The sequence below is a fragment of the Schistocerca americana genome, chromosome X, assembly GCF_021461395.2.
Source record: "Schistocerca americana isolate TAMUIC-IGC-003095 chromosome X, iqSchAmer2.1, whole genome shotgun sequence".
Taxonomy (NCBI): domain Eukaryota; kingdom Metazoa; phylum Arthropoda; class Insecta; order Orthoptera; family Acrididae; genus Schistocerca; species Schistocerca americana.
Window position 1 is genome coordinate 711,660,556 of NC_060130.1, and position 72,089 is coordinate 711,732,644.

At 38.4% G+C, this 72,089-nt stretch overlaps 1 protein-coding gene across 2 annotated transcripts; it reads left to right on the plus strand.

Annotated features, from left to right (window-relative positions):
- Positions 1 to 8,800: 8,800 nt before the first annotated feature.
- LOC124555610 (PP2C-like domain-containing protein CG9801) lies at positions 8,801 to 55,748 on the plus strand. Of its 2 annotated transcripts, XM_047129579.1 has the most exons (6): positions 8,801 to 9,171; positions 10,099 to 10,334; positions 25,669 to 26,436; positions 31,617 to 31,936; positions 44,752 to 44,953; positions 51,939 to 55,748. In XM_047129579.1, the coding sequence occupies exons 1-6, from the start codon at positions 9,032 to 9,034 to the stop codon at positions 52,697 to 52,699; spliced, it is 2,427 nt and encodes an 808-aa protein (XP_046985535.1). In that variant the 5' UTR covers positions 8,801 to 9,031; the 3' UTR covers positions 52,700 to 55,748. The 2 variants fall into 2 exon arrangements, with proteins under 2 accessions (XP_046985535.1, XP_046985536.1); XM_047129580.1 differs by lacking the exon at positions 25,669 to 26,436.
- The last annotated feature ends 16,341 nt before the right edge of the window (positions 55,749 to 72,089 follow it).

Below are 72,089 nucleotides of genomic sequence, written 5' to 3' on the forward strand. Positions count from 1 at the left end.
CAAGCTTATTATGTAATTTTTCTGAATTAGAGACAGGTAGTTCGCGAACGAACGGGTGCAAAGGAACGGTTCACCAAGATGAATGAAAGGACCGAGGAACGAATTCCAAGGAACGATCGGTTCATAATTCACTTCGGTCGCGGCGGTCTACTTATAGTTCCCGGGAATGAGGAACGATCGGTTCATAGTTCACTTCGGTCTACTTATGGTTCCCAGGAACGAGGAACGATAGGTCCATAGTTCACTAGTTCACTTCGGTCGCGGCGGTCAGTTCGGCAGTTCTCATTCCAGCTTCAGTCGCGTGCTCGTCGTTCTTCGCATGACCACCTGTCTCAGTTCCACTGCCGACTGCTCCTTGTTAGCACAGTATCCAGTTCTTCGTTTCGTTCACTGCGCTCGCCCATTTTACATGTGTTCCAAACTGTTCTTGCACTTGGTTCTGGCTATTCAGCGTCCACGACCGGCAATCAAAAAGTATTTCATAGTTACATAAATTACATAAAAATTACGTCGTATGTAATAGGTACGTCTTTTCAGGTAAAAAAAGGGCATATCAGCTCACTTCATTATATCGATGAACAGCAGAAGACATACTTATAACAAGGCAAGTTTTTCTTGTTATTCATATATTTTTTGGTTTCATCGACTTGATCTAGCAACTAACTTTCAATAATTTGCTTAATTTTTAGTGTAAGAAAATTAATATAAAACGATTTCCGTGTATCTTTCATATACAAAACATTATATTTAGGAAGGCTCTAATCATTTTTAAGTTTGGTTGTTTCCAATTTGCATTACCTGCTAGTTTGGTTTCAGGGACATATTTATTTTCTTTAATATGTTACTGTATAATGAGACATCAGAGTAAATTATACTTTTCTGATATAGTCATATTCTAGAAAACATTTTGTGGATATTTGATTGTCCTCTGGATCTTGTATGACAATTGTGTGCATCTTTGTTCTCCATTAGTTCACCAGTTTTCATGAGACAGCCCTTAGTGAATAAGATTGTTTCAAGACATACATGGAACATTTCTAACTCTGAAATAAGTAATATGAGGTCTGGAAGATCATATTTTTGGGCCCACAAATTATCTTAAGTTCCCGTATTTGCATTCTAATGGACACTGCACAATATGCCTGTACCAATGTTTGTTTATTTGTTGTACCTTTTAAAATCCTCAGACCATTCCCAACTGTCACGAGTTTCTTCAACAGGTTATTTTTGCATTTATCCTACTTCAAGTCCTGCGGGACCCATAAATGCAATACCTTTGTAGCATTAATATTTACTACACTAAAAAAATTACTTTGAATCATTTTTGATCAGATTGGTGAGATAAGCTAAAACTGACATCTACAGATTTCAGAATTTAGAACTGGGGGTTGTTCACAGTGGATCTCAACAGAACATCAAGTGATGACACCATCAAATGGTGGTGAGTTCACACTAGACAGAACGAAATCGCAACATCGCTTTGCTTAGTCCAGTACCAAATGGAGAAAGTGAGGTAATGAGCTACCCCAAATGAAACAAAAAATCTAAATATAGGTTTATAATTGAGGAACTAGCAATGATAAATGTTATTAAATGGCAAAGAAAACATTATAACTGATGTTCTTCAAAACCTTCGTCAGTAAACTGTTGAGAAGCGAATCAGTGGGAAAAGTTTCGTCCAAACTTTTCAAAACATCGTTATTTACTTGCTACAGAAGCTTTATACATTCTAACATGTCCAACAATATTTGTGAGACAAGATGGAGGACTTTTTATCTTGTCCATAGGGTTTTTTTTCCTTCAAGTAACAAATTATGTCAAAAACTGGGCTTTTCTCCAGCAATACAGTCAACTTATCACTGGCAAAAAAGATTATTTAACGAAAATTGTTTCATCAATTTATGTTCTTATTTATGCATACTGTACCATTCTTCTGTGTCCAGATTTTGTAAAACCTTAATCATATTTCACTGTTTGTTATCTGCCCTCTCCTGTGGACTAAAACTTATTGAAAAAATATCCAAGTCATCATAGAAAATCACAAAAACAAAGGATAATAATGAAATTACGACTACGAAGCCGCAAAAACACTAAAGGGTCATTCCATGTCAGTTCAATGAAGTGAAGTAACATTTTCAACCTGACCATTTCAGATTTCTTTCAAATTTGGTACATTCAATGACCCTGATAAGAGATGGAAAAATACCAATTTGCAGGTGTGTGTTACAACTTGAAGAAAGTTATAGGTGTGTAAAGTTTGGAATTAGTGCAAAATTTACATGCGTCTGTCACAACATAAATGACTGTAATTCTAGTTCTAATTCAGTTACAGCAATAAATGGTACCATTGGAAAGCTAACAAATAGACCTTTACATTGATATGCTACATGGCAAGTTTCTGATAATTTTCATACAAAAGGTCACTGACCTTGACCTTTGACCCTGAATATCTCAAAACACCACATCTTCAATTATTTTGAAAAAAATATTTAATTGTTCCAGTATGTTACTATAAATATGATAAATATCAAGATGGCACACCAAAGGCATCATGCACAAAGAATTATTTTGTCAGCACCAATACACTTCAGAAATGAAGAAGGTAACACACATATATGAAACACAGATTATGATAAAGTACAATCCACAAGTAATATTGTACAAAAATATGGTTACCATTATTATAGTGGTATTATAAATTATTTACATTACATTACATTATTTACATTACAGTTGTAATGAAAAGGGAATGAAAAGTTATTAGATCTCTCCTCACAATTCTCCAACTAAATTGTTAATGTCCACCAGATCTGATGCAGGGAGATTGTATGTCATTCCAATTGGTGTCACTGGATCCACTCTCGTTATAATGTCACATTTTCTGATGACACAAGCGTCTGGTTTGGCAGGAAATACAAATGACAGAGATGGTCCTTGTGGATGCAAGAAGCTGACCTATACTTCACCTGTTTCTTCACATCTTTGGAAGATATATGCAACCCACCAATGACAGTGATACATACAGGCAAAAAATCCATGTACGAGGTGTGGCAAGAAAAAAACCGGACTAGTACTGGTGAAACAATAAAACGAATGCAATAAGGCTGAAAGTCGCGTAAGTCGCGTAGCCTGTCACGTGACTCTCGGTCCGCCTACTGCTCGAGTTTCATCTGCCTCCTGCACTCAGTCTGCCCGTCGCGTCTATTTTAAGTAGTTGACTTTTGTCTGTGCGTCGGAAAATGTTGAGTGTACAGAAAGAACAGCGTGTTAACATCAAATTTTGTTTCAAACTAGGAAAATCTGCAAGTGAAACGTTTGTAATGTTACAACAAGTGTACGGCGATGATAGTTTATCGTGAACACAAGTGTTTGAGTGGTTTAAACGATTTAAAGATGGCCGCGAAGACACCAGTGACGACACTCGCACTGGCAGACCATTGTCAGCAAAAACTGATGCAAACATTGAAAAAATCGGTAAACTTGTTCGACAAGATCGCCGTTTAACAATCAGAGCAGTGGCTGAGTTAACAGGAGTTTCCAGGATGTCAGAACAAATCATTCTTCGGCGTTCCTTCTGTTCAATTGTGAGACACTTTGGAACCATTTTTGAACACACTTTGTTCATGTTGAAACTTTCATGAAGAATCTGCCTAACACTTTCCTTGTCAACTCCTGGTAACTCAGACACTGCTCTGATTGTTAAACGGCGATCTTGTCGAACAAGTTTACCGATTTTTTCAATGTTTGCATCAGTTTTTGCTGACAATGGTCTGCCAGTGCGAGTGTCATCACTGGTGTCTTCGCGGCCATCTTTAAATCGTTTAAACCACTCAAACACTTGTGTTCACGATAAACAATCATCGCCGTACACTTGTTGTAACATTACAAACGTTTCACTTGCAGATTTTCCTAGTTTGAAACAAAATTTGATGTTAACACGCTGTTCTTTCTGTACACTCAACATTTTCCGACGCATAGACAAAACGTCAACTACTTAAAACAGACGCCACGGGCAGACTGAGTGCAGGAGGCAGATTAAACTCGAGCAGTAGGCGGAGCGAGAGTCACGTGACAGGCCATGCGACTTTCAGCCTTATTGCATTCGTTTTATTGTTTCACCAGTACTAGTCCGGTTTTTTTCTAGCCACACCTCGTATATTTACTAACAGCATTTCATTGACCATAGCAATCACTGACTCTTCTCTACTCACTAAAGAAGCAGAATATGTCTTTGTCTTTACTAAACCTTTGTTAACAGATATCACACAATGAAGCTTATGGGTACCTGGCATCGTCCTTGTATTTTTGAAATGTTGTTTCAGGTTGGCTGTATCTTCATCATGATAGGAAACTGATGTATAATGGAAGACACATGAAGGAATATTTTCCTTGCACCACTCAAACAACTGTTGTGATGTCAAAATATGATTTTCGCAAGTTAGCTTGAGGCTGGTAAGTCTTGCTAATCTCTTTGCAGTCCCTGCTACCCCATCGCAAGATCCTTTACCATGCGCTGTAGCAAAAAAATGCCATTCTGCTGTAACATAAAAATCTCCTTGATGGCAGGACAGATTCATAAAGTTCTTTCTGTTTTTGTATTGGGCAGCACATCCATCTGAGAAGTAATAAATGTGCTTTGGATTTTAAAACTGGTGTTTTAAGAAAATGATGAAATTTTTCTGGAAAGAATAAACACACACTGTATCATGCTAAAGGCAGTCAGATATTTCCACATATAATACATGTCGTATTTCATTAGTTCTCGAGTCTCTGTAGTAAGCTACAAATGAGTGAATTACAGCCTGTGAATTATTCCAGTGGAATTCTAGTACCTCATCCTCAATGGTGAAGGAGTAATTTTCTGCAAAGTCACAAAGAACAAGAACCCCATTTACTTTGAGACCTTCTTTAGTGATTTTACAGAAATGTGACTGCTGCTGGGAGATAAATGAGTGTGGTAGGAGCTGCTGTAACCTTGATGCAAACATCTCAATGAAATCATCTGTTGACTTTGTTATAGCCTCTAGAACTACCCTGCCTGTAGTTAACCAACACTTATATGCAATTTCGTCAATGCAGTTCTTACCAAACAGACCATTCAGATAATCAGTAAGTCTTGTCACGCCTGGACAATAGGGACATGATCCTAAGAAACATGCTGGTACTGCAGGATTAGATGTTACAAATGCTACACAGTGCTTGTATGATGGTAATTTGTATTCTTCACTCTTTGTTAGTGCTTTATGTTTACAAACTTCAATCATTAATTGGAAATTCTGGTGCAAGACATACGCAGAAACAGCATGGGTTCCACTGGCATTGGCAAGAACACAGTGCTTTCGCAGCAACTCACAAAATTTGGAGAATCCAATATTTATATCTAGGTATTTATCTTTGAAATATACATATGGTTCCTTGAGGTAGTGCAACACTAGCTGCTTTTGTTTATATACTGTAATTCAATTTTATTTCACAGACACAAAGTCTTTTCTTCCTGGCATCATACGGCTCATGTCATGATGACAGTAAAACTCACGCACACATTGAACAGTTTTCTCACATAATGTCTTACTTAGATTTTGATTTGGTGTCACTAATATACCATGTTCTTCTACTAACTGTTTTGCTCTCCATACCATGTAATCTGAAGCAGAAAATTCTTTCATAGTTTTCCTTATACTCCAACTCTTTCGAAGTACAGTTAGATTTTGTGTTTTGTTGCACATACGATCTGAATTGTGAAACTTATCTTTCAGCTGGGTGACAATTTCACTTTCTCCATTTTCACTCTCTTCTTTTTCCGGTTGTGCCACATAAGTATACTCCAACACAGAGGCTATTATTTTCAGTTTTTGCTTTGGGTACTTTTTATCACTCTGAAGCGTCCTTTTCTTCACAGGAAATTCACCTACATACTGAAGGCTACCATTTAAAGCATCGAATGCTAGATCTGATGCTACTTCAATTCATTTAAATCTTCTCTGGAAGTAACTGGCACAACTGAGGCAACATCTGCAGTGATTGTTAGGTTTTGCAATATTTTTTTCTACATTTACTGCAAGTTTTTCCACCTAACAATACATTAGGATATTTGTTTATCATCCACTCCTGAACATTCCTTATATTCTTCTACATTCTTGCATGACCTTCTTCCCTAAACGGATTGCAACAGTACAATTTTGACTTGAAATCCATTTTTTACTACATATTACTTTATGACACATTTACACTGCACTTTGTTAAATAAGCCACAGCCATAAAACATATAAAACAAAATTTGCATAATATATAGAGATAACTGGACTAATAGTGACTAGTTGAAATAAGAGTCTCTCTGACTGGCTGTTCACTAAAACAGGCTAATGCTGATTGGTGGAAATAAAAATCTCTTTGATTGCATGTTCACTAAAAAGGCTAATGTTATTGATTGAAATAAAAGTGTCTCCCATTGGCTGGTCACAGCTAGAAATATTAAAGAACTGGTCTGAATAAAAGTAACTGCTATTGGCTGGTGTTACAGAAAAAACTGGATACATAGCTGCTTACTACATGTTGGTGGTGTTGACAAAATAATTTTTTGTGCATGATGCCTTTGTTGAGCCATCTTGATATTTACCATATTTATAGTATACTGGAGCAATTAAATATATTTTTTTTCAAAAAAAATTGAAGATGGGGTGTTTTGAGATCTTCAAGGTCAAAGGTCAAAGTCAATGACCTTTTGTATGAAAATTCTCTGAAACCTCTCATGTGGCATATCAATGTAAAGGTCTGTTCATTAGCTTTCTAATGGTACCATTTTCATTGCTGTAACTGAATTGCAACCAGAATTACAGTCATTTATGTTGTAACATATGCATGTAAATTTAGCACAAATTCCAAACTTTGCAGACCTGTAACTTTCTTCACAGTTGTAATACACACCTGCAAATTGGTATTTTTCCATCTCTTACCTGGGTCATTGAATGCACCAAATTTGAATGAAATCCGAGAGGGTCAGGCTGGGAAGTGCATTGAATTGACATGGAATGACCCTAAATCCAAGTCAAAACTTTCCTCCTGACGGAAATCTTGAGGCTTACGTCCATTTCCGTCTCACCCCATTCCATTCCGTTAACGGCATGTGCGAATTCCGTCATCTGAAATGCATTCTGAAATGTTTTAACATTTCGTTCTGCCCCCTTCCATTCCATAAGCTGTGAATGGACCTTAAAATTGTTTGTGCTGGACTACTCAGAAATTCACAATATAAATATTTCTGCTGTTAGTTGGAAACTTTCGATACTAGGTGCAGAGAGGGATACACTTCTATCAGCGGCAAACAGGGCACATTTTTTGAGGCTCACATATTCAGCGAGGTCACCCACATAAATCCGAAAAAGTGATGGCTCCGAGATCGAGCCCTGAGGAACTTTATATGTTATTGTTATTCCCAGTGCTTTATTTTCTAAAAAAAAATTTGAGGGTACTCCGATATTGGATATAATGCACCGAAAATATAACTGAAGCATGGGATACCGCCCGTCTGCTTTTTAGCCATGACGTCATCAACATGTCGAACTACAAAAATAAAAGTTATCGGACTCTTCAGTTAACTCCATTTCGAAGCTGCAGCAACTGTTCTTGACAATTGAATCGCTGGCAGCCAGTTCGACAAGCGTGTAGTGCCCTCGCCCGCTAATAGTGAGCGATGGTAGTGCTAATCAGATATGCGATGTCTTCGGTAATATTTCCTTGTATTGTTTTGTATGTCGGAGGGTTGATTGGATTCACCTGTTTCATTTGAAGTGTATTATAGGTCAATTGAAGTGTACGATATCATTTTGTTTTATTGTTCAGGGGTTGATGGGAATGGCATGCTTCATTTGAGGTAATGTAAACTGAAGTGTTCGATACCACATTGTTTGTTTGGGTGTTTATTGGCATCGCCTGCTTCATTTGAGCTTCGAAAAGCGTGAAACAGTGAATGACATCGCTTTTCCCACCAAAAACTGCGCTGGTATCGTTCTTATTGCAATTACCAACACGAAAAAATGAAATAAAAAATTGACATCAGTGAAATAAATCTTTGGCACTCTTCCAAGTTCTCAACATCGAAAACAATTACTTTGACAACGAAAAAGTTTAGGGGTACACACCCCCCAGCGTTCCCCCAGAAAAACAGCACTGGTTATTCCATCTGAAAAGAAATTGCTATTTCTGACTTCATTCCGAACATTTTACCCAAAGCAGGATATAAAATATTCCGCTTGGAAATTCATTTAGTTGGTAAAATTAGAGTTCGTCCTTGAGTAGTAGTATTATTATAGTACCTTTCCGATTGGTTTACGAGTTAATTTGTAATTTTCGTTGTATCTGTAAACGTTCCTGTATGATTACTACCATGGGCATGATGAAGAAAATTATACAAATGCGGCGATGTTATCGAAACTAATCTCTTAAACCACTTTAACGTGACTGTCCCTTTGAACATATGTTAGTACAAAATACAGGCGACATAGAGCTGTAATTCTTCAAGCATCTTGTAATTTAACCACCGCAACTTCCTCGTACTTCACTGACTATGGTGCGTTCTGCTATTACTCTTCGAATCAACTAATTCTATAAGACGAAGATTACTGCAATCTAAGACGCTATCACCATCAAGAATACCTGAAAAATGTGTAAACACAATGTTATTTACAAAAGAAATCAACAAATTGGAATCGAGAACTATTTTGTACACATGACATTATCGATTCATCGTAATATATATGATAGGTTTCGATCATAGAGTATGGTTTCGATAGTGGAGTAGTAAGCATAGCAAAGCTAGCGGCCTAGTAAACAGTGCGACAAGAGCTGGAGTGCTATGTAGGTAGTTACTGAGCGTATAATTAAGGCCCACGCAAGAAAGTTATTGAATTTGGAATTCGACCCTCAGCGATATGAAAATATTCGGTGTGTCATTGCTGAACTGTGTTTTTTTTTGTTCATTTTTGTGGAGGATGTGATCATTCGTGTATTGTCGTGCAACAGAAATCTTACTTGAATGATGCCATCACTAAGAAAGAAAGTGGTAGGCTTTATAAGGCAACTATCAGTTAATACTCAGCAAGAAAATGTAACCTGTGAAAAATATCAACAGTCAGATTCTCCTGGAAGTTGTTTCATTCACCGCTATTTAAGTGGGTAAGTGCATTTTTCATGAGCGCATATAGTTCTTTCAAAAAGCCCATTGTTAGTGTGTGTTGCATTACGCAGGGTTCAGAAGTATGTAAAGACAAAATTCTGACTGGTATAAAGAATAGTACTGAATCTCTTAAAGTGCTTTTCAAACGTAGATGAAAAATAAAAACCCATCTGTGTCACGCCAGCTAAAAGCTCTTGTTTGGAGAGGGAGAGAGAATATCTGCCCAATAATCGGCGCGCTCATATTTTTATTTTAGCAGTAATGATGGTGTAAATCATGTTTATTATTTTCAAGTGTGCGTAATGTCACGTATATGTTGCATGCGTTTGATAGTAAATATTTACATTGTGTAGGTATAAACGAGTATTAATTGTGCACCAAAAGTTGAACATAATACGCTCTTTTTCGATTCCCGTGATTATATGTGCGACATTACTTTGTTCAACCATGCATCATGAACTGAAAATCTATGTATCGTTGTAGAGAATGGATTTTTAAGTACCCAGTCATGACAGTTACCTGTGGCTTTATTTGCGGAGGACTTTGTCCAGACATACCCGTTCTGTAGTCTCACGTGTTTTGCAACCAATAAATCGTTCATACTTTCATCAAACGATGCAATCAGCGTCAGTAATCATAAGAACTTCTCATGTGTTCAGTACAAAAAAAGTGAAGAATTCACCCGTGTTTGCTATCATAGTCTAAAGCATTTTATGCCTAATATCAGAAATGTATGAAACGTATAGTATGCAGTTTGAATTATTTATGTACCCCCTGCTTTATTTATCCAGTTATTAGTAAATAATAGAGCTGCCAGTTTTGGCACTCAAAAAATGTTTCGAATCCTTCTCATCTTCTCATTACTTTTATTTTTCATTAACACAGTTTCAGTAACTGTTAGTTGCATTTTGGTTTATTTGTTTCAGTCATGATGTTCGTTCAGACGAACCTGTCATTCTCCATGGGCGAAACCCTCATGAACTTCCAGTTCGGTCCTTGGGTTCTGTTGTGAAAGGAGTTGAGACAGTATTTGCAGCTGTGACAGGACCAGATGGTGGATTGACGTCTGTCAACAGGCGTCAGAGGCATTTATCAGCTAGTGATCCAGATGTTGACTACATTGATATTCACGATCAACAAGCAGAGCACGACCGTTCCACAGGTACCATTTAAAGATATTCTTCCCTTCCTTAATTTGAACTGTACAGACATAATTGTCAAGTGAATGTGAAATACCATTATTACCATGTATAGTGTTAGCTGCAGAAGGAGTGTAGAGTATTCAGGTTCAACCCTCTACTGTTGATATATTTTTTTAGGCAACACAAAGGTATTCATATCTGTTGCTCACTTAATTACGTCTAGCCTACCTAATTGGTGATGAGTGTTCTGTTTGTCTGATGGATAGGACTAGTCAGACTGTAATGCTTATTTATGGCTCTCTGACAAGGGTGGGGTACCAGTATGTGCATGACGAAAGACATCAGTCAGAGGCTATGCATCATTCTTCTAGGTATCATAAACAGAAGTTGTTTATGTTGTTATCCTCTTCAGTTTGGAGACTCATTAACAGAAGTCATGTGTAAGACCAGCCTGTCAGAGCCTGCCTATTTTTCACAAACTTACAAGACATAAATTAATTATTGTTGATAAAATGAAACTATAGTTACTCTGAAAAGTGAAATGTCAAAGAAATCTGATAAATTTCTAAGGTCTGTCACGGATGAGATTTTTGTTGTAATAAATTTCATTCTCCATGTCTTAGTTGTATTAATTTGCAGTGATAAGCACTGCCGGAACCTTTAAGCTACACACTCATATCTACAAATCCAAGTCCACAGAATGACATAATGGCACAAAGTCACTAATGTGCACAAATCACTGTATGGGAAAAGACAGGATGTATGGTATGAGTGCTTCGTACTAAACAAGCTTCATGTACTGTGAGAATGGATGCAGGGCTATTTTTGATGAGCCAGTACAAATGCTCAGTTGGAGAAGGGCGTACACCCCTTCTTTGTGGGTTTCCAAAACATGTCTATCAATAGGATCATAGGGCAGTCACAGGTATTGCAGAAAGTGTACGTCAGCAGGCCAACAACCCTGTTTATGTGAAATAAATTCTTATTTGTATGGTTGTTTTGGTATAGTCATTTTGAACCAATTGTTGCTTGGTAACAAACTTTTTGTAGTATAGGCAAAGTGCACTACAGCATCCCTGGCTCTTCCGTTGTATGCTGCAATTGGAAATTCGTTATTGTTGAACATATTCTGTGAGGTGGTAGTATACAATAGGCAATGAGTCACTCATGAAATTTGCTGTCTTAGTTTGTCAGAAATACTTCACTGTTCAAAAGAATATGTTGCAGTTTTGAAGGTGCTGGCTAGGGTGGGACCTGAGAGCAGAGCTTATCAAAGATATTTGTAGTGGTTTTCGTCTGTAATATTACACTTTTTTCCCTACAGTAAATTAATATTTACTAGGTGGGGTTTAGGGTGGGACCTAATAACTCACATTAAACTGCTGGGTCAATCCATGTCAAGCGGTCCAGCACTGATCACTTGTCAATCTCTGGGTGAATCCCAAACGTTTAGTGGACTCAAAGATATTTTTAATTTTTTTTATTGTTCATCATTTAGAAATGGCAGCCATTTTTGTTTCAGGCCATAAGCATTTCTTTCACTCTTGCACACGTGTGCCTTTTTTAAATGATTGAGAAGTGAGTTGCCCTAGGCCTTTGAAATAACACGCATTTAGTTCAGCACCCACTGGTTTACAAATTGAAACCATTAGCACTTAACTGGGTGTATTCGGTAATCTATATTTAATATCTTGGGATTAATTGCTCAGCCGAAGTATTTTTTGTGCTGTTCCATTATATAGTGCAGTTACTTTTTATCGAGTATCAATGCTCAGAAGCTTACACCGAAGAAAAACACTGTCTGAAAAAACATTCTTTATTTATTTATTTTTTGACCTACAATGTTTAAGGGACCAGATACAAATCTGAGAAATAAACATGTAATAGACCTTTAGAATATCAAACTTTAGTAGAAATTTCAACTTTGAGACTCTGTTGGAAGCTATGCAAAAAAATTACAAGTGTGGGTCATAAATGTTTTTTAATATCTGTGATTCTTGGCTAATGGAGTAAAATATATCAGTTTTATCATTTCTATGATTACTTGTTATGTCTTATTGAAAATGAGCCAACTAATTATATTATGTTGTTCTCATCTCATTTCTTGTTATTACATTGTTAATTGAACATCTGAGAAATTTCTCCACTCAGTTTGAGCTTTAGATTAAAAGTTCACCCAATGACAGTTGTAAAATCTAGGAGACACGGCTTCTTCAGTATGTTTTTAGCTAGCATTCAAAATTGGTCCTTCTCAACTTTTTTAAACAAGCTCCTTGGTCCTGGTGGATGGCAAAATTTAACGTACACATTTTGGTTTTGACAATTAATATTATCAACTTCAGCAGCCCCCCACTGTTCATTGTAAACCATTGCGTCCTTATTTTGAGGTGTCACTGGTACAGGTTTTTCATATGGATGATGATCACTATCAGGGGATGATGATGTCGAGTGCCTTTAATCTTCTGACAAGTGTTAAATCTTTCATTCAGTGTGTTGGTGTGAAGTCCTCATATTTACTCACAGTTTACAAAAACATGGGTAATTTCTTTTAGGTGTTATATAGAAGTTTTATATCACAAAGGTCTATGAGTGTGCAATTTTTAGATTTTTATCTGATTCCCTAACAAAGATATCACAGGCCAAAAAATGAAAAAATAAAGGAAATCAGTTTTTCCAAATAGTGTATCTTTTAACTGTAAGTTTCTGACCATTGATGCTTGATAAAAAGTAACTCTACTATATTGTGTAGTAGCAAAAAAAAAATATTAAGACTGAGAAAGATTAATTCTTCTCTAGAAAAGTACTGTTAGTAAATGGAGTTTTTTAAATTTGTGACCAGCAAGTTTGAGCTATTAAAAACACATTAAGGAATGCAATCAGCTACATAATAATGGTTTTAATTTTTAGAACAGTGTGTGCTGAACTAAATGCTTTCTACTTCAAAGGGTTAGGGCAACCCATTACTGAATAATTAAAAAAATAAACAGCAGATGCTTGGACATGTGGAAAAATGCTTGTGACCTGGAACAAAAATGGCTGCCATTTCTAAATGATAAACAATAAAAAATTAAAAATATTTTTGAGCCCACTAAACATAGGAAATTCACCCAGCAATACCAAAGTTTTCTGAGATGATCAAGCAACCAATTACTATTTTTCCTGGACCACTTGACATGCAGTGACTCTGCTGTGAGTGAAACAAAACACCTGCTAACATCATTTATTATACATGAGAAATTGTGAATGAATGATGTGATTGGGTACCCACATTCCACTTGTGATTTGTCATGTTCAGTTCCCGTCAGCCATCACATGAATGGTTACCAACAGTAATGGGCAATGGAAAAGCCATGGAAACCATATATGCATCTTCACCTGGAGTTCTGTGATATGTGGAAAGGCGATTTATTTACTGCAAGTGAAGCAAGGGATATGAACAAGCATGAAACATGCATTGCAAGGTGGCTAAAGAGTACAAAGGGCTGTCCATGTGCTGCCAACTAATTTTTTGTATGTTTGTCTGTTCCCACCCTCCCTCAACCAATTAATTTACTTCCGGCTGGCCGGAATGAATAGTTGAAGACTGCCCGATCTCATGACTATCTTACAGCCAACAGATTTTTCATGTCTAATAAAGAGCATAAATGCCGGCCAGTGTGGCCAAGCAGTTCTAGGCGCTTCAGTCTGGAACCGCGCGACCGCTACAGTCGCAGGTTCGAATCCTGCCTCGGGCATGGATGTGTGTGATGTCCTTAGGTTAGTTAGCTTTATGTAGTTCTAAGTTCTAGGGGACTGATGACCTCAGATGTTAAGTCCCATAGTGCTCAGAGCCATTTGAACCATTTTTGAATTTACTTCCACTCCCAGTGCTAGTATTTAAAGGTTGCCATAACATTGGAAACTAATACATGTAAAGAAAATCCTATCATTGTTATGTCAGTGACTACATAAAATGCTGCTCTTCATTCTTGACAACAGATGCTGGTTCTGTCTATAATAACCATAGTTTCAAGGAGATAGTAAACCTTAACCTTCCTTTTTTTGAGTGCTGGAATGATGAAAAGGACTTAGCCAATATCTTTCCCTGTCATTTCATTATCCAGACTTGCACTTCATTTGTTGTGACCTTGTCAACATGTATTTGGACCTCAACCTTCATTCCTTCTAATATTCACCTCATGTTGTATTAAAATCATGTATTCATAAAAAAAGTGGAAAAAATGAAATTGGTCGTATTGTATAGCCTCTGTGGACTGAAGACCAAATAGTGCTTGTGGCAGGGGTTTGGTCTTTTCCACAAGAACACTACAACCCATATGCTGTATTACTAAAACTCAGTTTCCTGTCAAACATTTCTGTGCAACATTCATTGATTTGTATGGATTCTTTTGATGGGCATTTCTTCCATGTTTTGTATTTTCTAATTTTGTATTCTGTATATTGTCAACACATGTATTGCAAAATAAACACTTTTCAGGCATGTTTGTGCACTGCTTCACAACAGATTGGAAAGACACACTGTGGAAGGGCTTGGTAAAACAACCTGTTGCTAATCTTAGTGACACAGTGAAGTGAAGGGGGTGGGTACCCCCCTACTCATTCTTCAGTTTGCAGAAAGACTAAGTTGTTGTTTTCTGTTGTTGGTGTCTCCAGTCCAAAGACTGGTTTGCTGCAGCTCTCCATGCTACTATATCCTGTCCAAGCCTCTTCATGTCAGAGGACCTGCTGCAGCCTATATCCTTCTGAATCTACTTATGGTATTTGTTCTTGGTCTTCTCCTACAATTTTTACCTCCACACGCTTCCCTACATTATTAAATTTGTGATCTGTTGTGGTCTCAGAATTTGTCCTACCAACTGATCCCTTCTTCCGGTCAGGTTATGTCACATATTTCTTTTCTCCCCAATTCTATTCAGTAGCTCTTCATTAGTTATGTGAACTGTTGTGGGTTGGCAGCAGAGCCAACACCGGGTACTAGAGGAAGCCGAAAGGCACGCGTTTTAGCTCACGCAGGCTGGCGTGAGGTCTGAAACAGGACAAGGAAATTAGACTTTAGAAAAACGGACGTAGCTGGTGGAATACTTAACTTTAATCCATTAATGATGAGCGTCGCTCTTGACTGTACATGACTCAGTATCAATAGTAACTGATAACGGCGCCTTGCTATGTCATAGCAAATCACGTAGCTGAAGGCTATGCTAACTATCGTCTCCGCAAATGAGAGCGTATTTTGTCAGTGAACCATCGCTAGCAAAGTCGGTTGTACAACTGGGGCGAGTGCTAGGAAGTCTCTCTAGGCCTGCCGTGTGGCGGCACTCGGTCTGCACTCACTGATAGTGGCGACACGCGGGTCTGACGTATACTAATGGACCGCGGCCGATTTAAAGGCTACCACCTAGCAAGTGTGGTGTCTGGCGGTGACACCACATGAACTACCCATCTAATCTTCAGCATTCTTCTGTAGCACCACATTTCAAAAGTTTATTGTCTAAACTGTTAATCATCCATGATTCACTTCTCACTCCTTACAAATACTTCCAGAAAAGACTTCCTGACACATAAATCTATATTCAATATTAAGAAATTTCTCTTCTTTAGAAACATTTTTCTTGTCATTGCCAGTCCACATGTTATATCCTCTCTACTTCAGCCAGCATTAGTTATTTTGCTGCCCCAACTGCAAAACTCATCTATATATGTCTCATATCCTTACTTAATTCCCTCAACACTACCTGATTTAATTTGAGTGCATTTAATTATCCTTGTCTTACTTTTGTTGATGTTCCTCTTATAGCCTCCTTTCAAGACAATGTCCATTCCGTTCAATGTTATAAATGTCGGTTTGCCTTTCCTTAATCTATCTTCTGTGAGAAGTTGTAGGGTCAGTGTTGCCTCGGGTGTTCCTACATTTCTCTGGAATCCAAAGTTATCTTCCCTGAGGTCGAATTCTACCAGTTTTTCCATTTTTCTGCAAGGAATTGTATTGTTATTTTGCAACCGTGACTTGTTAAACTGGTAGTTCGGTAATTTTCACACCTATCAGCACCTGCATTTTTTGGAACTGGAACTATTATATTCTTCTTGAAGCCTGAGACTGTTTCATCTGTCTTGCAACCCTGTTCACCAGATGGGAAATTTTTGTCATGGCTGGTTCTCCCAAGGCCAACGGCAGTTCTAACAGAATGTTGTCTACTCCCGGGGCCTTGTTTCGACTTAAGTCTTTCGGTGCTTTCTCAAATCCTTCACACAGTATCATATCTCCCATTTCCTCTTCATCTATGTCCCCTTCCATTTCCTTAATATTGCCCTCAAGTACATCTCGATTGTGTAGGCCCTCTACATACTCTTTCCACATTTCTGCTTTCCCATCTTTACTTTAAAACGAGCAGTTGAGTTCGCAAACTCACTGTGCAAATTGCATGCAGCTCTTGTGAAGCGTCTGCCATTGGCTGGCGATGATGTAACCCATAGGCAGCATGTGAATTGCACACTGTTTAACCTGTGGCCTCACAGCCATCAGTCAGAGTGTACAATAGTGGTTACCACGAGAAACCTGAGGGGCTATCAGCACCAGCCATAGGGGTAAACACCATAACCTTTCTCTATTTGTTAATGCCATATGCAATAGGACTGTTTATTTATACTACAGCCTTTCTGTATCCTATTTGAAGACCATATGTAATAGTACAGTTTATAACTTTTCTGTTTCTACCCTTGCAGGGCCAAGAAATTCTGAAGACGGCTTGTATATAAGCCGAAACCGATCAATAAAGAAATATTAATACAATCTCAACTGCTCATTTTAATGTAAATATAGCATCAGGTCACTGTTCTCCACAGTCTATTTTGTCTAAATTTTATTTCCCTTCTTTACTTAGGACTGGTTTTCCAGCTGAGCTCTGTACATTCACACAGGTGATTCTATTTTCTCCAAAGGTTACTGTAATTTTCCTGTAAGCCAGTCATTTCAACAATGTAGGAAAAGGCAGATAGCTACTTACCATAAAGAAGACACATCAGGCTGCAGGCAGGCACATTTAAAAGAGACTTGCATATAGCTTTCGGCCACAGCCTTAGTCAGTAAACACACACACACACATTTTTCCTCTAGCCATTCCTGCTTAGCCATTTTGCACTTTCTTTCACTCTCATATTTTACACCTTTGTATTGCCTTTCGCCTGCTTCATTTACCACATTTTAATATTTTCTTATTTTTTAAATTAAATTCAGTAGCTTTTGTGTTACCCAAGAATTTCTACTATCTTTCGTCTTTTTATCTATTTGAACCTCTGCTGCCTTCACTATTTCATCTCTCAAAGGTAGCTATTCTTCTTCTACTGTATTCCTTTCCCCTGTTCTTGTCGGTCATTCCCTAATGCTCCCTCTAAAACACTCTACAACCTGTGATTCTTTCAGTTTATCCAAGTCCCATCCCCTTAAATTCCTAATTTTTCACAGTTTATTCAGTTTACTCTACAGTTCATAACCAATAAATTGTGGCCCCTGGAAATGTCGTGCAATCTAAAATCTGGGTACGAAATTTCTGTCCTGCCATTATACAATCAACCTGAAACTTTCAGGTGTCTCCAGGTCTCTTCCATGTATATAACCTTCTTTCATGGTTCCTAAACCAAGTGTTAGCTATGATTAAATTATGCTCTGTGCTAAATCCTACCAGTTGACTTCATCTTTCATTCCTTCCCCCAGTTCATGTTCACCTACTGTTTTCCCTTCTCTTCATTTTCCTACTGCCGAATTCGAGTCTCCATGAGAATTAAATTTTTGCCTCCATTAAATAGCTGAATAATTTCTTTTATCTCATCATATGTTACTTCAATCTCTTCATCTGCGGAGCTAGTTGCCGTATAAACTTGTACTACTGAAATGGTTGTGGGCTTCTTGTCTGTTTTGGCTACAGTAATTTATTCAGTATGCTGTTCATAGTAGCTTATCCACATACCTATTTTTTTTATTAATTATTGAACCTACTCCTGCATTGCCTCTATTTGGTTTTGTATTTATAACCCTGTACTCATCTGACCGGAAGTCCTGTTCTTTTTGCCACCGAGCTTCGCAAACTCCCTCTATATCTAACTTTAACCTATCCATTTCCCTTTTTAAATTTTCTAACCCACCTACCTGATTAAGGAATCTGCCATTCCATGTTCCTATCCATAGAATGCCAGTTTTGGTTCTCCTGATAACATCCTCCTCAGTAGTCCCCACCTGAAAATCTGAATGGGGAACTATTTTTACCTCCAGAATATTTTACTCAAAAGGATGCCATCATCATCTAACTGTACAGTAGAACTGCATAACCATGGGGAAAAAATTACAGCTGTAGTTTCCCCTTGCGTTCAGCCATTTGCAGTACCAGCACAGCAGGGCCATTTAGGTTGATGCTACAAGGCTAGATCAGTCAATTGTCCAGACTGTTGCCCCTGCAACTATTGCAGAAGCTGCTGCTGCTGCCCCTCTCAAAGAACCACATGTTTATCTGGCCTCTCAACAGACACTTCTCCATTGTGGTTGTACCCATGGTATGGCTGTCTGTGTCTGTGAGGCACACAAACCTCCCCCACCAACAATAAGGTCCATGGTTCAAAAGGGGGGGGGGGGGGGGGGGGAAGAGACAGACTGTATCTGTATGGAACAAGTTTAACATCTTAGAAACACACTCAAGGAAAAGTATATTGTCATCTCTGCAGCTCAACTTGAATTTCAGTTATTGTCAGTCATTGTGTGTTATAATGATGACTCCACACAATTTTGTAATACCTGAGGACTGTGATCTTGGAAAAACAGAATCAGTTTTTCACTGTGTGTACGATTTCAAAATTTATTACATTCAGTCAGCTACGAGAAGCCCCAGATTTATGTAAATCTTTTTGATCCTTTCAATGATTCTCATGAGAGAACAGAAGACCATAATTTGAATGACGATCTGCACTTAATACGGCTACTGGCATCTAATGAATCATTTAGATTTTCTGTAGGTTGCACTTGCTTTAAAATTCTTTCCTGTGACATGCCTGCAACATTCTTATTGTTATGTTTATTTTAATGGGTATTCTCTGTGTAGAATCATGTATGTAGCTGTACTTGATGGTAAATTTATGATCCCGTTAAGTATTTTCTTAGGTTAGCGAACTATACAGCAGATGACATCACATCTTAATGAGTTTGCCATAGGATGGATGCAGATGTTGTTCCTGTTGCTAGTAGCACTGGTATTAAAAAGACATTTATGTGTGTTTTCATGTCATGACATGACACACAATGCTGAATGAACAATTCCAAGAAACAACGTCTAGAAGTGGTGTCAGTTCAGCTGTCCATCTGAGTCTGTAAATCATTTCAAACTGCCTGACATAATTTAATTTTTATTATACTACATGTTAGGGTTTTTTACTATCCTATTTGTGGATGGATCGTGGAAATTGTGATGGCTTATACTCCTGTGTGTGCGCTGTTTTAGTGTACTTTCATATTTATGATACCTGTACGCCAGTATTCCTTCATTTTCGAAATGGGTTCTTGGAATTTTCTGATTAGGTTTTCTCGAGATATTGGGCATCTTTTTCAAAGTGTATGGAACTCATCAATGTTTCTGTTCCACACTCAAATGAGGTAGATAAATCTGCAATCATTCATCCTGCCCTTCTTTGTACGTACACACTTGATGTTCTCTACTAGTCCAACCCGACATGGATCCCACACGCTAGAGTAGAATTCCACTATAGACCATACTAGTGTTTTGTAAACAATTTCCCTTGTAAGCACTCTGCAGTTCCCTGTATCTTACAAATAAAGAGAAACCTTTTACCTGTGCCTGAGCATAGTGATTCTTTCACTTCAGTCTTCAGACATTGTCACACTCTGGTGTTTATATGCCAAGGCTAATTCATTTATTGTGTAGTCAGAGCATAATGTTACTGCAGAGTTCCACATGATTGTGAAGGCACTGGAGCAGATGAGGCCTCCTCGAGGCAAACAGTTTTTAGTCTGCTCTGATTGTCTTAGAGCCTTACAATTTTTGCAGCTTATGTACCCAGCAGAGAAAATGGTCTGGCTCCTACATGGTCAACTGTACTTCCATCAGCAGTGGGGGAATTAGGTACTGGAGAATAAGGGAATTTTGGGAAATGTGCAAGCAAACCAAGCTGACAATGAGACCTGCAGGAAACATGCAATGACACAATGTGCCGTTCCCCCTGCAAGCTGTCATTTCATTGTTGTGTGAGAGATCCACACAATTGTTGGAGAAGAAGAGGCGTCTGGTGGAGCCAACTATCTGGCCATGGCATACCTCATGCTGGTAACTCAAATGGAATGAAGTGATCCTGACCCACCTCTGTACTAGCTACTAACCCCTCACACATGTCTTCTTACTCCGACGAGACCATCCCCCAGTGTGTGATGCGTGGGATGTGCAAATCACTGTAAGCCACATTTTAACTGAGTGGCAGAAGCAGAATTTTGATGGGGATCTTTCCTCTATGAATGTGGTCAAGGTTTTAAAATTTTGTGATGTGTCTGGACTCCAGCTCATACTTTTTATTCTGGTGATCAACCAGCCACAGGTCTCTGCTGTATTATTTTAATACTTCCCCCATTTTTTCTGTTTGCCATCAGTTTTCTTTCTAGCACCCTATTTGATTTTCATATATATATGGTCAGAAGAATGCAAGAGAGAACACAGTGAATGTATGAAGAGAATTTGGGACTACTCAAGTTCAATCAATCTCTCAAAAGGGAATAATCCGACACACACACACACACACACACACACACACACACACACGAGTAGTCAAGATTTCTTCTTCGTTCTTCCCAAATTCTCTTCATACGTTCACTGTGTTCTCTCTTGTGTTCTTCCAACCATCTTTTTCCTGTTCTGTTCTCTGTATTTCTTGTTTAAGTGTGTCTTTCTTTATGATGTTTCTAAACTGTTCTCTATTGTTTATGTTGTCTTGTGTGATCCCCAGTTCTTTAATGTCTTCTTGTGCTTCAGTGATCCACTTTGTCTTGTTTTTGCTCTTGGTTACTATCTCAAAGATTTGTCTTGGGAGCCTGCTTTTATTCATCCTGCTGATATGTCCATAAAATTTCATCCTTCTCTTTCTAATGGTGTCTGTTATTGTTTCTATATCTTCGTAAATCTCTCTAGTTGGCCTCTTCGTCCAAATTCCTTCCCAAAACACTGGTCCATATATTTTCCTCAGAATTTTTCTTTCCTGCTTTTCAATCTCTCTGATCTTTGTATAACCATGAATCACTGTAGTTTCTGCAGCATAAAGTGCTTCTGGTAGGGCTACTGTGTTGTAATGCCTTAGTTTTGTATTGACAGAAATAGATTTCTTATTATAGTGATTCCAAGTGAGCTTATATGCTTTTTGTAATCTGGAGATTCTATCGTTATTGGCGATTGAGTTCAGCCCTGATGGTTGGATTATCTCTCCCAGATGTATGAAGTGGGCAACTTGTGTCACTTTCCTGCATCGAGTATTGTCCACCATGTCATGTACATAAAACATGAACATTATTCTCCCAATATGATTTCCCAGGAGCATAACTAAAATTACCACTCTTTCTGTTGAGGACAGTTTGTTCAGCACAGTGTGCTTTATCCTGTCTTTCAGGAAGTTTTCAGTAAATTTTCAAGCCTAATTAGATGCCCTACCAGTACAGAATTTAATTCCTATGTGTAAAACAGCTGCAAACATCTGATTGCATTGCAAATAAGTTGATGTGTTAAATAATAGACATTAAGAATGTAAGTGAGAAAAGGTTTGAAATTAGTCTGGGTAATTTGCACACCATTTTAAGCAGAAGCTAATTTTTCACGCAGCTAAAGGTTTATGATCTCACACTGTGTTGTGCAATGATGTAATTTTGCGGGTACATTCAGTTGTATATGTGGGCATTGTCTGCAAACTGTGTTGTGAATAGAGTTGCTAGTGAAAAATTAATAAATTTGAAATTATGTGTAAAATTTGTTGGAAGCTCTCACTCTCAAATAGTGAATGAATAGAGTCCAGATGTTTACGCACCACCAGTTATGCTGCCTCAAAACACACACACAGTTTCTGACTACAATACTTGTTTTATTACATTAAACTTTTAACATAAGGGTATATTTGCTTGATGACTATACTATAACAGTATTTTCAATTCAACCAATAATTACATGACATATTGAAAATAAAATTTTTGTTGCCCTCTGCTACTGGCAGCGTGTTCCAGTGTAGGCGCTTAGCAATGTAGATATGAATGCATTTTCAAATTAGGTCTTCATATGGTGTTGATTAAAAAGTTTGTTGGGAGTCTAATACATTTGTATGTATGTGTTTTCATGTATCATAACTCTTGGAATATAACCTGCAGAGAGTGCTATTTGGATTGTTTGTTAACAAAGGTTTTGAGAGCCATACACATTGCCGTGGAAAAGGTCAGTCTGATTAAGGTAGGCCATTTTTAGAATTCAGAATGTTTTCCATAATTCTGCCACAGGCAGGGGAAGTACAGCAAGATGGTAGTTCTTTAAATCATTTCTGTTGTCTTCTTTTGTAAATGGATGTAACTTCGTTTTTCTGTAATTGTTGGGGACAGTCGTCTGTATTAAATTATGATTAGGACTAGAACTAATTCATTTGAAAATTCTTCATAGGTCCTATCAGGGACACCATTGGGCTCCAGGGTCTTATTTACTTTTAGCAATTTGTGCTGCTTCATTTCACTGCTAATAATGGTTATCCTTGCAGCAGTATGTCGGTTGAATTGTGACACTCCTTGATTTTCTTTTGCAAAAGTACATTTGCTACAGGAATCAAAATTTTGTTTTCATTTTTCTTCCCTGTTATCACAAGGGAAATTAATTTTTGTTGCAAAGACATTTCTTTTATAGAGGACACACTTTTCGTAAGGTTTGGGGAGATCCTGCAATGGGCTATTAGTACAGTAGCTGTTGATGTTTTCTGACTTGGTTCTTCTGGTAGACGGTTTAGATATAATTTGTGTAACAAGAGGGATGTTTTCCTATATTTCTATATTTAATTCTTCTGTTAGATTTATTTGTTGCTAGGGCTTGATCAGCTATTAATTTAAATTTCTGTTACAGTTACAGTTAAGTACATTAACTGCCCAAATTATCTAGCCCCTGTCTCAGAAATTAGGGAAACACACCTCCTTCTCTATTTTTCTGAACATCTATACTTTCCTTCTTGTTTCTGTAGCCATTTATACCTTGTGGTCATTGTTGCCACAACTGCATCATGATTTGTGATCCCAGTCTCCATGTGAACGTCCTAATAGATGTCATTTGTGTTTGTTGTCAAGAAATGTAATATTTCCATCAAGGGCGGCTTTACTAGCTGCCTATTTCATGTCATTTTCCAGCAAAAACTGTAGAACAGTTCCACAGTGTGTTTTATAACACCAACTGTGAAACTGATTTGGCAAAAATTACCGACAGTTCTCATGGGATGCAATGGCATTGTAGTTAATATTTAACTAAGATTTCGCTTGAAGTTTTCATTTACTTTTGCGTGTGGATCTGGTGGCAATAGAAGGATTCAGTTTTTAAGTGTAGGCTAAAAGTTGAACTTGTTCAAACAATTTCATGTGTTGACTCAGTTTCAACCTGATTTGATTTAAGTCTGCCTGCTTCTGTTCTATATATTCAATAATTTTCGTAAATGTGTAGGTTTGGCAAAAAAAGTCTCATGATCATCAGTTAATTGTCTTAGGTACCATAGTGTACAGGATGGTTGCTGGTCAGGAAATATTTTAGGGAATTCGTTTGAAAAAAAATTATTTCAATGGCCTTAGCTGAGTCTTTCCAAGTTTTCTCCCAACGTAAGTCTGTCTGTGCCTATGTGACCCAAACTGCCAGACTTTCAGAATCGAGGCAGTGACAGCTGCTGATGAGACACCTTCAGCCCTTTTTTAAAGTTGCTGGTGAATTCACACCATTGAATTAGCCAATAGTGAGGTGGGAGGCACGTCATGTGTGTGAACACTATAGGATTCTGGAGAGCAGAATTCAGTAACTACGCTCTGTTATCATCCAGACCTCAGCTAGAACACAAGTGTTTCCTGGAGGCCACCCAGTGTAACCCGTGTTTTGAAGTATATGATCTTTATCTGACCTAAGTCCGTGTTCTAATTTAACATCAGCTGTAGACAGCCTGCTTCCAAGCTGACCACTTCACTACGTTTGCAATAGTAATTTGTGAGACCTAGTAGTTTCCAAAATCTAGAACTTTTTTCTGAATGCTTTTACAGTTCATTAATAACCATTTAATATTATTTAATGGGGGTGTGACTAGCATTCTCGAGCCATGCAATAGCATTTCTCCTCTCTGGATGGAATTTCAGGAGGAATAGTCAATATTCAGGGATATCACAGGAACGATCATTCAAAGCAAAAAAAGTCTAATAAATATGGGCTTGTAATATGCATACCTTAAACACTACGTGCACTTGTCCAACATAGCTACTGTGAAACACATCTCTTCTACTGCGAGATTGCTCAAAGCTCTAACGGAATGCATTTTAGAGCCCATATTTACTAGATTTTTTGCTTCAATTGATCATTCCTGTCTTATTCCTGAATATTGAACATTCCTCCTGGGACACCCTGTATATGCACACTGTGTATTCTTATTAGTTTCTGTAAGATGAAGGAGGGATTCCTGTGTGTGTTTCGGTTGTGCATGTTCTGCTGTGCTTATATGTGGTGGGCAAGTTGATGATACTTCTTTAATTAGAAATACTTATATGTAACATGATCTATAAACATTGTAATTTGTTTAGTTCTGTTTTCTTTCAATTTTTCAACAATACTGACTTGTTCAGATATTAAATGATTTAAGTTTTAAAAATTGATGCCTAGTCTCATGTGCGATTCCCCCTGATTCAGCCAAGTCTCTGTCTTGTTTGCAGATATCACAGTGTAGCACCTTAACAGCAATAGCTGTTTTGTTTCCAATTTCAGTTTACATACTTATGACAACTGTGTTATTTTATTAATTTATTAAAATGTCACTAATGTCGCCCATGTTTTGATATATGTAGATACACAGCCATCTTTTAGGAGCCATTGTATTAAGAGTAGCTTTGTTCTCTTACAAAAATCTTCTTACTTTTGTTGCAGTGGTACCTACTTATGTTCAAAAATTAGGTGATATTACTTTAATTTTTTAATTCATTTCTGCTCATTTCAGTTGACACATTGTACCATTTAGATTATAACAATGAAATTAATTTTGAGGGGGAATCGCATTCTGGGCTTGATCCAAAAGTTATTTGCTACATTCTCTTACATGTGTTCTGTTGACTTTCTGTCCCAATTACAGCAAGTGGTTGTAATTCCACTCATGGATATGAGCAATGGTTCCATGGTCAACCTCGTATTAATCGGACTTACCCAATAGATAATTCAGTAATGAACATTCGAGCTGCAGGATCTGTCTTCAGTGTTGGGAAATTGTCTGTACAGACAAGTGTATCTGATTTGCCTTCTGCAGTTGATGTTTCAGAAGAAACTAACCAAAACAAAGAATCATCTCTGGGCAATACTGTGTGCAGTAGTTCCAAAACTATAAAGAATTCAAATGAATCTTTGACAGGGAATGCAAATGTTGGAGGGATCATTGAAGACAATTACCTGGGTACAGATAATGCTAATGCAGAACTTTCAACCACCAACATTGATAATTCAAATGGAAGCAATTCAGAGTTTAACAGGAATGCACAGATTGTGGCTGCGAGATGTTCTGATAATACAACTACACATTTGCTAGATAAAGCAGAGAACAATGCTGAAGAAACTTTAGGAATAGAGAAAAATGTGTGTAATACATCCTCTGGAAATGGAGCCAATGTAGAAAGTGAGACTGCAGATAACAACATATATTCAAGAAATTTTCCTTATGAAAAGAGTGGCCGGCGAACTGTTGCCGTGGAAAGTATTGATGTCTTTCATACCAGTAACATTCTAGAAGAATGTGTAATACCACCACCTGCAGAATATGCTTCTGCCAATTACTGGGCTAAACATATGTCACCCATACGAAAGTCTAAGAGTGCTCCACCTCCATTGTCAGCTGGAGGTATTGGTGAGTTCTGCCACCGATAAATTAATTTGTGATGTTCATTTAAGTATGTAGCGTGGAGTGAAAATATTGGATTGCAGTAGCTCATGCATACTTAAATAACAGTGACAAAAACAAATAGTTTACATAATTGTATTAATTTGCAATTTTATATAAGCCTCAGAGTAATGAATGTACTGCACGTTAGGTGCTACCTGTGCTTGTTAAACATTTTTCTCTTCTTACATTTGGGTTGAGCATCAGTTTCTGCATGTATTTTATACTTTTATGGATGAACTTTTGTGATACCTGTTCAGAAATGTGCATGCATTTATGCATGTGTAAGAAATAATATATAATTCAGATTTAAAAAAAAAAAAAAAAAAAACAAGGTATTAAAGCCACAAACTGTTGCCAGACAGATAAACTAAACTGGAATATTGGGAGTTAGTAGCATGTTACTGTTAGCCCTAAGTCTGCAGGTTAAGTGGGCATTTGCATTACACTCTGATACACCATGCATACTCTTGCTGTAGTAACACATTGGAGATAAGTTACCATAGAAACACTTTTAGATAACTTTGGAAGAAATTCTAGAGTCCAATTTAAAAGAAAATTTTCCTTGCAGAAATATTCAAACTGTTTTGTTTTTGCACTTTAATGTATCTTAATTTTCGCGATAGTCTTAAATTGACTTCTTAGCCAACTAGAAAAGATGTTACAATAAAACACTGACGTTCGAAGAATTTGTTAAGTGGGTAGCTAACAAGATCCACTTGAGTTATCTCACTTGATTTTCCGTTTTTCTTTCATATTGGAATTGTGCATGTGTAGAGGTTTTTACAAGTGTATTCATATTCCATTTTGGAAAATGTCACTGTGTTGCTTCAAATATGATCATTGTCCTTTAGCTGTATAAGTAGAGCATTGTTGGGTATTATATAACATCATTTAACCTCTCTGCTTTTAAATGAATGTTATAAAGCACTATATTGTAATGTGCAATAAAGTGCTCTTCGGCATGCACATTGAATTGAGGATGAATACTACAGTGCATCAAATAAGTCTTTATCTTTAAGAAACAACAGTACATCTTTTAAAACTATTAGTGAATTTTATCAGCACAGTTTAAATGCACATGCAAATGAGACTGTAACCATAATTGGAAAAAAGGTCAATGCAGGTCCACATGGTGGTAGCAATTGACTAAATTTTCTGTTTACACAATCAATTGGTTATGTTCTGATGATATTTCAGCCAAGTACTTCTTGTCCGTAATAACATAGTGCTGTGTAGATAATATCCATATAGCCATGTTGTAGGACATATCTGTGGTGCTCAGTCCACCACCAAATAAAATCATGTTTGTGCTGCCTGTCCACCTCGCTAGTTTTAACCTCACAATGGCTAAATCCCAAGCTATACGGAACTGAAAAGCACCATTTATAGTGATGATGTTTTGCAGTATTTTAATTTCAGTCTTTACTTTTCTCAACTAAATTAAATGTCAGTAAAATTCAGCATTATTGAACACATAAACATACAGAGTGAGCTAGATAAATTGTTTGCCTGAAATGTTTCCAGAAGTGGTATAATAAATCTGTTTTCACCCAGTTGAATTGAGAAAATCTTCACTATATGATGTATAGTCTATTGTCACAGCTATATCAATTACATTGATACCAACATCCACTTTGGTTTTACAAATAGGACTACAGTAATTTCTGCTGTTTAAGATCACACATCTTAAAGAGGTAGATTCAACATATCATTTCTATTGCTTAAGGGATAGGGAGGCAAAGGAGCGAGAAAAATTGTACACCAATGCAAATAATGTTTAATCATTAAACACCCAAACAATCTTCTGTGGTGTAGTCAGTTGTATGGAGGTGCCACTGTGAACATGTCTGGAATTACTAATGATGAGTATCTTTTTGAGAACAATTTCTGTAGCCTCAGTATTTAGAATTTGATGGATAATACAATGTTCAGTCTAGTAATTTGTCTTTTGGTTGGAAGAAACTAGGGGCTTAAATTTAATATGTACAAATAGTTGAAACTGTTTGCATAATTTGAGGTTGTGGCAATTTTTGTTAGAGAATTAGTGCCTGCATATATTTGTTTTTGAATGTAACACACTTCCTCTGCATTAGAAGGCTTATTTCTCATCATTAAGTAGAAGTTGTGAAATTACATTTTGCATTTACAGTAGTATAAATTCATAGTAAAATTGACTTTTCCTTTGTATTTTTTGCCATCTGCTTTGTTATTTTGCAGCACCCCAAAGTTCTTGGCATTTGTATTTCAAGTTGTTGAAGAAATATTACTATATCTTGTAAAAATGCATTTTATCTGCATGATATTTTTCTGTGCTTGCACTTCCAACCTATTTTGATTACTTATCTTTTCAGTTGTATGCTACTACCCTACTGTTATGTGCTACTTTTTAATAATAATAATAATAATAATAATAATAATCACCCTTTTCCATGAGATTATGGTATGATTTTGCTATCCATTTTAATTCATATCGATATTAACTGTGAGCTGAATAGTATTGTTAAAGCTTTTCTTATAAATTTCTAGAAGTAAATTGTATGTACAATGTTCAAAATGCTTAGGGGCAGTCTAGGCAATCTTTACTTCCTGGACTTGAAGCTCTCAAAAACTACAAAAAAAAAGTTGATGGCTTATTTTCTAAAGAAGGTAGGTGTTGAGATATTTAGGATGCCATTGTATAGTAATTGAAAACTAAAACTAAATGGCATACACATTTACTTCATCATATGATTTAATATGTTTGACTAAAACATAAGATTTCAGTGTAAACACATGCACTGCTCAATTTTATTTGTTCTTCAACCAATGAGGAAGCAGCATTACTCTCTTTTTAAATTTCATGAGCTTTGTTTGGATGTAAGTTTTTTGTAATATTTATATTTATTATTAACACTCTAGAATGAAAGTTGGTAGAGCACTTGCCGCAAAAGGCAAAGGTCCTGAGTTTGAGTCTTGGTCCAGCACACAGTTTTAATCTGCCTGGAAGTTTCATTGTTAACACTGTTGGAAGAAACAGACATAGTTGAATTTTTGCAGCTGTACTAAATTTATGAAATTTATTCACAATTGTGGTATCTTTCTGACATTAGCTGCATTAGGTATGAAGATTTGTGACACATGAAAATTTGTGGCAGACTGGGACTCTAGCACGGATTTCCTGCTTGTCACAAGCGGTCACCTTAACCACTTTGGCCACTGGAGGACACTTCCAGGACTGACTCAAACTTCTATCTGTCATACTGTGTACAACATATGGAAGGTTGGCTGAGTCCTGAAAACGGTCTCAGATAGCTAAAGTGGTTAAGGTTTCAGGACTCAGCCAAACTTCCATATGTTGTACACAGTATGACAGAAGTTTGAGTCAGTCCTGGAAGTGTCCTCCAGTAGCCCAAGTGGTTAAGGTGACCAGTCGTGACAAGTGGGAAATCTAGGTTAGTCACAATCCAGCTCAAATTTTGGTGTGTCACCAGTAGGTGACATCTGCATACTTAATGCAGCTAGTGTCAAGAAAGATTTCACAATGACAAATAAGTTTCACTTAGGCCCCTACTTAATATATGTAATGGCCGGAACTTAGAGATTAGCACAGTATTAATTTAAATTAGCTGTAAAAACTAGTCAACAGTTCTTTTTCAGTGTGACAGTCACAACTGTGCTATGTGACATTGTATCCTATGGATCTAACACTTGTGATATGCTTAATAAAATTGGCGGAACTGATAAACCCACTTAGGTAAATAGTAACATTAAAATATTTTTGGTTTTATAATGAGGTGCAGAAGTTCAGTGAGTTCCATTTTAGTACAAAATAATTGGGTCCATCTGTCTGATGGTGTCTACAAGTGCTCAGAGAAATGCAAATGAAGAAACCTGTTTCCAGAATTATTATCAGAATTAATAAGCTATGAAGGAGAAAGACAATTTTATTATTTTAGTTTATAAGGTAGAGGGATATTTTGTGGGGGCTTATGTTATGACAAGTACTGCTGCTTCGTTTCATTTCTGTTATGAAGTAATGAGTGTGCTCTCACTCCCCCCTCCCCCCCCCCTCTCCCCCCCCCCTCCCCACCCACCCATCCGAACCATCTACTCATCTCCCTCCCCCCCCCCCCCCCCCCCCACCCACACACACACACACACACACACACGTGCACATTTAATTTTGTTATGAGGCCACGTTACCTTAGCCCTGTGTGTTATATTTTCCCACTGGACAAACAATGAAATTTTTTACTCTTGATTTAGAAGACTGTCACTGTTGTACACTTGAGTTTTTCACAGTATTTGTTCATGACTCTTGGTGAATATTGATAGAAATACTTTAAACAGTCTCTTCCTTTTCTTTCACATTTTTTAGTTTTAAATATGAGAAATATTCTTGCATTTGGCCATTTACTTAGTAACAGTCTTTCTTAGCTTTTACACTGTTGTAGGTCACTGTTTTCATTATGTGGGATATTTTATTTTAACTTTGTGGTGGATGCCCTTCTTGTTGCCACTATAGTCAGGATGTCATTTAACAGACACTCTAGATAAAGTGGTTATGTAATCTACAAGAATTAAGAGTTGGGTCCAAAATTGTTAAGGCTTTTGTGGCCACTTGTTAACAAGCTGCCTGTTCGCTTCAGTCTCAGGTTCTTTGTCCAATGTTCGTCTGATTTTTTTGACGTTTCGCCTGCCCTCACGCTGGCGAAACATCAGAAAAACCATCAGACAAACAACGGCTGAAGAACCTGAGACAGAAGCCAAGAGACAGTTTGTCAGGTGGATCCAAACTTTCATAAGTACAGGGAGAGAATTCACTAAGTTTCCTAGCTTGTGTTCAGTAGTATTTTCATTTTTATCAAAAATATGCGAAATCTATTTTGCATAAAGTATTAGAGGCTGGAACACTAAGCTTCACTATGCAAGAATATGACATAATAAATACAAGAATAAATGAAAAATTTTATTGTTTGTCACTATGCCTGTGTTTTGGAAGAAGTTACTAAAACCCAAAGTATTATACACAGGAGAATTTACTTAGGTATTTTAATAGAATTTAATAAAATATCTCCGAGTTCAATCTGAATTTTTGTTTACATTTAATGTTTTATCTATCACAGAAGAACATTTTGAAAAACTCCTAATTTTGGTCTGTGCAGATGCATCACAGATTTCATCTGAACCAGAGGAAATAGCTGGTATTTTGAATTGGTTTCATCCACATCCTGATGCATTTGGTGTTGCTACAACTTTGTATGAGAAACATCCAATCACTCAAGAAAATGCTGGAGACCCAATTGCTGACTGCTTTGCTATAGTAGCAAGAGAAAATTCAGCTGTCTTGGCACTTGCAGATGGAGTTAACTGGGGTGAGAAAGCCTGTGTTGCTGCAAGAAGTGCAATACATGGATGTGTGGAATATCTGAACAAAGCTTTCTTCACCCCCGGAGTCTCCGCATCGAAAGTTACAAACACAATGGTAGGTTCGGCAATGTAGTTTTAATTCATAAGTATTTATTGACTTATGTGAAAAAATCTCTACTGGATAGGACACAATTCAATGATGGTTTGTAATATCATGAACACCTGTTTTAATGACCTGTGTTCTGTGAAACAACTAGAAAATGCAATTCTTCTCCTCCCAACAGCCAGGAACAAAACCAGAAATACGCATTTAAACATGGTGATGTGATGTGAAAATCAGGGAAAAAAGGTATTTGTGAGGTGCATCCCATTGCTATTGGATTTTTTATAAATATGGTAGTTGAAAGTCCTGGTGGACTGAAGTAATTTAAGGGGTAAAAGTAACAACACACCAAATAATAGAGGCAATCATTGAAATTGAGCATGTTGTGCATGTAGCATGTTGCACCACTGGATGGTAAACTCTACTCCCGGCTGCAGTTTGGCAATGTCCATTCATTCAGGTGGATAGTTATTTGGTGAGCATGCCCACATACAATGTTGTGCATAAATTGCAGGAAAGCAGGTAAATTATGTGATTGCTTCTGATGGGATAGGATAAGATAAGATAAGTCTATGACAGGACTGAAGTAGGATGTGCTGGATAGGTATGTTGGACAGGGCTTGCACCTGGGTCTTAAACAGGCGTGTGAACAATGTGCAAGAGGTTGTGGGGTGAGAGCTGTGTGAGGATTGACGAAGACGTATATCCTAGTCCACATCCATTCTCATTCTGTTGCCACAGGACAAGATTTTTTAAATTTGTTTTTTAGTCATCAGTGTTCATTTCTTTGTTATTTTGATTGCTATGTTAATGTTTCTGGTTCAAATTTCTCAGTGACAAATACCAACTGGGTTGCTGCCACTTTGGTCAAAAGGACAGCAGTAAATTAAAAAGTGGTCAACAAAGCACTGTCAAAAATATTCTCCTTGGTATTGATGCGTGCCATCAACAGTTTTTTCGTTTTCAGAGGACAGTAGAGTCGAGTGTTAAAAACTAAAACTTTGAACAGTATTACAATGGTGTATCTGTTAGAAGAACCAGTGACAAGGAGGTATCAATTAACATATTTGAAAGAAAGCCCCGTGCTTGTGGATTTTAGAGGGCCTATATGAAAACAGACCACTCCATAATTCAGTGTTCAGTGTGACTGACTGCCATGCAGAGGACCCAATCTGGTTTCAATTCTCGGAGCTGACAGCAATTTTTTTGTATTAGGACTAGTACAGCACCCAGCTTCATGAGGCAAGGTGAGGGGCTACTTGATATTAGTTGCGGTTTCAAAGTTTAGAAACCCGACGGCAACTGGAAGAGTCTGATAATGCCATTAGCAGAACAACGCAGCAGTCAGTTGGTCTGTCTATGAAAAGAATGCGGAACTTACATTATGTTATTTATATCAAAACAGAATGAAAAGGAAGTTGCCTCTTTAAGATAGATACTTACATCACACCCATATATAATGAATTGTATATTAGCCGGAGAGGTCAGAAGGATCCCTTGACTGATTCAATATATTCTTATAATTAACCAAAGTAATGCTAAAAATGTAAAGTAAGTACCAAAACACACATGGCAGTTTTAAAATGAAATTATGCCTTCCTTAATTTAATTTCATCATTGCAGTATCTAGAAGCAGAACCTCAATCTGCCTTAGAGAGAAAAACAATGACAACAAAGAACTGCCTAGATACAAAATAAATATTTTGGATGACTTTTTGTAGGATTTGTGGCCTAAGTTCCCTTTCTTTGTTCAGAACTTTTGCTTCATTTCATGGCAGCTGTTTCATACATTGCTGTTATATATCCCATGTGATATTATGAATCGTGCACTGAAGCCCGGCAGCTTCCTCAAACAATTTCCATCTTCAGCAAGAGACAAAAATGGGAATTTAAAGTACAAAAGTAGGCTTAGTAACATGGTAGGTCAAGCTTTTGTTACACAGAATGTGTGATTAGAAACTGAAGATTGCGTGTCTCCAGTCATGGATTTCATTATATATCATAGAACTGCAATGGGATATTTTGTGGTTAGCAAAAAGAATTAACTAAGAATGGCTCGTCACAAAGAAAACTCTTGCTTCTTTCAGTCACTGATAAATGTTAATATGTGACCCAGGTAAATAACTCCTATCTAGGTGCTGCACAACGATTACATATGGATTTCCCCCATAAAGCTTCAGCTGGTAAAGCATTTTAATCCTCCATTATAACACACTGCAAGCCACTGTTTGGAATTCTCTTGCCGTCACTTTTGCTGCATCTCATAGAGCAACCTCTGTAGTGTTTGATGTGGTTTATTGTATGGTCCTCCAACTTTGCATTCCAAATACCCAGCCCCTCCTAGTGTTGCAATCCTGTCTTTGCCTATGTTCTTAATGACTGTGACGTACTAGTTTTTGTTCTTTAACACACTTTGAAAATTGCAAGTGTTGTACAAAAGTTTAAAAATGTTATTGATCCAGATGTTAGGAACAAGGCTCTTATAATGCAGCTTGTAAGTAAAAGTCTTGTACTGTGTGAACAAAATGTTCTCAAACAACACAATTTCATATACATCTCGTCTGCAGTCAGCTGTGCAGTTTCACCAAAGAGCACACATTTGCTGTCACCTTAGATGTGTTTTAAGGCAAGCAAGCTTCTGGCAAAAACACAGCTTTTGTGAGTCTTCTCATACCAGTAGCAGAACTCCTGTTAGTGAGACACTGGATTCAAATGATGGATTGATATCTTGCCTCGTCTTGAAGTGCATCCTTGTGGCACATTTTGCAGTCAACTATAAGTCCAGAATGTACTTGGAGTGACCACCATGGCATACAACAGCAGATCATTGTGTGCCACAGGGAATGTGGATTTTCACTGAACTGTGTAGATCATGAGGATGCTACAGATCTCTTATGAGACCCCTGTGGTATCTCTGCTGTTTTAGGCTTTCCCAGGTATGCAGGGCTCTACTTAAGTCACCTTGTATTTTTCCTATTTGTTTGAAGGGATATTGAAAGAGAAATTAGATGTGATCAAATGGAGTATAGCGAGGTCAGCAGAAGTGTGGTAACAAAGCGAAGACCAAAATTCAGTCAGGAGAAATGTTATACTACTAAAAAATACTTCAGAGAGGAAATTCAAATGTAGGCTTTATTGTAAACAAGAAAATAAAAACCATATTGTAGATGTGTAAGGTAACACAGACCGAGTAGCAGGGCTTGTTTTAAAAATAAACCATAGATATTCCATAGAAGTCACTAAAGTTTGTGCACCGAAATGTTCAAAGGATGAAGTAAGACCACTAAGAGGAGTTACAGAAACTTGTAAAAGCACAGCAGATCCCATTAAAAGACTATGGGAGATTTCAAAATGAGTATAGGACAAAAACCAAAGAGTGATTCCTCAGTGAAAACTTTGAATGTTACATAAGAAATGACAGCAGTCATACAGCAGTAGAATTTGACACTAACAACATGTTTGTTCTTATAACATTCTTCCTGAAGAAAATAAATAGATTACAGAGTTTGCAATTATGAAATGGAACTCTGAATGAATGTGACCGTATATTTTATCAAATAAAGACATTTTGGCTGTCTCCCCGCAACAATCTTTAATTGTACTGGATGTGATGGCCTTCAACCATTTTAGAATTTTAAAGTGACCAGTGACTCGTTAGATGCAGAGTACAAGTAGATACAATGTTGAAAAGAAATACTTGTGAGGCAGGAAGCCGATAATATATACTTCTCGTTGTGCGTGACTTACACACCCCGAACGTGTATTTTCAGTACTGTAGTAGGAGAGTCCACTCACTTGATGAAACAGACTGAACAGATTTTCACACTGTGTTTTGTGGTGTACTCTGCATGCGACATAGAGCAGCATTTTCTCTGAGAATACTACTGCATTTGTTATGAAATATATTTCGTATTTCGATAGATGCAACTGCTCTTACACTGGGGCTTATTTGGTAATTAACAAACTAAAAATCCAAACGTACTGACATTCCATCACCAATTTTTTTCCTGTCACTTATTATTTCTTTCGCCTTTGGCAGTGATTTCTTCAATTGTGAAAACTTCCTAGCTGCTCCATAGTACAGAGTCCATGTTAAACTATGGATTCTGCTATAACTAGTTGGGTAAGCCATTTCTAACATTGTCAGAAGGCAAGGGCATCCCACCTCGAGCAAGATTGTGCCTGGCAAAGCATTGAAGTGTTCAAACCAACCTCTAGGATAAGGACAGCTTTACTTTTCCATGTCAAAATGAAAATTAGAGGTGTTGCAGTTATAGTAAAAAAAAAAAGAAAAAGGGGGGGGGGGGGGCAAAGAAGCCAAGAGTTTGATTTTTTTACCCTATGTGGAAATGACTATTACCTAAGTCACTGCAAGTCTTTTAATATTATTGGTCAAAGTCTTTTTATGTAGAAACACATGTATTTCATTGTTCATAATTTATTTTTTCCTGTTTTTCATGCCAAAACTGACAACATTTGTGGTATTTTAAATTCGAAAACAGTCTTCCAACCTTTCCGTACCCTTTTAATAGTTTAATCAGCTTGAAAAAACAGGCTACTTATAGTCCACTAAACTCGGTTTTGTACATAATTCACTATTATGATTGTGGATATTTTATTCCCATGCTTTCAAAAGATGGTGGTTCATTTTAAAGAATTTTATTCTTCTTTGCATTTCTTAACACACACACACACACACACACACACACACACACACACACACACACACACACACACACACACACACACACACAATAATCTGAAGGTTATTATATCCAGATGTATCTAAAACTTTCAACAACAACAGAAGGCAGTCAACTCAACATGTATTTGAACTTCCCAGACATACTGTCCAACCATTGCAAGTCAAAGACCTGAAGAAAAATTATTCAGGATCTCCAGTTCCAGAAAATCCACTCCATTAACCATTACTAAAAAGGAAACTCAAAATGGAATGTGGGTCTGTTAAAAAGGAAGGCATGGGCTTCAAGTAAAAAATAATAGGAAAATAATAGAATACATTTAATTAAACAGGACTGTTGATAAATGTGTTAAGAGGATGTGACAAAATGCAATGAAAATTTGGTAACAAATAAACATTAAAGCTACAAATAAAATATATGTTGGAACTTGTTTTAGGTAGACACCATAATTCATCATTTTATGCTTCTGCCTTATGCCACACAAAAAATTACCAATGAATAAGCATGCCAAACATGGGTATAAGCAGACACATGGCCCAACTCAATATGTATCAACAGTTAATTTAACAGCAAAACACTGTACCTCAAGACTGCTTCAGCACTTATGTACTGTCACCAGCCAGAAGAGCCCAACTGGACATTCTACTAGTTAAGTTAGCCATCATTCACTAGATTCAGGATTAGACCAGTGTTCAAACATTGGTTAGTGCAATTGAATGTTGTACTGTAATTAACACATGTGATCTTCACACTGAGTGTCAATCTTTGTACAATACTTTGCCTAAACCTGTTTGGCCCTGTGATGAGGCTTTATAGTTGTTACATGCATTTAAGACATCACAATAACAGCAATTATTTTCAGTGGTAGAGGGCTCTCTTCCTGCCACATTTACATTTGATGCCAAGTGTATTTGATGAACACACTTAAAAAGGACTGTGTGTTGATGGAACATGTTTGAACTATCTTAATTTTACAGATGAAATTGTACTGTTTGTCCTTGGTGCAGATGGCCTTGAATAAAGAAACAGAAGAAGTCTGAGAGCAAGTAGGAAAGCAAGTCTGAAAATCAGTTAAAATAAAATGAAAGGAAAGTGTAGTCACAAATTAAAAATGAAGTCATAGAATTAGATGATAAGTTTGGCTATTTAGTGTAGATGAAAATGACTGGGAGTACAGCAGAGGCAGTTAGCAGTTGAGGAGGAATTGACTGAACTGCTTTTGGTAACCTAAGCAGTGTTTTGAAAACTAAGCTTCTTAGAGTCTAAGAAGGAAAGTTTCCAACTGAAGTGTATTAGCAGTTTTGATTTATGGCAGTGAGGCATGAACATAAAAACCTGAGGATGAAATATTGGGATTTTTAGTGGAGTAGGAGATGTAATTATGAAACAATGGAAAACCCAGGTGGGAATATAAACCATATATAGAAAAGGATAGATTGCTAGAACAGTGAAGTTGATTGCTGGATACAAAGAAATAAGAATAAACTGAGGCAATCGCCTAATGGAATGATATTTCTTTTTCTTCCAGTGCTTCGCAAGCTGCCTTATGAATTGCGTCTCAGAATTTTATTCAACAGCAGCAAGTTTTTTCTGATAGCCGTAGCTGGTATAAAAACCAACTAGGATTATGCTCAAGACTTTGTATATTATATTGAATATTAGTGGCTTTTTGTGATTCAATGCCAAGCTCAATCTCAGTGTCTTGTGTAAATGTGAAAAAATGGTCTGATATGCACTCTGCCACTCTCATAGTCCTCACACCTTGCAGGCTGCCACTCTCATAGTCCTCACACCTTGCAGTACTATTTTTCTTGTTTCGTTTATTGTGATGTAGTGTCTAATGGAGTTAAGGTTAATACTTGGTTTTGTCCCTGTATATCTATGGATATACTTACATTTAAACCAGCTGTTTAGAATTCTTAAGTAAGTTTGCAGACAGAATTCTTTCAACATTTCACTATTATTATTTATTGTGTTTTTGCCATATTTCCCCACTATATCACAATTGACTTTCCACACATTTATTGCATTTAAGTCTCCTAGTAAAACTATTTCTTTGTGATTCCCTATATTTTCTAGAGGTTTTGTCAGTTGGGTATAAAATAAGTCTCTCTCTCTCTCTTTTTTTTTTTTTTTTTTTTTTTTTTTTTTTTTTTTTTTTTTTTTTTTTTTTACATCAGTGTCCTCATTTGGTGAACAGGCAACAATAATCATCATAGAATGACCCTTTAGCTTCAGCTGTACATGCAGGATTCTGTTACTGTAGTCCAGTCCACGAACAATGGCAGTTCGTACAGGTCAAGACAAGGGCGGGGACTGCATTGTTTCTGGTCCGAAGTGACAACTGAGGTACACGCATACATATGCTTTGCACTTGATGAAAGCGTGTATCCCACAAATCGCCTTTCACTGGCTTGTGTAGAATTTGTTGCTCATCACCACCAACAGCCATGACAACCCAAGTGGAATAAAAATTCACTGAATAACTCACTATGATTGCGTATAATGCAATTGCAGCTGAGTGCTCAGAACACTACTAAGCACTCATTGGCTGCCGGAGAAAGCTTGATGTAGCTATGAAGAACAAGCCTAAACTCGACCACCGTCATTCATGACTCCAATTATAATACTATAATATATTCCCAGCTGGTTCCCCCAACCCCAGTGGCAACTCCAATTTGCGTTCATTGTTCTTTGGTATACTTCTATAAACGTAATGTAATTATCTTTGTTACATCCCATACTTTTTCCCTTTGATTTCAGTTAGATCCACTTTATCAATGTCAAAGTGCTTTATTTCTTTAAAGACGTTGATTGTTGTGGCAATTCCATGTTGCAAATCTACCACCACTACCAGCACCACCACCAGCACCACCACCTATAAGCACAGTATCATTTAATAGCTCCATTCGTGGTGGCATTTATATTCCTGTATTCTGATCTTTTCTGTACACTCATTATTTTAGGTATAGTTGATGGCTTATATTAAGCTTATTTTATACTAGGGAACAATGTTCTATAAGGTAGAACTCTGTTTGTAATAGCAATACATATTTTGATGCCCACACTAAGGATACCAGTCCATTGTTCCGTATTCCAGGTGGTCTTTTCAATTGTCTGTTGTTCTTTAAGCCTTCCAGCAATTGCATGCTAGTGAAAAGTCTCTGACTGTCTGATTGAATTTTGAAGAAATGTTGAGATTTGTGGACCTCATTGTTGGTGACACACTAACCTGGTTGCCATGTGACAGATCTGAAAGTGCAGTCTACCAAAATACGTAATTTGTTAAAATGCGTCAGGAGTAGAGAATCCAGTGGATTATTTAAGAAGATATAGTAGCCAGAGAAGATGATGGAGGCCTCTCTGCCAGAAATATCTCCTCCCCTAGCATGGCACAGTTGAGCCAAGGTTTAAGGGGAGTTGGAATGCCCTATCTCGCCAATGTTAAATTTGCTAACTTTGTGTACCTTTTTCTTTGGAACTATTATCTTCAGAACTTTGAAATTCTGGCAGAGGTTTTCAGCATATATTGTGAGCCCACTGAACTAGAACCAATGTTTTCTTTTTGTTGGTATAGTATTTATGAATTTTTTACCATTAAGCCATTTTTTATTGGAAAAAGTATAACATAAACTTCCCTAGTTCAGAGAATAAGCCAGTTCTTGTCATGATTCTAGTTCAGTGGCCTCTTTGAACTGTTTTGCAGCATTTCTGAAAATTTGAATGTTGTTGGTTGAGTGGTTTATGAGATAAAGGTACATGTAACACTAAAAATGTCAAATGCCAGAAAATGCGATTAAAGTAATTTATTATGAAAATTCACAAATACCTTTTATTCTATTATCAAAAGTGTCCAGCAGAGTAATCAGGGTCATCTTCTAGTTCTTCTTCTTCACCTAGAAGCTTTCTTCTCCTTGCTGCCCTTGCTTTTTTTGTATTAAATTCAGCTGCATACTGAGCCTTCCTTACTCGCACGCTGTCCAGAAGCTGAAGACCTCTGATGGTGTTGATACCAGGAGCAATGCCGAGCCTTGCCATGACCTTTAGCCTACCCATATGACCATCATTGAATGAAATAACAGCATCACTGACTCCCCATTTCAATGTTTTTATCCCAACAAATACATTCTTAGGTACACGAGTCCAAATGAGGTTGTTGAACGACTCGTTTTGATTCTGGGTACAACCATGAAGACATTTTCGCAGAAGATCAGGATGCCCCAAGTCTCTATATATTGGTTTAATTACTTCCATAACAGCCAATGGAATATAATTTTTATGGTGATAAGGATCCCCAGTAGCTTGAGATTTTCTATAATTGCACCATGACTGAGGACCATCTGGACAAGCAAAATGTTGAGGATTATCATCAGTTGATGATCGATGTAAATATGTGGCCCATACAGCTTGTCTCATTTCCTGCAAATTATTTGCATTATTTCTTATTGCCATACCATAGTATTGTTGTAATTCATTTATAATTTTATCTGACAGGCGACCTCTAATGGTTTTACCATCTGACAAAATTTTGTCCTTCAGATTCTGTTTCAGTTTCCTTAGACGAGTGCCCATTCGTTTCTGAACATGACCGACACATTCTAGTTTAGTTATTGTCTTATTGACATATGGCATGGATTCTGTAACACTTTTGTATGCCTTGGAGTCCCCATCTCCAAGGAATTTTGTGTAAAATACTCCCCGTTCTTTTTCTGATCTGCTAAACATTTTCACAGCAGCGGCAGCCTCCATGCCTCCACTCGTACCTTCATAATTCTTGCTACATATGTGAGCTGCTTCTATCTTACCAGATGCACAATGGTAACAATGTTTAGTGAGCACTTCATAGTCCAAAACTTTACCGCTGTCCACACTAGTAACAGTAGCAACAGCATTTTTGGATGTGTGACCCCTTTTCTGCCAGGTTCCATCAAAAGCAACAGGGATATCTGGGTTTCCTTCATTTATATATTTTGCTTCACTGGCAGCAGCTTTCATTGATAAATCTGCTACAGACTGAACAGCATCTCCTATCACTTCAGTGTAATTGTCAATTTTAGCAGGTGGAGGTGGAAGATTCATTATGGCACAAAATGTTTGAGCAGCAGTATGTCCTTTACCAATTGCTCTCATTGCATACATTAGCCTGATATTACTCTCAAACAAATTGCTACTGCATGTTTTAGAGCTCCAAAAACAGGTCTCATTTTCACAACTGGCACAAACTATAGCAATTTTGCAGGAAAGTCCTATAGATTTTGTTATGTTCATATCAAAAGAACCTCCACAAAGATTACAACACAAACATTTCTTCATAAACTCAGTAAAAACAGGAAAGTCGACTAAAACATATTGTTCATTAGAAGCTTCATCTGTAATTTCACTTGCACAGTTTGATAACTTCTTTTTTGATGCACTGGTGGGCGTGTCTCCTTCACACATCTCAACTGTACAAACGTCAGAACTTTCACCAGCATCAACAGGTGCTGAAGCAGAATCACTTGAACAAACGTTATTTGTAAATCTATTACCGCGAAACTTTCGCTTTTTAAATAATGATGCACTCCTAGGCATCGTAGAAACTACGCACTCACCACTGAAAGTCAAAACAAGACAGATAACAAACTCCAAATGAGCGACAAACTAAACTCGAGGCTCAAAACAAACACTCACAGATCAAAAACTGAACAATAAACACAGCTAGTCGTAAAAACAATGGTACCTATGGAAGGATCAAAGATTCTACAACTGAAGAGTGAAATCCACAGCCTTCTATATGTAATGTTTTCGGAAATGCGAAGATTTAAATGTGTACAAATCACAAGATGGGTAACTTTGCTGGGCGCACATGTAATTTTGAAAAATTAAATAAAAATACTTCCAATTGGAATTTCTTAACAAATTTTGCACCATTTTAAGCAGAAAATTTCAAATTAAGTTATAAGGTTAAAAACTGAAAATGTGAATTTTTTCCATTTTCCGGCATTCCAACTCCCCTTAAGAGTAGCAGAAGTGATGGGAAATAAGCTTTATTTGGTGAAACCATAGCATTTCTTCATCCAGGCACAGGAACAGGCCGAAGTGATGCTGACCCCCTTGCTGTCTACACTAGTGAGAGTTTTTGAGATTCCTGTGGTGTACACAGTTCAGTATGACACATTTAAACAGTGTGTGTTTTGCATTATGACAAGAAGACAGTACTGAATTTATACAGGGACATCAAAATGAGTGCTGTACATTTTTGAAATTTTTGTGAACTGTCAGGACTCCGGCTTTAATTCCTGGGTGGGAGGTTTAAATTTGTTGCAGAGTAATTGTCTCGTCCATCTTTAGTTTTGTAAATGCTTCCAAAATATTCTTGACTCACTGCTACCCTTACTTTCATCCAGTATTTGAAGAAAGGCTTCATAACATTTTTGTAAGCTGATTTTTAGTTATGATTGTGCTCATATCATCTACCATGTTTCCTATGACTGTTGAGGACTCAGCAAAAGCCAATGATAATTATAGTTTTTGTTCTGTTTCTCAGAGTGATGGCATTGGAAAGGACTTATTCATTACCTTGTTAAGCTCTGATTCAAATATTAAAAAAAGGTCTAAACACTCCTTTTACGCATGCAATACTACTTCAAAGCTGTGGTCTGGGGCATACTCAGTGTGTTGTAAATACAATTAAAATGAAATTGATATTTAAATGTCTGACACCATTGATACCACACCATCTGTAGGGCACAATTTTGTGACTGTTGCTTGCAGAAAGTCTGCAAGCATTTCTATAACTAATGTCTACTCTGTAGTCATTTATAGTGTCACGCCGGCCGGAGTGGCCGAGCGGTTCTAGGCGCTACAGTCTGGAACCGCGCGACCTCTACGGTCGCAGGTTCGAATCCTGCCTCGGGCATGGATGTGTGTGACGTCTTTAGGTTAGTTAGGTTTAAGTGGTTCTAAGTTCTAGGGGACTGATGACCTCAGAAGTTAAGTCCCATAGTGCTCAGAGCCATTTTTATAGTGTCACTGTACTAGAATGTGACGTGCATTTGTCTTAACATATTGGTGTATCTTAAAACAGAGTTATTGCCATACCAACATCAGTTATTGAAAATCTCTCCACGTAATATGGTTTCTATTTGGACTCCACATTGCATAATTGACTAGAGTTCAACATGTCAAATGGGGTAATTGCATCCTAATATGTTATTCTGTAAGAAATTGAATCATAATTGCCATTGTGACCTTCCTGCCCAATTCCATGTTATTGGATGAAATGTTTTACTCCATTAGAATTGCATGTGATTGTTTTGGCAGTTGATATCAGATGTTCTTTTCAGAGTGTAAGAAAGATGGAAGGACACTGTAAACTGCAGAATATGTAAAACTATGTGGCACATTGGTAAGATGATGATTTACACATTTAAAAATCTAACTTCAGCTTTTTTTCCAGCCCTTCTGATTAGGATTTTTATGGCTTCTCTAAATTCAGCTCGTCGAATGTCAGAATACATGAATGAATGAGCAGGTTATGGCCGATTCAATCTCCTTTATTAGCTCAGTGTATTTATTACTCTGTTTGTAATGATTCCACTTTTATGAGACGTTGAACCCAAGTATAAGAATAGTACAAGAAAAAAAGGAATTTGTTATGGTGAATACTGGAGTGGTTCCCTCGAAAATGACACGACCAATTTCCTTCTGCATCTTTGTCCAATTAAAGAGTGTCCTCCATCGGTAATGAACTAATAAGTGATTAGATGTTAGGACTTACTCTTCCTTTTCTGGGATGCTCTGACATAATAGGATGTTGCTGTAGTAACAGGCTGTAATAGACTTTCCAAGAAGTCACTTTTCTAACTCTAATGGGGGACATAACAGTTTCTCTTTGAGGTTTCCTCCAGCTTTCACGTTTGCAGCAGTATATATCCACTATCCTTCTGTACATTCCTTCCAGTCATCTATCATAACTGGGTTGTTCCAAGGGGCTCAAAATCCACAACTGCTCTTTTATTGCAAGCTTAATAAGAAGTGATTTAGGCAAGTACATAATATTTATTATTTGTGAATGATTTATACTGACTAAAATTCTCTTTTAATCAGCTAAAATCTTGACAGTGATTTCCTTGCATATTTCAGGAGGTATTTGTTGCCTTGTTGAGGTCCTTCCATGCTGCACATAGCCTTATTTTGCAAGAGGATGGCATGCTGACTACCTTGACAGCAGCAGTTGTATTACCCTTGACTGCAGTAGACAAATATGTTGTTTGTGTGTGTAATGTAGGTGATAGTCTTGCGTACGTCTACAGCAAGAAATATGGTGTACGAGAAATAACAAAAGGTAAGTGTGTATTAGTTTAATATGTCTTTCAGAATACCTTGTGAAGCTATTGTAAATTATGTGAAATGCTTTGTTCCTTTGACAAAAGTAAGCTGTTATTGGCTATAAGTGATGCACAAAATGGAGCAGTTGTCGTCCTAGATACTTTCATGTTTAAAACTTTCTCACCAGTCATTTCTTCTCTTTCAAGAATATAGTAACTGATTTGCTTCTTTTCTCCAACTCCATCTTGGATAATATTACTGTTGCTCTGTTTTTAGATAATTTCTTGTCTTTTTATGTTATTCATTCACTTCCTGTATGCTATTCAGGTGAAAAGTCAACCCTGTCACCACAGCCAAGATTTTGTGTTTCATATGGAATCATTAATAACTGTTTCAACTTGTCAAATGAAAATGTGTATAACAATGTCAATATGTAACAAATGCAGAAAGTAAGAGGAGGACAATTCACATTTGTCACCATACAGATGTCTGTCTAATTAAGATCTTGTCATTGGTTATGTGTTTTTACTAGGAAATACAGTTTGTTCACACTATCACTGCTACTGCTTCACAATTAATAACTTGCATTTTTTACTGCAGTTCAAAGCCACCATTATACTGAATGACTCCAACCTGCTAAGGACTGATGACCGTGCAGTTTAGTCCCTTCACTCTCCAAATTAACCAACCAACCAATCAACAGCTGCTGTGTATAGCTGACAAGTGAAATTACGTGGGTGGTGTTGGCCGTCACTCAAGTTCAACCCAAACGAATTTGCACTTTATGTAACTAGCAGCCTGCCCCAGCTTTGCATGGGTAGCAGTAAGACTGGAGGCGTGTCTGGTGTAGTGGTAATCAGTTATGTTGCGAGTCAGTCTATCTATTTGTGAAAACTGTATCCAAATGTACAGTAGTTGCTGAGATTAGCCTCCCTATGCCGACAAAAAAATACAGTGAATGACTTTAATTTACATATGTGTAAATATAAAATACTCGCCATTAGTTGAGGTTCGAGCAGTTGACAGTCACATAAAAGAAAGGGAGTGGGTAGCAGTATAAAGAACAGAGAAAGAGGGAGTCCATAGAGAGAGGAGTGAGTGTGTAGATTAATAGAGTGAAGACTGCGGTATGGGAAGATGGGTGGTGGTGGAGGTGGGTGTCAACCAGGAGCTAACACAGAGCAGCCACTGAAGTTGTGCTCAGCTGCATGCTCTGTGACAGAGTGCCAACTGTCCCCATGGCCAAATTGTAATAAACTGATTCAGATTGGTTGGTGGTCATGCCTACAGAAAAGTCTTGGAGCAGCTGCAGCATAGTTATGAGACATGACTATTTTTACAGGTGCCCTGAAATTGTCATTATTTCCATCTCTCTGAAAGTGGTATTCTGTTGCCCACCCAATTTACAAATATAATGTGGATCATCCTAATGCCACAATTTCTACACTATGAGGGACATGACATAAATAACGCACACTCATTCTTTTTTACTTACATGTTCATTTTTATTTATTTATTCAATATCTCTTTACAGCCCTTCAATATAGTCTCCCTGCTTATCCATGATTGAATCCCAATGTCTTGGAAGCTCTATTATTCCATCCTGGACACCACTGCTGTTTGTGTGTTGAATGGCTTGGGTAATGGTGGTTGAAAGCTCTTCCAAAGAAAGATGATGATGATGACCACGCACAGGTTTTTTCAACTTCGGGAACAAATCAAAGTTTGGCAGACTCATGTCTGGGCTGTAGGGAGGTGCGGCAACACTTCCAATCTGCATTTGCGCAGTTTTTGGGCTACAATATCGCCAATATATGGGCAAGCATCATCTTGAGGAATGTGTTTTCCAGCCTCAAGCAACAGATGTTGGGTTTTGTGCATTTTTCTGCACATGTTTTGCATGAAGTTACTGCTGACACACTTGTTCCACATGGGACTCTGTCATGATACCGAGCGAGGCGGTGCAGTGGCTAGCACACTGGACTCCCATTTGGGAGGACGATGGTTCAATCCCTCGTCCAGTCATCCTGGTTTAGGTTTTCCGTGATTTCCCTAAATTGCTCCAAGCAAATGCCGTGATGGTTCCTTTGAAAGGGCGCGGCCAACTTCCTTTCCCATCCTTCCCTAATCCGATCAGACCGATGACCTCGCTGTCTGGCCTTCTCCCCCAAAACAACCCAACCCAACTTTGTCATGATGATTCTTTGCTGATCATAAGCGAAAATCATCCTTTGATCCAGCGCACCAAAATTTTTTTTTTTTTTTTTGACATGGAGAATCTGAGACTCTCCACTCACTGGACTGTGATTTCCACTCCTGTTCAACGTCTGTAATCCATGTTTCATGAGTAATGACAATTCGACTCGAGAATCCTTGACATTCAGTCAAATCATTGTTTGAGCAACGTTGCAATGTCCAGGCATTTCTGCTTCTCTTCAACATTTAAACAGTGTAGGACTCATCTCGCAGAAATTGTCCTCTTCTTCAAATCATTTGTTAGAATACAGAATGCTGATGTTGAGGGGAATTTCCATGGCTTCAGAGAGTTCCTCACAAGTCGCACAGCGATCTTCTTCAAGAGCGTCTGCCACAAGTTTCACACTTCATTCATCTGTTTGTTTTTGGCTTTACAGGTGTTGGATTATTCTGTCTATGCTTATACAGCCACCACAAAAAAATTTAACCCAGCGTAAAACTGCACTACAGTCCACTGTAAACTCACCACAAACTTCACTTAGCACACTGTGGGTCTCTTTTAGGTTTTTGCAATGTAAAGTTTCATTCTTGATCAACAGTAGTCACAGTACCTGGGACCCCTGCCTCTCACCAATTTTATGTTAGAGTATGCAGGGGCAGGGGGGGGGGGGGGGGGGGGGGGGAAAGCACATGCTTCTTCCTAAAACTCCCAACTACATCTGACATAATTTTCATGGTTGCTGCATCAATCCATGGTAATATCAACCTGTGCATCATTTATGGAATATCCCCGTACATACATACTCTGCAAGCCACCATAAAGTGGGTGGTGGAGGGTACCCTACACCACTACTAGTCATTTCTCTTCCTGTTCCACTCACTGATAGACAGAGGGAAAAAAAACCGTCTATGTGTCTCCATATGAGCCCTAATTTCTTATATCTTATCTTCATGGTCCTTACATGAAATTTATGTTGGTGGCAGTAGGATCTTTCTGCAGACAGTGTCAAATGCCAGTTCTCTAAATTTTCTCAGTAGTGTTCCTCAAAAAGAACGTTGCTTTCCCTCCAGGGATTCCCATTTGAATTCCTGAAGCACTTGAATGTTGTTTGATCCTAGTGGTAACATATCTGGCAGCCCACCTCTAAATTGCTTCAATATATTGTGTTAATCCAACCAATTGGGGATCCCAAACACTCAAGCAGTACTCAAGAATAAGTCACACTAGCATCCTGTATGTGATCTCCTTTACAGGTGAAATACACTTTCCCAAAATTATCCCAATAAACTGAAGTTGACAATTCGCCTTCCCTACCACAATCCTGACATGCTCATTCCATTTCATATCACTTTGCAACATAATCCCCAGATATTTAAATGATGTGACTGTGTCAAACAGGACGCCATTGACATAGTATTCAAACATTACAAGTTTGTTTCTTGTAGTCATCTGCATTAACTTACATTTTTCTACATTTAGAGCTAGCTGCGATTCATCATACTAACTAGAAATTTTGTCCAAGTCCTCTTGCATCCTCCTATAGTCACTCAACTTTGACACCTTCCTGTACAGCACAGCAACATCAGCAAACGGCCAGAGATTACTGCCCACCCTGTCTGCCAGATCATTCGTGTATGTAGTGTATAATGATGGATGTATGACACGTTCCTAGTGCACTCCTGACTATACTGTTATGTCTCATGAACACTCACCATTGAGGACAACATATTGGGTTCTATTAGTTTGGAAGTCTTTGAGCCACTCACATATCTGTGAACTGATTCTGTATGCTCGTATCTTCCTTAAGTCTATAGTACCATGTTAAATGCTTTTTGGAGATATATATGGAATCTGCCTGGTCTATCATTTGAGAAAGGGGGCAAGCTGTGTTTGATGATCAGTGCTTTCTAAAACCATGCTGTTTCATGGACACGAGCTTTTCAGTCTCTAGGTAGTGTATTATATTCAAACTCAGAACATCTTCTAGAACTCCGCAGTGAGGAAAACTTCTAACCACTTACCACACGGATTGTATCCTTGTGCAAGACTTGTCATGAGCACCTACCAAGCTTCTCCTATTCCAGTTCTGTCACAGTTTTGCACAGCATTTTATGTGGGTTTGAACACCAGTTGAACGGGCACCAGCAAACTGCAGCCAAAGCAGACTGACCGACCAATGCCTGAACTGGCTGCTGAACACACATTCAGCTTCAATAAATGTTCTATGGCCTGTGGCAACACAACACAATACTCACCCACCCCAACATCACCAGTACTGGCATCTTTAAATTAAGGCCATGGTTATAACTGTATTCTCAGATTTATTAAATTCAGATGTAATATGCTTTTTGATATAATAACTTTTTGTTATTCATAACATTACTTATATTTAAAATAGAACAGTTACATATCTACATGTATGCTGAACCTTTTGTGAGGTCATTTCTTTGAAATATAGTGTTTTAATTCCTCTTGTTATGCATGGTTCTTGTGGTGGCATAATGTATGGTTTTCAGTGGGAAATATTTGTACAAGTTAGAGTTCAATATACCTGGAAATTCATTGACGTTAGAACCATCATCTAATGTATCACAAACATGACTCAAACTTACATTGTGCAAGTTCTTTCTAAAGTTGTCTGCTGCGAAATCACTACTTGTTCTATTTGTCTACCTGGCCAGTAACAGGAGTGCTCCTATTTTTTATTGTACCTAATTCACCTTGTTGATATGACCGCCCATTTACAACTGATGAATATTAACTTGATTTATATTCCAGTTAAAAGTGTTGAGTAATATTTCTGTACCACCCCTATTACTTGTTTTATAAATTCCTTCAAAAAATTAACACTAAAATCATCATTATTATTTTCCTTTTCTTATCTGACAGAACATAGTAGGATCTGAAATCTTTTTAGAAATGTCTGAAAATGTACTATTATGCAGGGGCTGTTTTTACAAAAAAATGTGATTTTGAAAGGCTTCTCTGTCAGATTAAGTAATGTGATTAAGCATTTTGGCAGACGATTTTGCACACATGAGAATCATCAACTGTCAGATATTTAAGTTCTGCAGCCACTATACATGATAGCTAAGATGGTCACATAACGTTGTTATAAACAATAACAAAAGGTGTCAACAATTTCCTCTTGCCTAAGAAGTGCATGCATTTGATCCCTGTTAACATCTCTCCCTATCTTATGATAAATGTTTATATTATCTAATTTTTTGGCATATTTGCATATGTCCCTGCTTACAGTCAGTTTGTGTTCATTGTTGTATTTATAATGCTATATTGCTTGTGTGTGTATGTGTGTGTGTGTGTGTGTGTGTGTGTGTGTGTGTGTGTGTAGTTTAATATTTATTCATGTACACACTTCCTGCCTTCAATGTTGTGCTTGCACCCAAAGACTTCGAAGATTTCACACTCACCATGTGAAGAGGAAAGTTCTCTAATTTACTAAAAAGCTTTGTTTCATAATGACAAAAATGAGTAAGTGCCCATATTAGGATCAAAATATGTGTATTGAAAATAGTATCAGAAACTTGTAGGCTCCAATCTGCCACTTGGATACTGTTTGGCTTGGTCTCTCCCTATGTAGTTTAGTGAATACCGGAATGGGCCTCATAAAAACCTTTCTTGTTGCCTTCCTGGTGATCAGACTAGTCAGAAGAAGAAGTCATCAGTATTTACTAACCCACTTCCATCAGAGCAGCCATAAGTTGCAATCAGTATGTTTTATTTCTACTAGTTTTGTTCTGTAATTTTACAAGAGCATCATCAGATACTGGTGAGTTGAATACAATAAATTATGTCAATTAAGACATTAAAGAAAATATTTCATTTACAAGATGGTAACTTACGTTTAAAATACAGTAGTTAGCTATAATTTTTTATAGGGTGAAACCTGGAAAAATAAAACGAGCTGATTGCAACTTGTGGCTGTCCTGAGAAACATAACTTCAACAGTCACGGTTTCCACTACGGTCAGTGCCTACTATCACAAAATTTACTAATCTCATTGTAAATTGGGCATTATGTGATATTAAAAAACAAAAAAACTGAAATGGGGCAGTGGGGTATGAAGGAAAAAATTGAAGTAAGTTGAATGCCTCAGCTGAGAGATGACATAACATAAAACTGTTCTCAACATGAAAATTTGTTTGAATGTCATAGTACCTTACTAGATATGGTCCTATTGGAGGTGGTATACCCTCTTGGCTTTCTCCAACATTTGAGCCAGCTTACAGTCCGCTGCCGGTAGCTGAGTGGTCAGCACGACAGACTGTCAATCCTAAGGGCCCGGGTTTGATTCCCGGCTGGGTCGGAGATTTTCTCCGCTCAGGGACTGGGTGTTGTGTTGTCCTAATCATCATTATTTCATCCCCATCGACGCGCAAGTTGCCAAAGTGGTGTCTAATCGAAAGGCTTGCACCAGGCGAGCGGTCTACCTGATGGGAGGTCCTCGTCACACGCCATTATTATTATTATTATTATTATTATTACTGAACTTACTATAGTGGCCGGCCGGTGTGACCGAGCGGTTCTAGGCGCTTCAGTCTGGAACCGCGCGACTGCTACGGTCGCAGGTTCGAATCCTGCCTCGGGCATGGATGTGTGTGATGGGGAAGGGGGGTATCAATAGTTCATCTTATATTGGCACAGCTCTTTTTTTTTAACACCACACCAGGATTGAAATATACAAAAGTAGGACTTGCAGTGCATAATAATGGAATCAAATTCACTAAAATCCTGTATTCTTTCTTGTGTAATGTGTATCTCCTTTAACATTATTTTGTTTCAGGATCTCACGATATCCATTGCATGCGAGACATGAGGGATGCACTTGGAGCTTTAGGCCCTGTGGATGGTCAGAATCCAGAATTAAATAACCTGACCTGTTCAATGACTGAAGTGGAGCCTGGCGATATTGTGTTTCTTACATCTGATGGGGTTTCTGACAATTTTGATCCTGTTGTAGGCAAGTTTGCAGTACTTCCACCTGCACAACCAAGCTCATCAGCAGAAAACACGAAGACAGCAGGGAACACTATGAATATCACAGGAAGTACTATGAAAGTGCAATCAACCAATACATCCTCTAGGGCAAATGCAAACAGTGACATTTTACCTAGTTCACTACCCACAGTACAGGCATATCAGAGACATGAACTGTCATTGTTAAGAATGGAGGACTTGTTAAAGAATGGAGTATCTGGTAATGGACCACCCTGTGATGATGCCAAGACTCTTTGTGAACTACTCTTAGATTTTGCAACAAGGCTTACAGCAGCAAAACGTCACATTTTAGAAGATCCAGATCTGTATTATACAGTTTCTGAAAATTCTGATCAACTAAAGGAACTCAGTAAATCCGAGCAACGCACAAGACGAAAGAAGGTATGTGAAAAACTGGCAATGGTACCAGGAAAGCTTGATCATGCAACTGTTGTAGCCTACAAAGTTGGAGTTCACCACAAGGAAGAAGCAACAGCAACTAAAATATCTGCCAACAAGGAAATTGCTGAAAAAACAGATGAGAACTATTTAGAAACTATTTTGTAGATATGACATTACTCTTATGGGCAGTGTAGCTTTAATAATGGGAGTACATTGAATTTTAAATTTTGGTAATTAATTCTCATTTGGTTTTGTGCTGTGAAATGCAAGATAATTTTGATAGTCTTGGTGAGAAATTGAGTTACGAGGCACTTGAAAGGCTAAGCACAAAAATACACGAGAAAAATCTTGCTTATTCTCTCCCAGATATCTTGTGCTGTCCAAGGAAAAGTAGAGCAGATAGACATAAGATGGATTCCCATCTCTTTCTGTGACTCTGCTGTGGTTTTCCAGTAACTGGCTTAATCTATTAGACATTCATAGTTGTGCAGCCAGTACTGAAAATAAGATATTTCACAGTAGTTATATAAAAGGTATCGTATTTACCAGTGCAGGTTGCACCCACTGAACAGTTAGACATGAGAATACCATTGCTTGAAGCAAGGTTGGCCTATTAAAACTTCATGCGAAAGCAATGCCTCTGATTTTTTTCCTCTTAATGCACATATACATTATTTATTAAATCTGACACTAATGACTCTGTAGTTTATAATTTAGTTATAATTTTGTAACAGATTTTTTGTTTGAAATTTTGGTTTGCGGATTGATGATCTTTCGTGATTTTAGAATAAGTTTACAACTGTTCCACTCTAAAAAGCAACAACATTCCTCAATGATAAAAAAAGGCACTAAAGGAACTGAATCTGCCTTGCATGCTGTTTCTCTGCTAGTGAGTTTTATAAATGAAAGGTTGTTATGTGGCTCTTCAAAAGTGAGACTGACATTCTCAACTTGGTTTGCCAGCCAAGGAAATGTGGAAAGACCTTCACAGGAAAACAAAATATGCATTTCTATGCATTCCAAATCAGTATCTACATCCAAGACTGAATAAAAAAATCTTTTGTGATTTATCTAAAAATAGTTTCAGGGTAGCACCCTATTCTCGTTGCACCATTAATAAATAGTGTTTGTAATACAGATTTTTGTTTTAGTAGTCACACAAAAATGAATACCATTCAGCTGTAAAACTGTGATACATTTTTTGCAAAATTATAAAACTTTGGGAACCAAATTGACTAACTTTACTGTATTCAAACATAGGTTATTTATTGCCATATGGCCAGTCTATCAGTAACTTAAGTATCTAGGAATGGAATAGGAAAATCCTCAAAGTTACTAAAGGTAACTCTAAATAACCAAGTATACCATTACAGCTTATGCCATCCTTACATGTAGATTATGGTACAGATTTCTGAAGATTATGCAGAGTCTGTCTTGTTTGTTGTCTGAATTTGCCCAAATCATGTCATGTTTTACTCTAATTGATACTGAAGATGTTGGTTTTCAGGTTGCATATGTTGATAGGATAGATTCTGAAAGAATAGAACTAGATATTCTTGTGATAAAGTCCCTTGCATCATTTGAAGGTACTACTGATTGGGTATTTATGTCACTACAGGAATATGTAACACAGAGAAGTAGTGATGATATATTTTAAAAAGTAAAATGGGCAGTACAGAGAAATTTATTGAAATGTATAGTTTTGAAATGTGGAAAGATCTTCACAGGAAAACAAAATCTGCATAATTGGGTTAAATGTTATTTCTCCTAACTTAATACCTATAAAAATTCACCAAAATGTTCTCTATCAGAAAAAGAGCTTGTAGTTTGTATGTATGGTAATATCTGAAACTTGTTTCATCTGCCTTTGCCAGTCTTAACAAATTTATTGACGGACAGTAAGGTTGCTACTTCAATGCTTGGGTACTCTTACAGGTTTTACCTAATTTTAAAAGTCAGTAATGTTCACAGAAACTGTTTATTTTTAAAAAAACATGTTCAGTCACACTCTTGAGAAATGTGGGCCTATCTGTGTGTGTGTGTGTGTGTGTGTGTGTGTGTGTGTGTGTGTGTGTGTGTGTGTGTTGGTTAGTCTGTATTAATTTAAACCTACATAAACCTATAATTTAATTGCTACATAAACGTAACAAATGAAATTTCATCTAACTAGAAGTTTGTGATGCTCAAATGTTGATATTGATTTACTTGATACTTTGATGGCTGATGCTCTAGAGAATTACAAGTACTTGTGTAAATATATTTAAATTAGGAGAAGAAATCATGTAAATGAATCTTGCAGCATACAGACTAGAGTTGACACAAGTTTATGTAACAATAACTGTTACGTACTGCTGTACTTTTGTAAGATTGTTATTGTGAATGTTTTATGGCTGTGATTGTTGTAAGAAGTTAGTTCTTCGTGTGAATTGTAATGTGTGGGTTGTCATTAATGGTTTTCACTATAAATTTATATAATGTGTACAGTTTCCCGTAAATACATACTGTGACAAAAAAATTGGTAGTTCACTAAAGATATTATTTTTGTTGATATTGTATAATTTGAATAATTGCTTTCTGTGACATGGCTAGATTATTGTAGTTGTTGCAGTTAGATATTTATGGAGTATGGGATATTTAAGTTGTCAGTATATTTGTGACAAACTGAAAATACAAAAAAAAGAAAAAAAAGAAAAATGTTGACAGGGCATTCCACTGAATAAATGCAGCTATCTGTGAAAATGATTTACTTCAGGATTCAGTGTTATTTAAATATACTAATATCTTAGATATGCATTTTTCTTTAGCAGTTTTGTTTCACTGAATCTAAAACATTTATTATGAAACCAAATGTTAATCGTAGCATTGAACTGTCAATGAGTGAATTGTTTTGTGTTATTTGCAAACCACTGGAAGCTACTTGTTACTAAGTGATAATTTTGTGACGACTATAAAAGAAAAATCTGTGTAGAATATGACACTTGCTGGTCAAGTGTGTATTTGGTTTATCTGCTATTTATGTAGAAAATGATGACACTCAGTTATTCAAAAGTGTAATGTGTGACTGTGATAAAAAGCAATATACATTATATAACATGGAGCACTTTCACAAACTGAAGCAGTCAAACACAAACTTTGTTATAGCATTTTTACTTACAATTGTTTTATGGTCTCTGATTATTTCAATAGAAATTAATAAAGTTTTCCTTGGACTTAATTTTTAAATTACTTGTAGCAATCAGTAAATTTTTACATCCTTTTCTGCTATGTTTCAAAGCAGCACCTGCATATTCCTTATGTGAATTTTACTTACATGATTTATTTCGTGCAGGGATGTTTAAAGTGATGGGGGCAGGTGAGAGTCCTGCGAAATCATCCCTTCTGTTTCTTCAGTATCGCACTATCAAATGTTAAGGCTATGTTTTCAGCTTTACAGAATAGCTTTGTGACATTATTTCATAAGACTCATATTTCAGTACTTCTACTGTACAGATAATTTTATTGGCTTTTCCTTCAGTTTCATTGCAGTTCCTTTTAGATAAAAAGAGCAGTACAGGCAAAAGAATTATTAATGATGAATTATTTTCTACTAGGTAGATTTACATTTGAGCTATTTGTTCACTTCTGAGTTTCAGAAACTAGACATATAAGAGATGGCAATGTATTAAGTGTCCACTTTGCGCATGTCTTGTAGAGATCTGAAGTTTTTCAGATGAAGGTTTTTTGTATGTGCAACTGTTTTTTAGTTGGATGAATGTTTCCTTATGGGGGTCATATCTGACTTTGGTTCTGTGGTTAGTGAGTTACATCTTTACAAAGGCTATTTAAGATTTGTGAGAATTTGCCAAAACATCTAGATTTGTTTTTCATGAAACTCATTATATTACCCTCAAAGCTGCATCAGATAAACCATATACTCAACATTATTTTGATGGTTATGTATTGTTATGCTAAAAATGCATAGTAAACTGAGACTGACAGTGGATTGCATTATGTTGAAAAAATGTATTTAAAATAAAAAATAGTAATGAAGAAAATATTCCAAAAGAAATAGATCATTTTGATATTTACCTACCTAAGTACTTTTATGTTTCTAAAATAACACTGCAGGATAAAAGGTTGAAACATGACAAAGAAATTATTGGGGGGAATGAGACAAATGCTGTAAATGAGTAATAGTTATATATCAGTAGTGGATTTGTAACAGTATGCACCGGTACACCGTACATGTAGCTCTGACAAAAAAGTGTTAAAATAACATTTTGAGATGTCTAAATTTCAAAAATAAATCCTTGTAAAATTCTTAAATCAAGCAATGATTATATACATAAAGGGTTATAAAGTTTTAGGGCCATGGCAAAATCATTTTCACATTATCACTGTTGTCTGGAATCACCAAGAACTGAACTAAGAGCTTCTACTCAAAACAAGATAAAATCAAAGTCATGTCTGTTGTCTTTACAGTCTTTATTAATAGGTCACTTTTCTGAAGTCCAGAGTTTGTGTGTGACAGTGATCTAATCTGACAGGCGGAAAAAGTTTCTGTATTAATTTAAAGAATATTTTGCATTTCGCTCTATTTTATTAAACAATATATTAGAAATTGAAATTGTAATGACATAAATGACTATCTGATTAGTGGTTGGCTAAAGCAAGTTTTGCCGCGAGAATGATCTGGAAGGATCATTCTGATTGGTTATTCAGATCAATAGTCAATAAGAATCGAGCAGTTCCTGCGTGCAGATAGTTAGATAGGCAGAGAGGAGAGGAGTATCGAGAGAGTCGCTCGCTAACCTGCTTCCGAGTTACACCATGCTAGATGTCTCCGCGAAAGTAGTATGTAAAATGAAGAGCTAGTGAGATCATTTCAGATAGAACGTGTCATGACTAGAGCGGTTTAAGTTACGAACATTTTGAGGAAAGTGTGACGTTTCAGAGCTAATTAATTGAAGTTTTATAAGCGTGTGATCTTTTGGTCGTAGAGAGAATTCCACGTGGCATATTCCGTGTTCTTTATGGAATACTTTGGCGAGCACTTCTGACATAGAAGACCCCTGAAATGACCAAATGTGCAACTTGCAAATAGTGGTGGGTCAGTGACTGTTAGATCGCAAATTTAATCGGGTTGGAGTTGCAGAAATTCTGACTGCTTTTTCGTATGAAAACATGTTGCAAAGACTGTGAACTTGGAATGATTGAGCCTTTGCCTTATTAAATACGGACTTGATAGCCATTTCATGTGCTTTATTAAGAATAAAAAGCCTTTTCAGTAGAATTTTCAAATGCTTACTGAAATTAAAATGCATCCTCCAAATGCCTGAAATATTTGAATATCAACTTACAGGAACTGATTTACAACTTGAGTTACGCACCCTCTGTGTGGTAGGTATTAGGTAGTGGTTTCATCAACACCGCTTTACACTGCCTAGCGTGTATCTACTACTGCAGAGTGAAGGGATGTCAGAAAGAAGGCATATAGAGGTAGGTGAACTGTTTGATGAAAGTGACAGAGAGAGGGAGAGAGATAAAGGAACGACAGTCCGACCCCGACCCACTGCACTGGCTAGGAAATTATTATAGCTACCATTCACAAAGATGTTGCCCAAATTGGCAGAAACTGCTGGAGATTTCATTGATGTGTGAGAGTTCTATTTTTTCTGTAACCATGGATAATATGTGACTGGACTTAATGCTATCAGTTTGATCAGGAGTTGAAGTGATAATCAATGGCTTGACATTGTCCGTTTGTGATGTGCCAGAAAGTGTTAGTGCAGGATCAATACAATATTATTAATAAACTTTTTGACATCAGGAATCCGTACTTGATGAAATAGTCAATGTCAAGTTATATGAGGGTTTTTAAAAAAAAAAGTTGCTATGCATCTGCTGTGTTTGATCAGAGTTGTATAATCCTGGAAAGTTGACTCTGCTGCATGATACTGCCCTCTTGCATACTGCCACAGATTTCCACACTTGCTCGGCCAAATGCTGGTCAGTTATTCTCAGATAAATACTGTATTCTGCATACTGCTTTCCGTCACTCATATAAAGGAAAGCAGAGGCACCTCTGGTATCCCGAACCAGTGACTTTGAAAGCCCACTAGAGAGCATGGAACTGGAACCTTGGTTACTAGACGGAGCAAGTTGAATTGAACTGAATTTTATTTGATCCTGTAAGATTACATTGTGTACAGTAAATGTACGTGTAGTATAGGACATGTCAAAGTATTAACATTCTTTATCACTTATTTTTCTACACCTTTAGCTTACATTTTTACATCACTGATAATGAGTAACAATATATACAAATTTAATGGCATAAGTATTCTGCAACACTGTAAAACTCTTTTTCAATGAGATGGTCTTTAAGTTTATTTGGAAAGTCATTGTGAAGTACACTATCTTGCAGGTTTTTAGGCAGACTTCTTAGTAGTCTGATACCAGAGTACTGGGGTCCTTTTTCTAGCATTGCCAGTCGGTGGGGTATGCTCCGTACTTCTTTCTTGTATTGTGGGTGTGTACACTAGCATTTGTAATCCAATCCTCACTACCTTTTGTGATGTACATTATTGTTTTGTATACATACAATGATGAAAAAGTTAAGATACCTAAATTCTTGAAACAGTTTCTGCATGTTTTAGAGGTCTTTCTTCTTAAAATGGTCCTAATTGCTTTTTTTTTGTAATGTGAACACTCGTTTTGTCTCTTGTTTGTTTGAGTTTCCCCACACAGTCACTCCATACTGTAAGTATGGTTCGAAAAGTCCATGATACACTGTACACAGAAGGTTCTTGTCTGAATACTGTGATAGCTGCATCATTAAGAATATGAGAGAGCTCAGTTTCTTACAGACATTATTAATATGTTTTTTCCATTTCAGTTCATTATCCACAAGAATACCTAAGAATCTAGCAGATTCTGCTTCTTCCAGCCTTGTTCCATCAACCTCTAAATTCATGCCTACAGCCTTTTCCTTGTTTTTAAACACTGCATACATAATCTTCTTTAGATTTATAACCAGTTCATTTTCCAACAGCCACTGAGCTGTGACATTTGCAGATATGTATGCTCTTCTCTCAAGCTGTTCCATATTTTGGTCACTATTTAGTATTGTCATGTCATCAGCATACAATATTTTCTTTTCTTCCTCCTGAACACCTATATCATCAACAAATACATTGAATAACAATGGCCCCATTACCGAACCCTGCGGCACTCCATATTTGATGGATTTGGTTTCTGATTGGTACGAGTTTCCTAATGATACATACTGCTTGGGGTTGCACAAGTATGATTTTATCCATTCACCTGGCTGCCCCCGAATGCCATAGTTGCTTAATTTTTGTATCAGCATATCATGGTCAATGGTGTCAAGTGCCTTTGAAAGATCTAGAAACATTGCAGAGACAACCTTTTTCTCATCTAAGGACTGTAAAATGTATTCTGTTAGACTGACAATTGCTGATTCTGTAGATTTACCCTTTCTGAAACCATGTTGTGAGGGCATGAGAATGTTATGTTTGTCCAAATAGTTAACTAATCTGGTATACATAAGCATTTCTAGGATTTTTGAGAAACCTGATATCAGTGAAACTGGTGTGTAGTTGTTGGGATCATCCTTACACCCTTTCTTGTACACTGGCACTACCTTCGTTACCTTCAGTTTTTCTGGAAAAATCGCATATCTGAAAGAACAGTTTGCTATGTTCAGCAGTGGTGTTATTATCTCCTCACATACCAGCTGCAAGTGCTCATGTAGCCAGTTGGTGGTGCCATACATCATTCTGCTGCCCGATCAGAGCTTGCAGCCAATTTAGATCAGCTGCATGGCAACACCAGACTCAGTGATGTATTCGTCTCACTTGCCGTAATGCACTGTTATTCCTCGGCATATGCTTTGCTGTGTCTTAAGTTCTCTCTCTCTCTCTCTCTCTCTCTCTCTCTCTCTCTGGCTCACTTGTTGGGCTCGTTTATCTGTAGCACCATCTCTACTTGTCCATTTCCTCATTGTTTGTCCTTCTGTCCAGAATCTGCGATCTGCCTTTGATGGCCCCAGGCCACTTGGCCTAGCCTCAGCAGGTTCTTTTGGGTGGTTCCTGATCTTCTGTTGAATCCTAGTCGCAATACCACCAATTTGCGGACATCCAAAGATGTACTGTCAGTTCCTCAACAGAATCAAAAAGTAGCATTAGCTGATAGTTTCTAGCAACTTTAGAATTTTGCCAAAAGCGTATTACAGACAATGCAGGTTACTTTGAAGATGATTAAGGTATTTTCTGTTGTTTCATGATACTGTTCACAGATTGAGACACAACTTGTATTTTGCTATTCATATTGGAAACTGATTAAGATTTTAGTTTCTTGGCTAATTTTAGTATTACAAAAATCATCTGATGTGTGTATGAGAGGATAGATCCCATTCGTCAAATAGAGGGGGCATGGAACAGTAAACAGGCATGTAAAAAAAAGAGAGAGAAAGGGGGGGGGGGCAGAAAATCATGTAGGTTTTCAGGGTGTCTAAGATCCGGGAAAAACCCGGAAATTTTTTCATCCGGGATAAATCCAGGAATTTTTTGTTTGTTTTAGCTTTCACGTATTTTTTTTTTTTTTTTTTAATTTTCACTAGTAAGAAACAATACTCTAACAAAGGGTATTATGTACCCCCTTCTGTAGAATAATACTGCAGCAATAAAACATGAACGAGAGAAGAAAAAAAAAATAAAATAAAACTTAAGTTGCAAAGGAAATGCGGTATGTACTACAACAAACCACAGTGCTCATACAAGCGTCTGCCAACAGCAAAATGTGTTAAAGGCCTTAGGAAGACTGCAATGCTTCATAACAACTAATTGCCTCCGATGAGTGTGACGTCACAACAGTTTACTTTAGATTCCTTTGAGCAGTTGCGGGCGATCTCATGCGCATGCGCAGTTGAGTCCCATATGTGTAGTACCTTCTCCTGCTTCTGGCTGCAGAAGTGTGGCTATTAGCTGTATAAGCTGCAGCAGCAAGAAGCTACCTGGAAAAATTTTACTGGTGCGTGCAAGTTGCCAGATTCACTGGGGGCAAACCGGGGCATCTACCCCGGGCGGCAATTTCAGGGAATTGGGGGGCAAGATTCATATTCTTGAGGAAAAAAACCTTGTTCACAAAGTGCCCAGTATCCAGCGCACGTTGATCTGTCGATTATTCATATGATTTTGAAACGCATCCCTGTTGGTTTTTGAACATATTCTAACTTTATTTCTGAATGAATGATAAGTTGAATTTTGAATGAGTGTATAGTGTACGTCATGTTTCTGCCAGGGGAATCCCCACCGCATCTTGAAATAATCTTTCCTGCAGACAGAAGGGGACGGGGCTATAAGAGCTGAGCAGAATAAAGCCGAACGGGTGAATAGCAAACCTTGTTTGTTTATGTGGTTGACTGGGTTTGCGAATGATCAGCGTTGTAATAATTGCCACCGGAATCCATGGATTCAGACTATCAGAGTGGAAGTAAACGACTAACAGGATTGATAGGTAAGAAAGATTACATATTTTCTTCTTGGTGTACCCAAGAAAATGAAATGTTGATAGAAAATTTTAGGCCAGACTGCTACACTAGTAAGGACCAGCTCTACTGTCCCCGGTGGCAGTCGCCCGAGTTCTATTCTGGGAGTAATGCAGAAAACGCGTTGTATGAAGTAATAACACCTAACCAGAGAATAAACGCGGGATAACTAAACCGTTGATTGTGGCAGGGTGAGTGAAGTTAACCGGAGAATAAGTTACATGATTAGTGATGACAAGATTGTTTATTAGAACGAGGAAGGAGGAGAAACGGGGACATCACACAAATTATGGAAGAATAAGACGATTCCAAATTTGTATAAAAATTTCATATTACTACATTTCGATCTCATTCTTGAGAAGCTGGAGCGTATGAATGAAATGTGAAACTATTTCCTAACACAAAACTTTTTGCTTGTAGTAGGCCTGATAAGCATTTGATATTGGTACTTCGTGAAATATATTTTCTCGTGTTATAAAAATGACCATTTGTGGCAAAACAGTCTCGTTTATTTGGTGTTTGTTACAAAAACTGCAATATTAGACAGGCCTATTTCGTTTTATCTAGCAGACAGATACAAAAACATGTAATCAGATGCAGAAACCACACAAGTCTTGGGTACTGTTTGTATTAACAGCTTTTTCGGTATTAGACAATGACATTTCTTTTTTCATATAGCAAAACATTTGACGATCTTTGATGAGGTAATAGATTCTTTCCCAGAAAGGAAAACACATCATGTAAAGCTGTAACAAGGTTGCAGAGAAAAATATGCTAGGTTTTTGGATTGAAGAAATGTGTACTGACTTGCTTGTCTCTTCTACTGGTTTCATGTATCGTATATTTAATTTTATGTCACACAAAAAAGCAAGTTATTAGCTATAGGCAATAAACAATGCAAATTTTCTGAAGAGTTCTTGTCCTCCCAGTTACAAATCATCCCATCCAATATTGATTGCGAGTTTTTTTTCTGATGCACAGAGCAGTCTGAGTTGTAGTAGGAAAGTGGATAATCTCCACGTGACCGGCGTTTACTTTAAGTGATTTTGCTGTTTCCTCTTCGTTTATTGCTCTCACGTCAAGTGAAAACAAAATGGATTTCTGTGACCGGGAGCTATCAAGTGAATTAAAATACATTGACGTGAGTACGGAAGGCTAAAATATGTTATTAGTTTCACGTTTTATTTTGTTTCCACCTTTCTAACTGTCAAGCATTAATCGCCTTGCAGAACAATGAAGTTATTTTTGTCGATTTGCTAAAGAAATTTGGCTTTTATTAATCTTTTCCGCTGAGGCAGTCAATTTATTTGAAACGAGGTGTTTAAATTCCACACTACTGGCTAGTTTCAACTGTTTGCTGCATTTCAAAAGTGCATGTTTTCATCTTCCAGCACATATGACATTATGTCATAATGAAGAACCAAACATGAGATAATACATTACTGGTACTCCAAGAAAATTTACATCCGAATCTGGACATTCGAATTTGCACTTTAAGCCAAATTACGCGTTTTAGTATGGTTCACGAAATTCCGATGCTCTTGGAGTATCCTCTGATGTCCTGTTTCTTTTATGACAATGTAAGATCGTTTAATGTCTTACACCGTCGAACAAATGCGCTTCCAGCATCCTAGTAGTTGCGCAAACGCGGTGACGCCTGTTACCTGGCGGTCTCTGGCAACTACTGAAACGAACCTATTTCTAACAGATCGCGGGAAAATATTGCGAATCGTTGTTTGAAAAGCGTTACTTCCAAAGTAAATTTCCTTTTATGTAAGATGAACTATGTGCGAGAATGTACGATGAATTCCTTAAATCACAGAGCGTTTGACTCTCATTTAAAAATCAGGTCTTTTGAGTACGAACATACAGAAAAATTTCGAGCTCAGAACATCAGACGTACATGTCTTTATTAAAAAATATTACTGGCACATTTGTGGGATGTATCTTAACGTGTAACACGCGCAAAAAAGATCAACATTATATGTGAAAACTTAGCTTCTCTTGCAGCTTATTAATCTAGAGACCAAGATTATGCTTTAAGGGGTTGTAACAATGGAAAATTGTACTGAAATGCAGGAGTATCTGCAGCGAATTGACGCATGGTGCAAGGAATGGCAATTGAATCTCAATGTAGACAAGTGTAATGTGCTGCGAATACATAGAAAGAAAGATCCCTTATCATTTAGCTACAATATAGCAGGTCAGCAACTGGAAGCAGCTAATTCCATAAATTATCTGGGAGTAGGCATTAGGAGTGATTTAAAATGGAATGATCATATAAAGTTGATCGTCGGTAAAGCAGATGTCAGACTGAGATTCATTGGAAGTATCCTAAGGAAATGCAATCCGAAAACAAAGGAAGTAGGTTACAGTACACTTGTTCGCCCACTGTTTGAATACTGCTCACCAGTGTGGGATCCGTACCAGATAGTGTTGATAGAAGAGGTAGAGAAGATCCAACGGAGAGCAGCGCGCTTCGTTACAGGATCATTCAGTAATCGCGAAAGCGTTACGGAGATGATAGATAAACTCCAGTAGAAGACCCTGCAGGAGAGACGGTCAGTAGCTCGGTACGGGCTTTTGTTGAAGTTTCGAGAACATACCTTTACCGAGGAGTCAAGCAGTATATTGCTCCCTCCTACGTACATCTCGCGAAGAGACCATCAGGATAAAATCAGAGAGATTAGAGCCCAGACAGAGGCATACCGACAATCAAGCTGCCTCAATAGTCATCCACAATTTCGAAAGTGTTACCGTTGCAGAATTTTGTAAACAAACTGACCTCTCGATTATGTCCCATCAATGTTCGATGGGATTCATGTCGGGCGATCTGACTGGCCAAATCATTCGCTCGAATTGTCCACAACGTTCTTCAAACCAACCGCAAACAATCGTGGCCGCGGTGACACGGCGCAAAGTCATCTATAACAATTCCATTGATGTTTTGGGAACATGAAGTCAATCAATGGCCACAAATGGTCTCCAAGTATCCGAACATCCGGAGGACACAGTCCATTTCGTGTAAACACAGCCCACACCGTTATGGAGACACCACAAGTTAGCATAGTGCTTTCTTGATAACTTTGGTCCATGGCTTCGTGAGATCTGCGCCATACTCGCAGCCTACCATCAGCACTTACCAACTGAAATCGGAACTCATTTGACCAGGCCACGGTTTTCCAGTCGTTTAGGGTCCAACCGTCATCGTCACGAGCCCACGAGAGGCGCTGCAGGCGACGTCGTGCTGTTAACAACGGCACGCGTTTCGGTTGTCTGCCAAATTTCGCCACACTGTCGTAATGGATACGTTCGTCATACGTCCCACATTGACATCTGCCTTTATTTCACGCAGTGTTACTTATCTGTTAGCACTGACAACTCTACGCAGACGCCGCTGCTCACGGTCGTTAAGCGAAGGCCGTCAAACCTTTTCACATGAATCACCTGAGAAATGACAGCTCCGCCAATGCACTGTCCTTTTATACAGGGTGGCAATTATTGAACTATATGAAATAAAATCGTCATAACTTCTGAACGATTTGCATTAGGATGTTCAAACTGCACGATTGACCGCGGGGAATGATGGGAATTACACTGAAGGGCCAAAGAAACTGGTATAAGAATGCGTATTCAAATACAGACATATGTAAACACGCGGAATACGATGGTGCGGTCGGCAACGTTGTTAGATCGGTTACTGGTGCTACAACGGCAGGTTATCAAGATTTAAGCGAGCTTGAATGTGGTGTTCCCAGGCAGAGACAATCCCCGGGACCCCGTGGTCTAAAGGCAGCAACGCTAGCCACTAGACCACGAGCTGCGGACACCCTGTACCTTGTGTGCGTGATACTACTACCGTTGTCCATTATGCATTCCAACGGACTTGGGCAATTCCAGCAGGACAATGCGACACCCCACACGTCCAGAATTGCTACAGAGTGGGTCCAGGAACACTATTCTGAGTTTAAACACTTCCACTGCCCACCAAACTCCCCTGACATAAACATTACTGAGCATGTCTAGGATGCCTTGCAATGTGCTGTTCAGAAGAGATCTCTACTCCCTCGTACTCTTAGGGTATATGGACAGCCCTGCAGGACTCATGGTGTCAGTTCCCTCCAGCACTACTTCTGATATTAGTCGAGTCAATATCACATTGTGTTGTGGCACTTCTGCGTGCTCGCAGGGGCCCTACACGATATTATGCAGGTGTACCATTTTCTTTGGCTCTTCAGTGTAGGAGCACTGTATGGTTTGGTTTAGCGACGAAACCCCCTTTCATTTGAATGGTTCGCCAATAAACAAAATTGGCGCATTTGGTAGACTGAAAATCCGCATTTCGCGATCGAGAAGTCTCTTCACCCTCAACAGGTGACTGTGTGGTGTGCAATGTCCAGTCACGGAGTAACCGGTTCGATATTCCTTGATGGCACGGTGACTACCGAACAGTACGTGAAGGTTTTGGAAGATAATTTCATCCCCATTATCCAAAGTGACCTCGATTTCGACAAGATGTGGTTCATCTAAGACGGAGCTCGACCACATCGAAGCAGGGGAGTGATGTCCTGGAGGAGCATTTTGGGAACTAAATTCTGTCTCTGAGGTACACAGATGGCACTGGCATGGTCCTCGATTGGCCGCCATATTCTCCGGATGTGAACACGTGCGACTCCTTTTTGTGGGGCTATATTAAAGACAAGGTGTGCAGCAATAACCCCAAAACCATTGTTGAGCTGAAAACAGCCATTCAGGAGGTCATAGACAGCTTCATTCTTCCGACACTTCAGCGGATCATGCAGAATTTCGCCATTCCTCTGCGCCGCACCATCGCGAATGATGGCAGGCATATCGAAAATATAAAGTACATCCGAATATCTGTAGTGACGTTTACATCTTGAATAAAGTGTATGCACGCCGTAGTTTGTAACTCATATACGTTTTTTTTTTTTCATGTAGTTCACTAATTGTCACCCTGTACCTTGATGATTGTTTTGGGGCGCCCAACTGCGCGGTCACCAGCGCCCGTACAAAGTCCCAATTTTTACACAGTCCATTTTTTTCACAATGTAACCTAGTCAATGTCACAAGTGATGATGATGACGAAGAAATGATGAGGACAACACCAACACCCTGTCCCCGGGCAGAGAAAATCCCCAACCCGGCCGGGAATCGAACCCGGGACCCCGTGATCCAAAGGCAGCAACGTTAGCCACTATACCACTAGCTGCAGACACCCTGTACCTTGTGCGCGTGATACTACTACCATCTGTATATGATTATATCGCTATCCCATGACTTTTGTATCCTCCGTGTATGCAATCAAAAATAAACGAGGTGTAGCCCCTTTAAAAGTGCTGAGGCCCCAAACTTGTTGCTAGAGGCACATGAGCACCTACCCAGGTGACAACAGAGCGAGAACGCGCACGCTTCATCCGTCTGCTGCACTTAGTAGTGCTGAACACAGAGATATGGAGGCTTAAAAAGAAAAGCAAAGGCTGTACCGCGTTTCCTTCAGCGGAAGGAGTCTGAGGAACGGAAATTCGTCGCAGGTTGGCACAAGTGTACGGGGAGCACCTCATGCCCGTTGCAAGAGTCAAGGCGTGGCATAAGCGAGTCAAGGAACGACGGATGTCATTGACTAACGACATGTGATCGCCACAACGCATTATCGATACCACTGTCCAACAGGTCGGTGCTTTGATTATTGAAGATCGGTGAGTTACCGTGACAGCCATTGCCCTAAAGATCGGATTAAGCGCAGGAATTGCAACGGACGTGCGGCGCCCTGCGTACACTTGTGCCATTCTTCGTCACTTTTCCGTTCCCTTCACTTCTTCCGCTGTAAGGATGCGCACTGTACCCTTATGATCTTCTTTGGAAGCTTCCATTTCTCTGTTTTGAGCACTACTGAGTGCAGTGGACGGTCGACGCACGTACGTGCTCGCTCTGTCGTCACGTGGGCGTGCGGCCGAGTGCCTCTAGCAACGAGTTTGGGGCCCCAGCGCTTATAAAGAGACCACACCTTGCTCCGTAGGCAACGGTATTACGATTCCTTCAGCGGCTTTCATTTTATAGCCTTCGGCTCTTTTCTCTTCGACTGCCTCTCATCTACACATTGGGTGGTGGAAAGTACTTGTCACCAATATTTGCAATTTTTTGTTCTATTCCATTTCCGTCGTGAGTGAGGAAAAAATGAATCGGTGAAGATTGCCCGATCTCGTGACTACCTTACAGCCAACAGATTTTTCATGTCGAATAAAGAGCATAAGTAAGTAACCAGGACCGAAAAATTTCTTTGGGAATGCGATAATCCTGGAGTCTAGGACGCAAAAGTCCTATAATCGTATCAGCTATCTGCTACTATCTGTAATACAATGTAGGCAAAACAGTTACAGGTGAACACAGCTACCAAATGGCGTAGATATATGCAAGTTCATAGATCAAAACAACAGTTTATTATACACTTCAAAATTAGTTTTGATATATCGGCAGTTGGAATATCGTTTAAAGTGCGTAAACTCGCGCAGCCACCATACGATAACAACGCTCAACACCATATGTAACAGTTGGAACGATACCTACCGCTAACAGTGAATCAGGTCAAAACTGTTTTGACACCGTGCGTCAATGCTAGCACTTAGCTGGTGCACCCATCTCTCTCCACGACTGACAAACCACAGTGCACATATGTTGCCTGCACGTACACTATCTGATCAAAAGCACCCGAACACCTATTAGTAGACATTAATATGGGTTGTGCCCGTTCTTCGCCTTTATGACGGATTGAACTCCGCTGGGGAGACTTTCAGTGAGGTATCTGAATGTCTGTGTACGAAGATCAGCCCAGTCTTCCTCCAGAGCCGAAACCAGAGAAGACAGTGAGGCTGAACGCTGGTGTCTGGAGCGAAGTCGACTCTCTAACTTGTTCCAAAGGTGCTCCATTGGGTTCAGGTCGAGACGATCGGTAGGTCAGTCTATTTCATGAATGTTATTGTCTATAAACCATTGACTCACACATGCTTCTTTATGACAGGCGTATTTAACGTTTTTAACCGCAGTACGGTACCCACACCCTAACCACGAAAAACACCCCATACTGTAACGCAAGTTCCTCCGTAGTTCGCCGGCCGCTGTGACCGAGCGGTTCTAGGCGCTTCAGTCTGGAATCGCGCGACGGCTACGGTCGAATCCTGTCTCGGGCATGGATGTGTGTGATGTCCTTAGGTTAGTTAGGTTTAAGTAGTTCTAAGTTCTAGGGGACTGATGACCTCAGATGTTAAGTCCCATAGTCCTCAGAGCTATTTGGGCACTACACGTAATGGCAGGTAACCGTCTCCTGGCATTCCTCAAATCCAAACTGCCAAATCCCTCGTTCCCAGTCATCCATTGTACAGCGCCGTCGCTTTTTGCACCATCTCAAGCGTCACTCAGCGTTTTCTACAGAATTGAGTGGCCTATGAAGTGCTGCTCGCCCGTCGTTCCCCATCCTTTTTAGTTCCCTGTGCACAGTCATTGTGCTAGCTGGGCTGCTGGTATCACTCTGGAACTCAAGAGTGATTCTTTCCGCTGATTTCGTGCGATTTTTAAGACCACCCACCGCAATACTCGACGGTCCTTGTCGTCAGTACATGAGGACTGCCTAGTCTTAGTTTAGCTGTGATTCTTCCTTCGCATTTCCTCTTCACAACCACATCACCAACAGTTGGATTGGGTTGATTACAAGGGTTGAAATATCAATAATGGATTTGTTACTAAAATGTCATCCAATGGCTATCCGACGTTTGACGTCACTGAGCTTTCCTGACCGCCCCAGCCTGTTGTTACCTCTTTTCTACTGACAACAAATACTCTACGCCTCGTTTTATACTGACGAGTCCGCCTATCGTGACACCTTGTGCTCAGTACCGCATTAATCAGGTATCGTACCTGTGCAACTCCTTCATTTCTTCCTGGAAATGCCACCTGCTAGCTACCTTCCCCACGTTTACCAGAGAACTACACTACCGGCCATTAAAATTGCTACACCACGAAGATGACGTGCTACAGGAAGAAGATGCTGTGATATGCAAATGATTAGCTTTTCAGATCATTCACACAAGGTTGATGCTGGTGGCGACACCTACAACTTGTTGACATGAGGAAAGTTACCCAACCGATTTCTCATACACAAACAGCAGTTGACCGGCGTTGTCTGGTGAAACGTTGTTGTGATGCCTCGTGTAAGGAGGAGAAATGCGTACCATCACGTTTCCGGCTTTGATAAAGGTCAGATTGTAGCCTATTGCGATTGCGGTTTATCGTATCGCGACGTTGCTGCTCGCGTTGGTCGAGATTCAATGACTGTTAGCAGAATATGGGATCGGTGGGTCCAGGAGGGTAATACGGAACGCCGTGCTGGATCCCAATGACCTCATATCACTAGCAGTCGAAATGACAGGCATCTTATCCGCATGGCTGTAACGGATCGTGCAGCCACGTCTCGATCACTGAGTCAACAGATGGGGACGTTTGCAAGACAACAACCATCTGCACGAACAGTTCGACGACGTTTGCAGCAGCATGGACTATCAGCTCGGAGACCGTGACTGCGGTTACCCTCGACGCTGCAACACAGACAGGAGCGCCTGCGATGGTGTACTCATCGACGAACCTGGGTGCACGAATGGCAAAACGTAATTTTTTTGGATGAATCTAGGTTGTGTTTACAGCATCATGATGGTCGCATCCGTGTTTGGCGACATCGCGGTGAACGCACATTGGAAGCGTGTATTCGTCATCGCCATACTGGCGAATCACCCGTCGTGATGGTATGGGGTGCCATTGGTTACACGTCTCGGTCACCTCTTGTTCGCATTGACGGCACTTTGAACAGTGGACGTTACATTTCAGATGTGTTACGACCTGTGGCTCTACCCTTCATTCGATTCCTGGGAAACCCTACATTTCAGCAGGATAATGCACGACCGCATGTTGCAGGTCCTGTACGGGCCTTTCTGGATACAGAAAATGTTCGACTGCTGCCCTGGCCAGCACATTCTCCAGATCTCTCATCAATTGAAAACGTCTGGTCAATGGTGGCCGAGTAACTGATTCGTCACAATGCGCCAGTCACTACTCTTGATGAACTGTGGTATCTTGTTGAAGCTGCATGGGCAGCTGTACCTGTACACGCCATCCAAGCTCTGTTTGACTCAATGCCCAGGCGTACCAAGACCGTTATTACAGCCAGAGGTGGTTGTTCTGGGTACTGAATTCTCAGGATCTATGCACCCAAATTGCGTGAAAATGTAATCACTTGTCAGTTCTAGTATAATATATTTGTCCAATGAATACCCGTTTATCATCTGCATTTCTTCTTGGTGTAGCAATTTTAATGTCCAGTAGTGTACATGCCAGACATTCACCTGAGACGAGGCTTAGAAACTGGAGTATGAGGCAGTGTTGGAGAAAAGCGGGACGGGGAGTGCGTCGCGCTGCGCTGGCAGACCGCCAGCTATGGCCGCCCACCGCTGGCCCCCACACGCCTCACCGCCAACGGTACGCCTGCTTCACCTACCTACTTCGCTACTCCGTAGGCCTCCGACGATCGCTGTACTTCCAGTGCGATGTTCCAGCAATCCCAAATCTCTGCAGCTGTCGAAGATAACTGTCGTGAACAGCAGACACATCTCTTCTCGGGTTCTTACCCTGAAAGCCACTACAGGCTGTGCAGCAGTTGATACACAGTGTCATTTCGGGCCATTCCAATCCACCCGCAAACAGTGCAACGGAAGAAAGTACGTTCGGATTTTTGTTGTTTTACCATCACGATCGTTACGCTGGAAGTATGTAATAGTACGTGACATTTTTCACGATTCGTTTCGGAACTTGTGCCGTCCAGTTCCGTCGCACACAAAATCCTTCTTGATGCGTAGTCAGTTGCAGTCTAAATAAACCCGTAGCAAACGGTGTGGCTCTGCTTTCACTCTTCTCTCTCTAACAAAAATCTATAAGGATCCCAGA

Excerpts from the sequence above, each read along its gene's own strand:
- LOC124555610 (XM_047129579.1), top strand. The coding sequence starts at position 9,032 with ATGATGCCATCACTAAGAAAGAAAGTGGTAGGCTTTATAAGGCAACTA. Across the intron at positions 10,335-25,668 it reads AGAGCACGACCGTTCCACAG|TTACAGCAAGTGGTTGTAAT; the intron begins GTACCATTTAAA and ends TTTCTGTCCCAA. Across the intron at positions 44,954-51,938 it reads TGTACGAGAAATAACAAAAG|GATCTCACGATATCCATTGC; the intron begins GTAAGTGTGTAT and ends ATTTTGTTTCAG.